Source organism: Neoarius graeffei, chromosome 9 (assembly GCF_027579695.1).
Source record: "Neoarius graeffei isolate fNeoGra1 chromosome 9, fNeoGra1.pri, whole genome shotgun sequence".
In the NCBI taxonomy this organism is placed as follows: Eukaryota; Metazoa; Chordata; class Actinopteri; order Siluriformes; family Ariidae; genus Neoarius; species Neoarius graeffei.
Window position 1 is genome coordinate 64,402,337 of NC_083577.1, and position 72,089 is coordinate 64,474,425.

The following is a 72,089-nucleotide window of genomic DNA, read 5'->3' on the forward strand; positions in this document are numbered from 1 at the left end:
AATTAAAAGTTGGATATTCGCGTAACAACAGCTTCTTTTCACGTAATTATAACATTGCCATGTTGTATAGTTTATTTAAGAAATTGCATAGAGTCATGTTCGTGTCATCAGCACTTTAAATATATCCATGTTATATAGTTAAACACACTATGTCTTCGCAAGAAGAGCAAAAAAGTAAAAAATGGTGGGAAAAAAAGAGGTTAAAAGAGCTAAAAACTACAGAGCTACTGGAGAGGCAGCCGTCTCACACAGCACCCATATGCCCATGAGAGACAATTTGGAAGTTTCAGCACCTCTGAATTAATAATCTAAGTGAGCGTATGTGTATTTTTGACCCTGTATGTATAATTTTGACCCTGTGTTGATTTCAGAAAACCCAAAGAAAATTAAAACTTGTGCACCAAATTCGTGTTTTTTTTTTATTAAAAATGTATACTGTGCAGTCATTCTGCCACAGAAAAAGAACAGTTCAAAGAAATTACTGAAAGCCCAAATATTGCCATGACATTCATATCCAAGATGACATTCATGTCACTGTATGTAAACTTCTGATCATGATTAACAGCAAACTTAAATCTGTGTATTAGGACTCCAGAGACCTCCCACAAGGAGAGTAGTTCTCAGTCTATGAACACAGCCATTCCTATCTGCCTCAGCACTGATCTTTATGAACAGCAGAGCTGCTTATCAGGATTAGGTCTGGGTGTGATATTGTGCCATATACAGACACACACCACCCAAGCAAGAAAAAAGCAAGGACACATCCACAGACTCAAATTTGCCTGAATGCAGCATTGCTAAATTAGATTGCTTCCTCTTTCAGTCTAATCTGAGTTAGAAGTTCATGTTTGCTTGGCATTTCGATTCTAATTTTCACACATCTCCAGGCACAGGAGGATTTTCAGATGGTAACAGCTCAAAGTAGATTATTACTATTATTTTATAGTCATGTGTGCACTGTTTCAACAGTGTGTATATTAATGCAAATATCACTTGTTTGTTTTATCAGTTTACTAAAATTACATTAGAAGTTATTACCATAAGGTCACAGTAGGTCACAGAAGAAAGTAGAGCTGAGTGCAACACTCGATGGCTCAAAGCTATTTAACTGTGTTGTAAATCTGCCTGCTTCACGTTGAAAAGCCTGGAATTCAACAAGCAAACAGACATTCCATAAAGGGCTCTATCGTGCTTCCTCTGCTTTTGTGTTAAGTGTTTATTCCACTCTCTTATCTTGCCCAATGAAACTGTCTCACTGATAAATATCCTATGCATGTTAGAGGTTGAATGCAGCTGGACAGTGTTGTGTCTCGAGTTGATACTGCCATCAGAGTGCAGAAAGACTCTGGATCTGACTCTTCAGTGTCTCCATTTAAACACACTCTGTCTGGCAGCTTTCTCTAGTGCCAATTATATATCAAAGCAGAATAGTTGGTGTTCGTTTTCAATGACATCTCCACTTGTTTGTGCACAGTCATTCCCACTTCATTCTCTCCCGTCTTTCTCCATCTGTCAGGGTTTATTATTCTGTCTATTACTGCCATTTTAAGATGATACTCCAAAATTATTCTTATCACACTGAATGGTGGCACTGGGTCAATAAATGTCTGCCATTCTGTTTTCTTCCCAAAGCCTTGACTGCTTTGCCTAGTTTGAAGGAGTATCAACACTGATTCTTTCAAAAAGCAAAATTCTGCATTAGTTCACCTTGGTTGACGTCACTGGAGTTCCCACAGTGCAGTCATATTTTTGCAGGAATTATGAGAGCTCTAGGGAACATGTGGAAGAAGAAGAACAACAACAACAACCAGCACATACACTTGTGAAATTCCTCTCTGCATTTAACCCATCTGAAGCAGTGAACACACATGTGAGCAATGAGCACACACCCATACCCAGAGCAGTGGGCAGCCACACTACAGTGCCCAGGGAGCAGTTGGGGGTTATGTGCCTCGCTCAAGGGCACCTCAGCCTAAAGCCGCCCCACATTAACCTAACCTCATGTCTTTGGACTGTGGGGGAAACCAGAGCACCCGGAGGAAACCCATGCAGACACGGGGAGAACATGCAAACTCCACACAGAAAGGCCCCTGTCAGCCGCTGGGCTGGAACCCAGAACCTTCTTGCTGTGAGGCGACAGTGCTAACCACTACACCACCATGCCGCCCATGTAGTGTGGATGAGATCTCTTTGTGTGAAATTAATTCATTCCCCCATCACTGTAATTGGAATCAAGGATCTAGTTAAGCATATCGTGCCCTTGGAGCACTGATATTTTTACATAGGACACTTTAGAATATATGTACTGTAGTTATAAGAATTTTTTTAAAATAAAATAATAATAAAAAGGTGTTTTGTAATTTCAAAGGCGCCATCAAAAAATTGCAGACTGCAACATCGCCATGAATTGGTGACACTCCCACCCCCCTCCTCCCAGGCTTTTATTTATATTTTTCTGTCCCAGAAAATAAGAGCCTGGTTGGAAAAAAAAAAGTTGCACGCGCTAATATTTTGTTGGACCGCTGTTAGCTTTGATGACAGTACACATTCGCCATGGCATTGCTCTGACAAATTTATTCAAAGCCGCAACATTTATTTCCCTTCAAAGTTGCATTAATTTTTCACTGAGATCTTGATGATGGGAGAGTCGAACCGTTCTGTAAAGTCTTCGCCAGCACATCAAACAATTTGTGGGGTTAAGGTCAGGACTCTGTGGTGGCCAATTCATGTGATGATGATTCCTCATGCTTCCTGAACCACTCTTTCACAATTTGAGCCCGATGAATCCTGGCATCATTACCCTTGAATATGCCTGTGTGAGAAAAAAAAATCCATTGATGTGGTAACCTGGTCATTCAGTACATTCAGGTAGTCGGCTGACTTCATTTTATTGCCACATAATGTTGCCAAGCCTCAACCTGACCAACTGAAGCTCCTCAGATCATAACACTGCCTCGAGGCTTGTACAGTGGCCACTATGCATCACTTCATGTGCTTCCCTTCTTACCCTGACACGCCCATTGCTCAGGAATAGGGTAAATCTGGACTCATCAGACCACATGACCTTTTTCCCTTGCTCAAGAATCTAATCTTTATGCTCCCTCGCAAATTGAAGCCTTTCCTTCTGATTAGCCTAACAAGTGGTTTTCTTATGGCTACACAGCTGTTTAGTCACCTCACAGCTGGTGGGGGCGGGGGGGATGCGCTTATGAGTTCGACTGTCAATTTTTTACAATTCAACTTTACCAAGTGTTTAAGTGATCTCTGATCATGGTCAGTCAGGATTTTTTTCTGACCACATTTCTTCCATGAAGTTGATGACTCACTGCTATCCTTCCAGGTTTTAATAATGCACTGGACAGTTCTTAACCCAATTCCAGTAATTTCAGCAATCTCTTTAGTTGTTTTCTTTGCTTGATGCATGCCAATGATCCACAATTTTCCATGACCATGGGGATACGCCTTCCGACATGGTTGTTTAAGAAATGAGAAGCTACTCACTGCATCAGTTAGGGTTAAAAGAATTGTTGCCATCTCATCTCATTATCTCTAGCCGCTTTATCCTGTTCTACAGGGTCGCAGGCAAGCTGGAGCCTATCCCAGCTGATTACGGGCGAAAGGCGGGGTACACCCTGGACAAGTCGCCAGGTCATCACAGGGCTGACACATAGACACAGACAACCATTCACACTCACATTCACACCTACGGTCAATTTAGAGTCACCAGTTAACCTAACCTGCATGTCTTTGGACTGTGGGGGAAACCGGAGCACCCAGAGGAAACCCACGCAGACACAGGGAGAACATGCAAACTCCGCACAGAAAAGCCCTCGCTGGCCACGGGGCTCGAACCCGGACCATCTTGCTGTGAGGCGACAGTGCTAACCACTACACCACCGTGCCGCCACGCGCTTGAATATTTGCTTATTTAAATCCCAATGGTGACCTTTTTTTGCCAGGCATTGTATAACCTATGATGATTTACCCACTTCGGGCATCATAAGGCACAAACATTAATCCACTATCTACCTGTGTTCTTGTGCTTTTTTGAATATGACTGAATTGAAATGACTGATTTCAGTTCATTATTTATGTAATAAAGCTGTTTACAGTGAAGTAAAGAGTGTCAGTATACTTTATATATTGCATTTTAATGATGGGGAGTCCTGAATATATTGAAGCCTCCATACACACCTGTGTAGCCTTTCTTGGACAAATAACCTGAATGAATGAATGAAGCTAATTTGTAACTTTGTGTAAGCAGGTATGGCTATCGAACTATTACTAATTACGCTATCTGGACAAAAGTATGTGGTCACCTGACCCTCACACCTATATGTGCATTTGAACGTCCCATTTCAGACTGAGTCCTCCTTTGCTGTTCTATTAACCTTCACCCTTCTGGGAAAGCTTTCCACTAGATTTTGGAGTGTGACTGGAGAGGATTTGCTCATTCAGCCACAAGACCATTAGTGAGGTTGGGTACTGATGCTGGTCAAGGAGGTCTGGGGCACAGTCTTTGTTCCAGTTGATCCTAAAAGTGATCAGTGGGGTTGCGGTCAGGGCTCTGTGCAGGCCACTTCTATACCAATCTTGGCAAACCATGCATTTCTAATACTCGCATTGTAAACAAAGGCTTTGTTGTGTTGGAACAGGTTTGGGCCTCCTAGTTCCAGTTAAGGGAAATCTTAATTTTCCAACATAGAAAGGGATTCGAGCCAATTCTGTGCTTCCAGCTTTGTGGCAACATTTTGGAGTAGAACCACATATGTGGTTATGTGCTTTCACATTTTGGCCATGTAAGTGTATCTTATTAGCTAGGTAACTTAGGAATTATTTAATGTATCGAACTTGCTATTGGCTTTAAAGATTATGCACAATGCTTTTTCTAAAACATTAGCATTTACTGTAGTATACACATTTCTTGAAGGATTCATTATAAATGCTAATATGGCTGTTTTGTTTACTATTATTTGGCTAGCTGTGCATGTATTGTTATCTTAGCTGGCTTGATTAAATACTTGACAGTTTGATTTAGTTCTGTATCATACTAAGCTTAGTTACAAACCAGTTGTAACAAATTCTCAACCCATCATAATTATTTTTGCATTGCCTCTACTTTCAAATTCTCTGCACCTCTCTATCACTGTCTCCCTCTCCTCGCCTCTGTTCCAAAGTCTGTCTCCATTGCTAAACACAGGCATTAAAATCCAGGTCTAATTTTATGGCAAAATTTGCTTGTCATTCTGTTGGTCTAAATGCATAGCCTTATCGCGATATTGATATTGAACTAATGGAAATAAAATGAGCTAAACAACGAATATGACAACCCTGGTTTTATAATCCTAAAAAACACCACGTTCTAAGTAGCAAACCTCATTTTTTATCAGTCCTTCGTTCCATATGCACCTGACTCATGGATGGACTTATGAATGGAATCAATGTCAATGTCAAATTACAAACTGATTTCCTTAATGTCTGTCCTGATCTTCGTGCAACTACCACCGTGTTCTTTCAGTCCATTACCAAATGGATATTGTTGCACTGCCAGTGAAAATAAGTTTAACGCATTTCCCTACTAATAATGGGCTCTAAAATGGATCATTAATGTTGACATTAGCAGCTTTCACATATTTTCCTTTAGAAAAGATTGGACGTCTTATTCGTTCATTAAAATTGGCTTAAATCATATGAAATAACACTTAAGCAGCATTAATTTTATGATAATTTGTCATTTCTGATAAGTACTGCTCCCGTTTAGTGTTTTCCTACGAGGGTCCAGCTATTTATTTTGGTATCTCGTCTCCTGCTCTGTATCTCTGGTGTACCTGTAATTGAAACTTTTTCTTTCTCACTCTTTTCACAGCCATCCATCGTGAGAAACTGATAGATTGGTAGAGGAAAGGTGAAGAAAAAAAAGTGTTTCCCTTAAGCTGTCTACTTAAAGCCCTGCCTTTAAGATATGCAAACAGCATTTCCCTAGACTCTTGCAGGAAGGGATTAAAGTGCTGAATAATTAAATGATGAAATTTAAAAAGCCACTGTGAGTGCATGGGGTACAGAAACCTAATAAACTAATGTCTTTTAAGGGTTTCAGGCAATCCTAGATTCATACAGTAATTATATTCCAGAATTTGTGCATTTATCTTTTCCCTAAAAAGTCCTTTAATGCATAAATTAAGTAAATTTTAATATATGGGTTTGTCATCTATTGACAGCAAGTCAAGCAATTTGTGTGTGAAATGGTTTGATAGGTTAAGATCTGATTTAATGAAGGTGCTGCTGATCGCATAGTAATAACTGAAGCAGTATATTCTGAGTTCAGTTACAGGCCCAGTGTCATGGGGTTGACTGGCTGGTTATTTTGGAGGGGAAGTGTCTCAAAGGCATTTATCTCATGAGCACATCTCGTGTGTCTTTGGTCCTTGCATGTGTCCTTTCCTAGATAGGAAGTGCCAGCCATCAGGATCAAAATAGTAGAGGTGATACGATATGAAATATGATGGTAAAACATCCATCATAGGTTATGACACTGCATGATACATGTGAATAATTTACCATGTAAAATGAATAAAGGGTTACAGATATCCTAGATGTAGCGCTTAACAGGCAGTAGTCATATACCTGCTGAGTAGCAAGAAAAGTACAGATTGGATGAACTCATCCATTCTGCCTAGGCTTGTGAATGTTCTGTGAGATGCAAGTTTGGATCAAACAAAAGAACAAGCAGAGCAAAATGAAAGTGCAAACAACAGAAAGAATTGGAATCAATCAGACATTACAGAACCATAGACTTCACCTGAACTGAATGTGAGTGAGCTTTTAAATTAACTTGCTCTTGGGTTTATATCAAAGGTATTGTTATAGTAATCCATTAGTCTGTGTTCTTAAACACATCAAACGTGCTGTTACTTGTAAGTGAGTAACTTAAAAGAGATACGCAGAACCTTTATTTTTAAATACATTTCTGAGTGGATAGTATCTCCATCCTTGACTCTTGTATGCTGCATAAATGGGAATAAAAATTGTTTTTTTTTTGAGAGTTAAAATTGACCACAAAGTTGGCATTCGAGCTGCCCCGCTGAGCCAGCCAGCCCTGAGTGCGTGACATCACAGCAGGAACCGGTTTTAAGGCTGAGACCTTTGACAGCTATATACCAAAGTCATATAAATAAAAATTTACGGTGAAAGTAGGAAATGCCGTTACCGACTTGCTCAACTAAGACTGATTTGACTTCATTGATTGTGGTTGACTCTCATTAAAACAGGATAGGTGTTATAACTGATGCAACATACATGTACATGCATGTATTTTCACTGATAAAACGTAAAAGGCTCATTAAATAATCAGATGAACTGAGACCATCACATTCTGAAACAAATTAAATAATCTTATACCGATAATTTAAATACACAATACAAATTACATGCATTAATCTAACAACAACAAGTGTGTAGCATTTGTGAGGAAATAACTGCACATGGAGACAGAGCCGAGGTGAGTGTGGTTTACTTGGTGGTTACGTTCTCAACACTGATACAGGCATGCACTGCGCGCAATGGCCATTAGAGCTACCGTAAGTCTACTAGTGTTTTGCCATCATTACGGTAAATTATATTTTCTATCAACTACTACACTCCTCCCCCCTAGATTATAACCCTTATGACTAACAACCAGCCTGCTATAACAGTCAATGCAGTGCCCACATTGTATTAAACATGTACTTACTTTAGGTACTGTACTTCATTAACATTACAGGAAGCACTATGAACTCTGAACCTTGTCACTTAACTAAATATCTCTACATAATACTTAGAGATTCAGTCTTTTTGGTGCTGTTCGCTCTCTTTCAGGATAGCGGCGTGCTGGTTGAACAGCCTGAGGTGGACCCTCAGCTGCATCTTGTTGTTCTGTCTCTTCTGCTTGTTCTTTAGGGTCCACTGCGTACTCCAGGAAATCATTGTCATCCCTTCTGCTTGGCAAGCTTGAGGCTTTTGATGCACGCAGGTGATTAACATGCACCTTGACTTGACGATGACCAACTTGAACATCATAGGTCAGAGGTCCTCTTTGCCGCAGAATTGTTCCTGGTATCCACAGCTTCTTTGGATGTCTAAAGTCTCGAACTAACACCCTCTCCCCGTGACTGAATGTCCGGAGTGTCTTTGCTCGCTTGTCATGAGCCTTCTTCTGCTGTAACTGATGCTTGACCACCACTGCAGACATGTCAGGCTTCAATAAAGACAGACGAGTGCGTGGTTGTCTCTTCAAAAACATTTCAGCTGGGGTGCGTTCCGTGATGGTGTGAGGAGTGTTTCTGTATGTGAACAGGAACTGAGCAAGCCGTTGCTGAGGTGAGACAAACTGAGTTTCAAGTCTAGTCCAGGCTTTCTTGAATGTTTGCACAGCTCGCTCTACTGCGCCATTGGATGCGGGATGGTAGGGTGGAGACAGAATGTGGCGCACTCCGTTATTTTTGAGAAACTTCTCAAAGTCTGCTGTTGTAAATAGAGGGCCATTGTCTGACACAAGAACCTTTGGCAAGCCATATGATGCAAAGAGGTTCCGGAGAAGTTGCGTCTTCTCAGCTGATGTCTGATGTATAGGCAGTACTTCTAGCCACTTTGAGTAGACATCTGCTACCAGTAGGTAGTGTTGCTTATTGATTTCAGCGAAGTCGACATGCACTCTCTCCCATGGTGAAGTAGCCTATGGCCAAGGATGGAGGGGTGCTGCTGCAGGTCTGTTCAGCGTGGTCTCACATGCAGCGCACTGACCTACATAAGTCTCTATCTCTTGATCTATTCCAGGCCACCACAGGAAACTTCTGGCTAGTGCCTTCATCCTTGTCATTCCTGGATGTCCATCATGCAGATCTGACAGAAGCCTCTGTCTGTACTTCGGTGGTATGATGACACGCGACCCCCAGAGAATACATCCCTGGTCTGTAGACAACTCGTCCTTCCTCAGATGGAATGGTTTCAGATCTGGGTTAGGCAGAAACTTTGGCCGTCCTGACAATGTCAAATCAAGGACCCTGGAGAGGATAGGATCGTGTCTGGTCTCTGTGGCAATGTCATTTGCTGAAACAGGTAATTCATCCACATTTGACACACAGAACACTCCATCATTGTTGGCGCTCTCATCTGTGTCACCCTTGCATGGGAGATGTGACGATGCATCTGCATTGGCATGGTCACTAGATCTTCGGTACTGGATGTCATAATCATAAGCTAACAGGATCAAAGCCCAGCATTGAATGCGAAGAGCAGCCAGAGTGGGTACTGCAGATTTAGGGCCAAGAATTGTCAACAGTGGTTTGTGGTCTGTCAACAGCACAAACTTTCTTCCATAGAGATACTTATGGAACTTTTTGACACCAAATATTATGCTCAATGCTTCTTTTTCGATTTGAGCATAATTTCGCTCACTTGGTGAGAGTGTCCTAGATGCAAAAGCAATTGGTTGCTCTTCACCGGATGGTAGCACGTGAGAAATTACTACTCCGACACCATATGGACTGGCATCACAGGCAAGCCTGAGCAGTTTCTCAGGATCGTAGTGTGCTAGGCATTTGCTGTTTAGGAGATGCTGCTTGCATCCCTTGAATGCATCTTCACATTGAGGAGACCACTTCCATGGTGTGTCTGCTTGAAGCAGTTGGTGAAGTGGGTGCAGCAGTGTGGACAGGTTTGCCACAAATTTTCCATAGTAGTTAAGCAGCCCCAAAAACGATCTTAGCTCAGTCACATTCTGAGGAGCTGGGGCGATCACTATGGCATCCACTTTACTTGCTGTTGGGTGTAGACCCTGTGCATCAATTCTGTACCCAAGGTACTCCACTGAGTCCTGAAGGAATGCACACTTTGATTGCTTTATTCTCACTCCATATCTTTCCAGTCTTGTCATGACTTGATCCAATATTTTCAGATGTTCTTCCCTGGTAGATGCAGACACCAGGATGTCATCCATAAAGCACACGACCTTGTCCATTCCATGCAGTATTTGGTCCATAGTGTGTTGAAACACTGCTGGAGCTGTAGAGACACCGTAGGCTAGACGATGGTATCTGAAGAGGCCCTTGTGTGTGTTTATGGTAAGGTACTGCTCTGACTCTGGGTCTAACTGCAGTTGTTGATACGCGAAAGACAGGTCGATCTTGCTGAACACTGTCCCGCCAGCCAGCGTGGCAAACAAATCCTCCACATTTGGAAGAGGATATTCTTCTGGCAGTATGCATCTGTTCACAGTAACTTTTTATAGTCATCACACAATCTCACTGCTTTGTCTTTCTTTGGTACTATGACAATAGGCGCAGCCCACTCACTCCTTTCCACTTGAGTGACAATGCCGTTTCTCTCAAGGCGCTCTAGCTCTTTTCCCACTGCTTCTCGAAATGCATAGGGCACTGGTCGTGGCTTGTGGAAGATTGGCTTGGCATCGCTTTGCACTCTGATGGTTGCTTTAAAGTCTTTTATCTTTCCATAGCCTTCTTTGAACAGATCTTTGTGCTTTCCAATGATGCCTTGCAGTGAGAGCTGGTCACCTCCCTTGCTTTCGTCAATCCTGAAGATTGTTGCCCAGTTCAGCTTTATCTTCCGCAGCCAATTCCTTCCTAGCAACAGTGGTTTATTGCCCTTCACCACGACAAGAGGCAGTCTCCACTCCTGTCCCTCATGTTTCACTGGCACTATGATTTTTCCAAGCACAGGTATTGCATCTCCTGTGTATGATGACAGACGAATGGCTGCCGGTTGCAGAGGGCAGCTCTTCAGTTGCTCCCCATAAAGAGACTCTGGTATCAAGGACATTGATGCTCCAGTATCCACTTGCATTTTAACTGGCTTTCCCAACACCTCTAATTCTGCAAAAATTCCATCTTTTCCTCCTTGAGCAGTGTACACTGTGTGCAGGCCCAGCTCATCGTCCTTGCAGTCATCTGAGTCATCAGTTTCGCCATTTGCAGTTACCATTTGAGCTTTATCACTTTTCATTTTCTTGCAGACTCTTTTTAGATGTCCAACCTTTCCACAGCCGTGGCAGGTTTCTGTGTGGTAGTAGCATTCATTTGGCTGGTGATTGTCTTTGCCACATCTATAGCATTGCTGCTTTTTGTCTTTGGAGAAACGCTGCTTGGCTCTTACATCCCCCTGGTAGTTTTGTCATGAATTGCTTGTCTTTTTGTTTTTCTACTTTTCATTTGCAGCATTGGAGACTTTATGTACTTCCCCTTTTGGTTTTTCAACATGCTCCCTCATTTCCTTAGTGTCTTTATACGCCAATTCAAGAGCAAGCGCGGTATCACAGGCCATTTTGAAAGTAAGATCCTTAATTGTCAGAAGTCGCTTGTGATATTCATCCCCTAAGAGGCCACAGACAAACTGATCTCTCAGTGCATCATTCAAAAACTGTCCAAATTCACAAGTGCTTGCTAATTTCTTCAGTGCAAGAATGTATTCAGTCACTGTTTCTTCTGGCTTTTGCTGTCTTTTGTAAAATCTAAAGCGCTCTGCAATCAAAATTGGCTTTGGCTTGAAATGCAGAGACAAGGCACTTGTAAGGTTTTGATAAGTTGAGTCTGAAATTTTCAGTGGAGCAATCAAATTCTTCAATAGTCCATATTCAGTAGGGCCCAAGACACTCAAAAACACATCAATTTTCTTTTCTGCTCGGATTTCATTAGCTGACAGCCATCTCTCAAACCGTTCCAAATAGGAATCAAAATCCTCTTTTTTACTGTCAAATTCTGGCACTTTTCCTATCATTGCCATTTTCTTTTACTTTACAGTTTCTTCACTTCCAGTATAATTCTTCAATTTATTCTTTGCTGAACTCCGTTTTCAATGTGCAGTCCATTCCTTTGTCTCTTCAAGACACGTTTCATTTCAATTCAAGGACTCACCACAGGGTGTCACTCTTGCGCTTCCAAACAGCTATTTTCTTGCTAAGCATAGTTGGAACAATAGTTAGCCGGTTTCGGTTTCTTCCAAACTCAAAAACAGACGAACGGCTTCAGTTAGGATGAGTGTCAATCACTGGAAGTTTTCTTCACTCATTACTGTCATGGATTCTTCGACTTGTGACCCTCATCGCCACTGTAGTATTTGTGAGGAAATAACTGCACACGGAGACAGAGCCGAGGTGAGTGTGGTTTACTTGGTGATTACGTTCTCAACACTGATACAGGCATGCACTGCGCGCAATGGCCATTAGAGCTACCGTAAGTCTACTAGTGTTTTGCCATCATTATGGTAAATGATATTTTCTATCAACTACTACAAAGTGTTGTTGTTTTTGTTGTTTTGTATCCAAATGAGAGTCGCATCTTAGCCATCTGTGTTCTCGCTTCTTGAAGGCCGACCTTGTGGCCAATTGTTTTGAAACAATCTGACTTTCAGTTGTTCACTCAGTTCTCCGTTCATTCGCTTCTCCCACATAAGGGCAAGATATTGCTTCTGAGGCAAGCATATCCAGCGGAGAAATCAGGCAGCTGGTCCACTCATTCTCATTCACTCATGCTCGGCTCCGGCAATTACTAAAACCCGTGACGGAACGTCACCGGTTTTAGCAACAACCACGGGGAGGTCACTGCCCGAGCAATAATATGTCACGTCCCCTTCTGTTCCGTCCCGGGTTTTACCAACAACCCTCGGCTCACACTCCAGGAGAACTGGTGCAACTGAACTTACTTTCCTTTTCTTGTAGTTTTCTTTTCCTTTAATTGTTTGTATTGCACCCTCTTTTAATACGGGCTTATAGCCAATGCTCCTCAACAGATCAGAGGTGTCTTATGAGTCTTCAGTAAAATGTGCAGAGCAGAGGAGAGACCACTTCGTAGGTGCCCAATGTGCCCGTTAACTTCTCACATAACGTGTCCAAATCTTTGCCATTTGAAAATTTTTGGGCCATGAATGCAATGTAAATCCACCTTCTGTCGTGTTGCTGCACCGGCCAGCAACACATCTACGTAGCATGGCGATAAATTACCTGTAGCTCAAAATGGAGGATCGGAGTTGCAGTCAGCTCTGTGTTTTAGTATAGTGGAAATGGCGATGAGTCATAGACTGATAGACTTCCTGAATCGGGCACATCGGGCGGCGCCGATCTCTGTTTCCGCAGCCCTCGGCCTCTCGCTTATTACATAGCTACGGTTACAGTGGGGGGCTAGTCCTCTGGTAACATTCAGTTTTACTCAAATTAGGGTGGTGCAAAAATGAGTACACCCCACAACAAAAACTACTACATCTAGTACTTTGTATGGCCTCCATGATTTTTAATGACAGCACCAAGTCTTCTAGGCATGGAATGAACAAGTTAGCAACATTTTGCAACATCAATCTTTTTCCATTCTTCAACAATGACCTCTTTTAGTGACTGGATGCTAGATGGCGAGTGATGCTCAACTTGTCTCTTCAGAATTCCCCATAGGTGTTCGATTGGGTTCAGATCAGGAGACATACTTGGCCACTGAATCACTTTCACCCTGTTCTTCTTCAGAAATCCAACAGTGGCCTTAGATGTGTGTTTAGGATCATTGTCATGTTGGAAAAGTGCACGACGACCAAGGGCACGGAGCATCATCTCTTTCAGTATAGAGCGATACATCTGTGAATTCATGATGCCATCAATGAAATGCAGCTCCCCGACACCAGCAGCACTCATGCAGCCCCACATAAGGACACTGCCACCACCATGTTTCACTGTAGGCACCATGCATTTTTCTTTGTATTCTTCACCTTTGCGATGCCATACAATTTTGAAGCCATCAGTTCCAAAAACATTTATCTTGGTCTCATCACTCCAGAGTATAGAGTCCCAGTAGTCTTCATCTTTGTCAGCATGGGCCCTGGCAAACTCTAGGTGGGCTTTTTTGTGCCTGGGCTTTAGGAGAGGCTCCTTTCGTGGACGATGCCATTCCTCTGCAGTGTACGTCGTATTGTGTCACGGGAAATAATCACCCCAGTTTGGCTTTCTACTTCTTTAGATAACTGCAGTGAACTTGCATGCCGATTTTATTCAACGCTTCTCATCAGAAGACGCTCCTGTCGAGGTATTAACTTCCCTGGACGACCTGGACATCTCTGTGAGATGGTTGTAGTTCCATCTTTCTTAAATTTTTGTACCACTTTTGCGACAGTATTCTGACTGATAAGTAAAGCTTTGCTGATCTTCTTGTAGCCTTCACCTTTGTGGTGTAAAGAAATTATTTTCTTTGGGGAATTCTGAAGAGACAAGTTGAGCATCACTCGCCATCCAGCATCCAGTCACTAAAAGAGGTCATTGTTGAAGAATGGAAAAAGATTGATGTTGCAAAATGTCGCCAACTTGTTCATTCCATGCCTAGAAGACTTGGTGCTGTCATTAAAAATCATGGAGGCCATACAAAGTACTTGATGTAGTAGTTTTTGTTGTGGGGTGTACTCATTTTTGCACCACCCTAATTTGAGTAAAACTGAAAAATGTGTAATCTAAGTTATATTATTAACCTTACTTTCACGTTATAAAAGTTAAACAGATGTTATATTAAACTTTGTCTTGTCAACATTTTGGAAATTGTTTGTGTTCATTGAGATATTGTTTAAAATGTTACTTTTCAAAGGGGGTATACTCATTTACGCTGAGCATTGTATATTATTTTAATGCATACTGATACACTTGAGTTTGTATCTATTAAAATACACTTATTTAACTATATAGTCCATGCAGGAAGAGTGTTACATCTGTGTCCTATCTCAGTCACAAATTTATTCATTACTGCAGGCCTCTCAGTGTTTCACATGGAGAGAAGCAGCTTGTTTGCTAACAGGGTGTATCTGAGAAAAGTAAAAAGAATTCTTGCCCTTCTGTCAAACTGATGTTGCAATGTCCTTTAAAGCCCGATGTGAGTGTAGCTTTGTACTGGTCATCCACTTAAACAGATGGATGGTCTGTATTTCTGACACTTTAAGTACATGGCCATCAGAGTACCGTAGCTAAGATAAATCAAAGATGGGGATAAATGTCACTCTGCCTGCAGGCACCTCAAAAGAAGATGGCTTTAGTTTAAAATGTAAGGAAGGGGAAAGGGAGAGAAATGTGAAAGAGGCTTTGATTGGCCTTATATGAATGAATCTTCTTCCTCTATGCCTGCTGTGGAACAAATACTGATATTACTGATGGGGAAGACCATAAGCGGAGGTTAGATAAAGGTCTAAGCAAGGTTTCAGCCTCGGGGCTTATACTGAGGTGTAGTAACACAAAGACAAGAGTTTAGTCTTCGTTGCAAAATAGTGGCTTGGGAACAAACTGTTCTGCATTGATTCACAAATCTCTGGAATAAATATTTTAAAGCAGTAAAATAGCTCACATACAATGCTGAGAAAGTCCTAAATTTTAAAAAAAAATGTACTTTTAGATTTCACAAAGCTCTTAACTGATTACATGGCGAAATGTAAAGGTGCAGACTGGCACGTTTGATATGTTTATGCTAAAAACTAGCGATGAGATTTGAAAGTGATTGTGTGAAAACACTGCAGACATTATGAAATAAAAGAACAAACAAATACATTGCAACCCCGCTATAATGAACTCTTTTACTACGGACTTTCACACAGAACGAACTAAGTTCGTGACCCCACCGCACCTTTAGTGATAATGAGTCAGAGTCTTCAAAAAAAGTCACTGAGCCATGCGCTCCTCTTCTCCCCAGAGACAAGCAAGAAGTAATCAAGTCCGCAGCCAAATTAACAGTACATGTTAACGCCATAAAATAAAGGCTTAACTAGCCTCGCTTTGGTGTCAGTCACAGACAATTATCAAGAATGGTGATCACTGACTTCAAAAAAATCCCTTAAAGAAATTTGCTTTATTTCTTAATTAACGTGCTATTCAATTACTTTTTCGGTTTTAGTAACCTTATATCGTGACTTGTATTGGCAACAAATTGCAATTAAATATTATACTTATCAGCCTATTCGGTTTTTAGCCATGTTGAATGTAGTTCGTTTGGTCCACGGCAGGTGTCACTTATCTGCGTGATTTTCACGAGACTTGTGCAAGACTTCGAAATGTGAAGTGTCAGTGCCGCCATTTTGAAAACTGTTTTCCAAACGAAATATTGCACAAAAACAAGTTTAAATGACGATTACTGCCTACTTTTTTCAAACTTTCCTGATGGCTATCAAAACAAGCAAAACTTCCAGCTTGATTATGTCAGCATTCGAAAGAGGGTGTGTGCATCTTTTGACAACCCCTGTGTCCGAAATTGCTCCCTACTCACTATATAGGGCACTATATCGTGGGGACGCCATTTTATAGTGCTGTCTGCGCTGAAAGAAATCAAATTAAAAGTCTCAAGTTTGATTTCATAAAAGGCAGCGGCAAAGAAGAAAGTATTCAGCTTTGATTTTTAAAAAACTGAAAGATGCAGGTACTTTGTATTGATTAATGTGGGAAATGCGCTCAGTATAATATGTATTTATCACAAAATCACATGCATGTATTTATTATTTTGAAAACCCACCAGCCTGGCATGTTTTAATTGTGCGACAGTAATGACGTAAATACCAGCACAACAGACTAGTGTCCGAAAGTGTTTTTTCATTTTACCAATAAGCTCACTATATAGTCCTCTATATAGTAATTCCTTATATAGGGAGTAGTGAACGAGTGAGCGATTTCGGACACGGGGAATGTTGGCAGATGTTGGTCACGTTGATTTCTGCTGTACATTTTACTTCCGTCCTACGCTGTCTCGCACAGGTCTCAATGAATCTCATTTACGGCTATTGCTTTGACATATGGACTGATATATTACATAGCATATTTCAAACACTTACAGCTTGCTATAGCAGTGACAAAATAGCTGTCAGAAATGCATTCCTATATTTAATAAAATGAAATAAATAGAATTTTGATAAATTTGCCTTCAGTTCCCCTTTAAAGGGACTTTATTTTATGAGCTAAAAGCAGTTTTACTCAAGTCTTGACTTTGAAGCATTGCTGTCATGACTATTTGTAAATGTAAGGTACTCTCCATTGAAGACAAACTTAATATCCTGGACCGTGTAAAGTGCGGTGAGAAAGCAATAAATTTGTTTAAAGAATACGATATCCTGAAAAATTCAATTTCAACTTAAAAAGAAAAAGAGCTCAGAGACTTTGTCCATAACTGCAGTCAACATGATGAGCTGAAGTGGCAAGCAAACAACAGCGAGTGTGACTTATTTCCTTTACTTAAGAGTGATTTACTTCCTTTACTTCATAAATATGTAAGTGAATTAAGCGTAAATATAAATTAAACACAGGTCATTGTCATCATCTTCTCCCTTGTCCAGCAATGTTGCCAGGTCAGGGTCCATGTGGACCCTTTTGATCCACCTGTCATATTGATTGGAGCACAGTTTTACACCACATTCCCTTCCTGCTGCAACCCTCCCATTTCTGGGCTTGGGAAATAACTAACACCTATGGACAATTTAAAGTAGCCAGTTAGTCTAACTGCATGTCTTTGGACTGTGGGGGAAACCAGAGCACCCGGAGGAAACCCACACAGACACAGGGAGAACATGCAAACTCCACACAGAAAGGCCCCCGTCGGCCACTGGGCTTGAACCCAGAACCTCCTTGCTGTGAGGCGACAGTGCTAACCACTACACCACCGTGCCGCCCAAATTAAACACAGTTGGTCTTGTTTTACGCAAGAGTGAGTGTTTGGTGTGAGAAGTGGGTCCATTTCAGTGTTACAGACTTTTCTGTATAGCAATCTATTTGGCCTTCCCCCATGGAGTCCGTTATAGCGGGGTTGCAGTGTATTGTGTCGTGTGCTAGTTTGATTTCAGCTCCATGGAGAACTCCCAAGCAAATGGCCAGGTTTCCACACAATTTTGAAAAGGCAAAGGGAATTACCAGGTCAGTTGCAAGATTGATCACAAAACTTTTGCACCCCTACACTGTTGTTGTGCATCAGTCAAGAATCGAATACTTTGCACAAGACTTTTGTTTACAGAGGTATTTGGCTACAGTGGTGCTTGAAAGTTTGTGAACCCTTTAGAATTTTCTATATTTCTGCATAAATATGACCTAAAACATCATCAGATTTTCACACAAGTCCTAAAAGTAGATAAAGAGAACCCAGTTAAACAAATGAGACACAAATATGATACTTGGTCATTTATTTATTGAGGAAAATGATCCAATATTACATATCTGTGAGTGGCAAAAGTATGTGAACCTCTAGGATTAGCAGTTAATTTGAAGGTGAAATTAGAGTCAGGTGTTTTCAATCAATGGGATGACAATCAGGTGTGAGTGGGCACTCTGTTTTATTTAAAGAACAGGGATCTATCAAAGTCTGATCTTCACAACACATGTTTGTGGAAGCGTATCATGGCATGAACAAAGGAGATTTCTGAGGACCTCAGAAAAAGCGTTGTTGATGCTCATCAGGCTGGAAAAGGTTACAAAACCATCTCTAAAGAGTTTGGACTCCACCAATCCACAGACAGATTGTGTACAAATGGAGGAAATTCAAGACCATTGTTACCCTCCCCAGGAGTGGTCAACCAACAAGGATCACTCCAAGAGCAAGGCGTGTAATAGTCGGCAAGGTCACAAAGGACCCCAGGGTAACTTCTAAGCAACTGAAGGCCTCTTTCACATTGGCTAATGTTCATGAGTCCACCATCAGGAGAACACTGAACAACTATGGTGTGCATGGCAGGGTTGCAAGGAGAAAGCCACTGCTCTCCAAAAAGAACATTGCTGCTCATCTGCAGTTTGCTAAAGATCACATGGACAAGCCAGAAGGCTATTGGAAAAATGTTTTGTGGACGGATGAGACCAAAATAGAACTTTTTGGTTTAAATGATATGCATTATGTTTGGAGAAAGGAAAACACTGCGTTCCAGCATAAGAACCTTATCCCATCTGTGAAACATGGTGGTGGTAGTATCAGGGTTTTGGGCCTGTTTTGCTGCATCTGGGCCAGGACAGCTTGCCATCATTGATGGAACAATGAATTTTGAATTCTACCAGCAAATTCTAAAGGAAAATGTCAGGACATCTGTCCATGAACTGGATCTCAAGAGAAGGTGGATCATGCAGCAAGACAACGACCCTAAGCACACAAGTCATTCTACCAAAGAATGGTTAAAGAAGAATAAAGTTAATGTTTTGGAATGGCCAAGTCAAAGTCCTGACCTTAATCCAATCAAAATGTTGTGGAAGGACCTGAAGCGAGCAGTTCATGTGATGAAACCCACCAACATCCCAGAGTTGAAGCTGTTCTGTATGGAGGAACGGGCTAAAACTCCTTCAAGCCGGTGTGCAGGACTGATCAACAGTTACCGGAAACGCTTAGTTGCAGTTATTGCTGCACAAGAGGGTCACACCAGGTACTGAAAGCAAAGGTTCACATACTTTTGCCACTCACAGATATGTAATATTGGATCATTTTCCTCAATAAATAAATGACCAAGTATAATATTTTTGTCTCATTTGTTTAACTGGGTTCTCTTTATCTACTTTTAGGACTTGTGTGAAAATCTGATGATGTTTTAGGTCATGTTTATGCAGAAATGTAAAAAATTCTAAAGGGTTCACAAACTTTCAAGCACCACTGTATGTGATCAGCAGAGACAAATATGTATCACATCGAAATGAAAGCATGAGGTTGGTGCTGTATTTTTGATATTTTACATGTAAAAGCCACCAGAAAACAGTCAGATTCTTTAAACTCTTTCCTGGGGAGGATATAGCTCTCCTGTAAGCCCTTTCCCCTTGGGTTTGGAAAATATTTGCATTACTGAGCGCTAAAACGGGCAAGTTTGCTATTGACAATATAATCCTTTTTGGTTTAAATCAAGCTTTGTTGTGTGATGTGAAGCATTTCACAGGGCAGCTAAAAAAAAGACTTTCACATTCTACTGAACTGTTGTTACACTGCAAGCAATTGCTCCAAGCAGTAAGTGTTTAGTATGTGTAGCTCAGCTGGTGCGATTCTCGAGCTTTCCAGCACGACAGCATGGCTGATGGGCCTGAAGTGCTTTTCTGTGCAGGGTTGGGGGTTTCTCACTGCATGCTTAAATCATTACACACACACACATTCACACGCACACACTCACTCACTCACTCACTCTTGCACTTGCTCATCATTAAAGCAGCAGCTCCACCACTGTGGACCCCTTGCCAGCTGAGAGATTTGTCTTATTCTTTTAGACATGTTTAATGATTTATTTACTGCCTCAGCTGTGCATGACTTAAAATTAGCAGCAAACCAGCTCTTGCAGATCGCGTATCCTAGCAGCTAGCTGCACGGTGAAATCTCCTCATGTCCTTCCAGCAGCTCAGAGGTTATTTTCCCCCTATAGCCTCTACTACTGTTATGGCTCAGCTTCCGTTAATAAAACTAATACTAGAAATAATAATTGTCGAGCATAGTACGTACATTATGGATCTCAGTGCTGCACAGGATACAGGAGGCGTGTTTACTAAACGCTGAATACCGTTACAACTGATGCTTTCCTGAAGATAGCTTTAAACAACCATAAACAACACAAGCTATCAGCCATAATGATGAGGGTGTTGAACGGTACAGGGGAGCATGGAGTAGACTGTTTGTTAAAATGGAGACAGTAAAAGCACCCCTGTTGTTTTAGAGCAGTGAAACCACTGAGATGCAATGATAAACACTGTCATTGTGTCTTTTTCCTGTGCACTCACTCTGTAATACAGTAATACTGGTCTGAAATATACTTCGGTGCTAAAGTGTAGTCTCAACACGGTACATGGACATTTATTAATTATTTAGTTTTAAAATGCTTCAGCTTTGTCAAATTTAACATCAATTGCTGACCAGTACCAAAAACAAACGTAAAATCCTTTCAGAAACTGAGCCGTATTATCTTAAATTATTCTGCATTCTCAGCTTTTATATCAAGTATATCTCGGTCCTATTGAGGTTTTTCACCCACGTGACCAAGTCATGTGATGCATCATTAGGCTGCCATTTTGGACGTCACGGCTCGAATCAGTTTGAATGCGAGGAAGGCGACCAAACGAAAAACATAAAAGAAAAAGGAGCGAGATGCAGAAAACACCTTCACTATCCAGCGACGTAGGGCATTTACAGGGCGAGCAGAGGGAGAGGTATTTGCAAAAATTGAGGTTAGCAGGCTTAGAGAACGACGTTTACCTGCTTCCACCAGGATTGTTCACTGACGTACGGAAGTACACGAAGCCCTCATCTTTACCTGACTTCGGCCCACATGATCTGTATACCTATGTTGTTAAAAACCCATCGCCATACACAGGTTGATCTGAAAGCGTATGAGTTTGGATGCCTACAAATATTTTGTGTCAGGCTGGGTAACATGCCTACATCAGTGGGTCGTCCCTGGAGCCGGTGGTCGCCATCTTATTACAGCTAAGGTTTGTTCACATTTTCATTTACTTTCGGTCCTCAGGATAAACAAAATGTTATTAAATGTCATTGAAATAACTTGAGACATGGCCCGTTATAAATTTGCTGTTACCAGGCAATGACCAAGAACTGTATTATTAGGGTCGGTATCTGTGTTGTAGCAGTGTACTAGCAGCTAGCTGTTAGCACTAGCTAATGTCAACAACATAGTAGCTAGTATGTTACTGTAGCAATGTTTTACGTTCAGTCATTTGGATGACTGTTAAAACCTTTCAGTCTCAAGTTTTTCCTTTACTGTATTTACTAGTTTACTGTAATTATGATCCGGCAGCTATTTACACCGGATCCAGTGTAAATAGCTGCAGGAGCGCGCTCCGGCTTGCTCCCCCTCAAATTAAGCAGCGCGCTCCGGCTTGCTCCCGGAGCGCGCTGCTTAATTTGAGGGGGAGCAAGCCGGAGCGCGCTCTGGAACCTCGGCCGGAGCACTCCGGGAGCAAGCCGGAGTGTGCTGCTTAATTTGAGGAGGAGCAAGCCGGAGCGCGCTCTGGAACCTCGGCCGGAGCACTCCGGGAGCAAGCCGGAGCGCGCTGCTTAATATGAGGGGGAGCAAGCCGGAGCGCGCTCCGGCAGCTATTTACACTGGATCCGGTGTAAATAGCTGCCGGATCATAATTACAGTAAACTAGTAAATACAGTAAAGGAAAAACTTGAGACTGAAAGGTTTTAACAGTCATCCAAATGACTGAACGTAAACATTGCTACAGTAACATACTAGCTACTATGTTGTTGACATTAGCTAGCTTGACCTTCAAAATGGCGGACACCGGGGTGTCACGTGACCCTGTGACGTCAGGTGAAATACCTCAATAGAAGAAAGTTTGGCGCATGCATTTATGTGCTTTCTCACCATGAGCATATGCAACATGTAAATGTCTGTAAATAAAGTGTGATTAGTATAAACTTTATGATGTTTATACACAATGGTACTTTTCATTTTTGTGGCCAGAAACCACTAGCGAGCCTCAAGCAGCCAACAGCGACGTTTGTGTGCGAATACAGCAGCTTGTTGAAAAAAAAAAAAAAAGCCACATAGATTAACATGTAACTTTACTGAAAGCTCAGGACCCATGTGGTGGTGGTGGTGGTGGTGTTTTGCATCTGGTGTAAAAACGGGTTTAATTCTACGATTAGAACAAGAAGCTATCACCTTTCGTTTAAACATACATTTTAAAAAAAATGCATACCAGACTGGAATAATGTCCTTTAGTCAAACTCTACTGAAATTATGAAAACTTCCCAAATATACAGCCATATTTTCTGACTGCATTTCAGTAAGGTTTAAGCTAGTCCAATGACCACAGAAAAAAAAAGAGAGCCCAATTAACGTCCATCCATTATCTGTAGCCACTTATCCTGTACAGGGTTGCAGGTGAGCTGGAACCTATCCCAGCTGACTATGAGCGAGGGGCGGGGTACACCCTGGACAAGTCGCCAGGTCATCGTAGGGCTGACATATAGACACAAACAACAGGGGGCGTAGCTAGGATTTTTCAAAGGGGGGGGGGGGTCACACACTGACTGGCAGCCTGAGTATATACTCAGCGGTTTGTAAATGAAAAAATACATTGAATAAATTTGAGAAAATAACGTGGTCTTTGCGTCATTCTTTCATCTCATGTTGCGAGCTGTTGAGATGTCGGACAATGATTAGGCCAAATCAGCTTTATCCGGCAGTGTATGGATAGCGGCTCGACATCTTACCCTAGTCAACCGATACAGATCTCTCTATTCTTGTTGTCTTACTGCTCATCGGCCAAAATGTTTCTAAGTAAAAGGCGTCGTGGATGACGAATGGCAAAGATGTCAACGATCTTGTCAATCTCAATCGCTCTGCCATAGTGTGGCACGTTTTCTTGATGTTGTGTTCTAGAAGCGGCACACTAAAACTTAGCTTCAAAGCCACAAAATGCAACTTTGATGATAATAATAATAATAATAATAATAATAATAATGTAATATGTTCAATTTATACAGTGCTTTTCTCAAACCCAAGGTCGCTTTACAATAATGGGCAGGAAAAAAAGAAAAAGTCCACCAAATAGAGGTCAAGATATTCCAGTGGTGTAACGGCCACAGTCTCACCAAAAGGCGCATGAAAACAAGTCCCACGTCTCCAGCACAGCCGCCGTGACGCCGCCAGCAACATCGCTCGAACACCACGCCATGGATCCACAAAGCAAGCACAGAAGCACCGCCATGCAGAGCGCTGGTATGTCCCAAACTGCCTGCACAGCTGCTGCGATGCCACCGAGCAACATCGCTCGGAACATCACGCCAAGAATTAAAGCACAGAGCGCTGGACAACCACAATGTTAAAATGAGCAACGAGCTCACTGCAGTCTATAGCTGGGAGCACAGGCATCACCCACAGCGAACCAAGGCCTGGAGGGAACCGACGCCCAAAACTGGGTCCGGAGCTATACCACAACCGGCGGACAAAAACACTCAAACATCAAACACAGAAAAAAAAAGATGAATTATTAACACGAGGAAATACTCTTAATTTGCAACTAAAAAGACTGCAGCTACACTGGCAGCTTGACCATGCTTTCTAGTGCAATCGTGTTGCGCTTGCGCAAAACTGGGTTTTCGCGCCCAAACCACAGGAAGTCCATACAAGGTTATAGAAACCCTAATGAGGCTGAGGTGACAATCTAGTTTAAAAAAAAAGTTAGAAAAATTACAGTGGACGCTTTTCTAATATTCTTATGCGGCTATTGAAAAAATGTATGGTCCAACAAGGGGGGGGGGGGGTGTCACAGGCACCCCAGCTACACCCCTGAACAACCATGCACAATCACATTCACACCTACGGTCAATTTAGAGCCACCAATTAGCCTAACCTACCTGTCTTTGGACACCAGAACACCCGGAGGAAACCCACACAAACACAGGGAGAACATGCAAACTCCACACAGAAAGGCCCTCGTTGGCTGCTGGGCTCGAATCCAGGACCTTCTTGCTGTGAGGCAACAGTGTTAACCACTACACCACCGTGCCGCCCCAATTAACGTCTGTTCATTAGCAAACATTGGAGATCTGTGCTGCGAGAATTTCACCATTCTTGAACATATTTCTCAATCCTTACTTTTTAAGTAAATATCAAAAGCGTAACCACAAATGGATGTTCTTTCTAACTCAGCAGAAATTCCAAGCAAGACAACTTACATGTTAGTTATGTCTAGTAGCTAGCCAACATGTAGCTATGTAGCTAGCTATGTAACTATGTGCTAGCTACTACAAATGCTGTTCTGACTCCTCCATCTCTCCTGATCCGATTTGAATTCACGTACTATAGCCCAGCATTTCCCAAAGTGAAGTTGCTGCAAGTGGGCTACGCATGGGCTACTCATTTACAATAAATAAATAAAAAGTTTTTAATTTTCAATTTTGTAATCAAGTTTGAAATTACCACAAGACATTTAAGAATAAATGTTTACTTTTACAAAAAAGTAATCAGAACTAATAAAATAAAGCCATGGGATTTAAATTATGTGTACGTCTTAATTTATCTGACCTATTTTTGATCCAGAATTTTTTGATGTACTGTGATTAAAGGTTTGGATTGGCCTCAGACCATTTTCAGATTTATAATTGGGCTGTGACATTTTTAGGTTTGGGAATGGCTTTACTAAGCAAATAGTTTAAAAAAAAAAAAAACAAATAAAATTTAAAAAAAACTTACAGTTAAATGAGTCAAGTCAAGTTAACTTTATCATCAGTTCTGCCATATGTATAGGACATGGATGGGATTGGAATATCGTTTCTACCAGACCCTCTGTGTAAACATAAATGCACAAACAAAATGAGTATAAAATTGTTATAAAATACAGTTAAAGAAGGAAGATGCATACAAAAACCACACAAGCAGAAGGAGTGCGAATGAAAAATAGGGCAAATGGAGTCAATAGTGCAGATGGCTTAACGGATATGGGAGTATCTATAATGTGCAAATAATGTTAAGTAGTGAGCAGATGTTTAAAAATATTTTTTATTCATTAAATTTAAATTTTAAATTAAATTTTAAATTGTTAAAAAAGATTTTTAATGGATCAAATCAAATGGATCATACAACTGAGCACAAGTGCACAGGAAGCACTGATCTGTATCTGCTCATTGATAAACAGAACGACTTTCAGATGAACATGTGTTTCTGACACTATTAAGATATTCCCACATCATCTCCATTCAGACAGCTCAACTGTTCGAGCCTGTATTTGAATCATTCCTTCAGACTTGAGGAATTGACATGTTATATGTAAAATGTTAATTAGCCTGCTTAGAAATGGAAATTGGCTCCGTAACTAATTATCACCAAATGGAATAATGCAACATTAATGCAAATTTTTATGAACTTGTTTTCTTGCACCAGTTTAATGTGATTTATCAAGACTTTTTGTTCAGCTTATTATATGCCAGCATCATCTAATTGACTAATAGATTTCCTGTCACCCGTTTGCTGCTACAGCAGAAATTCTAATTGAATTCAGTCCTTCAGCATCAAATATATACACTGCATGCCAAACTTAGTGAAGTAAGCAATGATTTTTTAATGTTTAAAAAATATTACTTTGCAACTAATTTGCTAAGAAAATAACACTATGGTTAGAGACAACCACAGTGGGTTGCAGTCTGAAGGCAGCATTTTTTGGGCAGAATTCTGATATAAGGACTTCCCAGGTGGACGGCAACCACCCACTGAAGTGACTTTCAACAATGTTACAGGTTAATGGGGGAGTATGTTTATATAAGTAAATGATTTGTTGAGAGTTGATATTTATTCACTCTTTTGTCTGACAGATATGAGTCATTTGTGCTTGTAAATTGTCAAAAGTTGTTCAGTAATTTAAAAAAAAACCCTAACTAACATGCGAGTGTAACTTCACAACTTTGTATAAGGGCGACGCCATGCAAAGGTCAACCTTACCGTGGAAAAAAAGTTGTATACATGCAAACAGAACTGTTCTTAAAATGTTCATTTGGGTCGATATTTTGTTGGAACTAACCACTCAGATTGAATTTTACAAGACAAGACAAGCCTTTATTTATCACACGTACACTCAAGCACAGACTTAAGCACAATAAATGTTTCCTCTGCATTTAACCCATCTGAAGCAGTGAACGCATACATGCACACACGAGTGAGCAATGAGCGCACACACGTACCCAGAGCAGTGGGCAGCCACGCTACAGTGCCCGGGGAGCAGTTGTAGGTTAGATGCCTTACTCAAAGGCACTTCACCCCAACCTTCAGGCCATGGCTGTCCTATGTTAACCTAACCACATGTCTTTGGACTGTGGGGGAAACCGGAGCACCCGGAGGAAACCCACGCAGACACAAGGAGAACATGCAAACTCCATACATAAAGGACCCCATCGGCCACTGGGCTCAAACCCAGAACCTTCTTGCTGTGTTAACCACTACACCACCGTGCTGCACACAATAGCACTTTTTTTTTACATAATATACAAGGTGTACACCCATACAAAAACAAACCCATTCCTCCATTATCTGTAGCTGCTTATCCTCTTCAGGGTCGCAAGCAAGCTAGAGCCTATCCCAGCTGACTATGGGTGAGAGGCAGGGTACACCCTGGACAATTCGCCAGGTTATCTCAGGGCTGACACATAGAGACAAACAACCATTCACACTCACATTCACACCCACGGTCAATTTAGAGCCACCAATTAGCCTAACCTACATGTCTTTGGACTGTGAGGGAAACTGGAGCACCCGGAGGAAACTCACACAGACACGGAGAGAACATGCAAACTCCCACAAAAAAAGCCATTTTTATTATCTCTTCTCATCTCATTATCTCTAGCCGCTTCATCCTATTCTACAGGGTCGCAGGCAAGCTGGAGCCTATCCCAGCTGACTACGGGCGAAAGGCAGGGTACGTCCTGGAGAAGTCGCCAGGTCATCACAGGGCTGACACATATGGCCCTTTTCCACTACCCTTTTTCAGCTCACTTCAGCTCGCTTCAGCTCACTTCAGCCCGACACGGCTCGCGTTTCGACTATCTAAGAACATCACGACTCAGCTCGCTTCAGCCCTGCTCAGCCCCCAAAACTCGCACGGTTTTGGAGTAGGGCTGAAGCGAGCCAAACCGAGCCGAGTGAGGCTAGGGGCGTGAGGAGACACTCCCCTGTGCACTGATTGGTGAGGAGGAGTGTCCTCACACGCCCACACACGCCCCGCGAGCACGCTGGGATCTGTAAACACCGTAAACCCGGAAGAAGGAGAATTACGAGAATTATGAAGCCTTATGCGCCTCGCCTCATCTATTGATTGATTGATCGATTGATTGAGGAACTTTATTAATCCCCAAGGGGGAAATTGAACGCCACCTGACCATACATACAACACATAACAGTAAGACAGGACAACCACATCATAAATAAAAGGAGAAATATAAATAGATAAAGATATTAAAAAAAAAAATATATATATATATATATATATATATATATATATATACGCTATACGCGCTTGCCAGTATCTGTTGGCGTTGTCGGCGACAACAAGCCACAGCACCAAGACCAGCAACACTAATGACTCCATGTCCTCCATGTTTATTGTTTATCCGGGGCGTGAGACTACCGCTTAAAAGATCACTGATGTCACTGTTTGCGCCGCCTAACGACATCACCTGACGTCCACCCACTGTGTCTACCCACTTCCAGCCAGCACAGTTCAGCGCGGTTGTAGTCGAAATGCAACTCCAACAGCCCCACTCAGCCCAACTCAGCACGGCACAGCTCAGCCCAACTCAGCCGCGTTGGTAGTGGAAAAGCGGCATTAGACACAGACAACCATTCACACTCACATTCACACCTACGGTCAATGTAGAGTCACCAGTTAACCTAACCTGCATGTCTTTGGACTGTGGGGGAAACCGGAGCACCCGGAGGAAACCCACGCGGACACGGAGAAAACATGCAAACTCCCATGAAAAAAGCCATCATTATTATTATTATTATCTCTCATCTCATCTCATTATCTCTAGCCGCTTTATCCTTCTACAGGGTCGCAGGCAAGCTGGAGCCTATCCCAGCTGACTACGAGCGAAAGGCGGGGTACACCCTGGACAAGTCGCCAGGTCATCACAGGGCTGACACATAGACACAGACAACCATTCACACTCACATTCACACCTACGGTCAATTTAGAGTCACCAGTTAACCTAACCTGCATGTCTTTGGACTGTGGGGGAAACCGGAGCACCCGGAGGAAACCCACGCGGACACGGGGAGAACATGCAAACTCCACACAGAAAGGCCCTCGCCGGCCCTGGGGCTCGAACCCAGGACCTTCTTGCTGTGAGGCGACAGCGCTAACCACTACACCATCGTGCCGCCATTATTATTATTATTATACATAAACATTCAATGGAATCGAATGTAATTCAATGTTCTGTCAATCCAATGTACATGTACAAAGTCAAAGTTCTAACAGTAAAAATGGTACAAGTCCAAAAAGCCTGAACAATAACCCAATAATTTATATATAAGCTATATACAGGTTGACAGTTGAAGTTCAAAGTTACTTTTGGTAGTAGTAAACTGTTACATTGCAGTTGTTCAAAACAAAAGGGCTTTGCTGAGTGAAGTCCATGAGTGAAGTCCTCTTGTAAAAGTCTCCATCACTTTTCCTCCACATTCCTCCAAGTAGAACTTTAACAATATTTCTGCTATTGCTTTCTTTTCCAGTTTTTCGATGTCCAATGGTATGTTTTTCTCTTGTAAATATGTGTGAAGAATATCCAGTAAAGTTTTGGTCGCCTTTCGGGTGTTCAGTGTGTCGTTCTCTTTAAATCTTCCTCTTTTAACAAAGCAAACCTCGCGGCCATGTTTGTGTAGAAACTGTTATAGTCACTTGCTAGCGCAGAAGTTTTACGTCTCTGACATGTCTCTTTTCCAGCTTTTCAATGTCCATTGGTATGTTTTTTCTCTTGTAAATATGCATGAAGAAGGCGGCACGGTGGTGTAGTGGTTAGCGCTGTCGCCTCACAGCAAGAAGGTCCTGGGTTCGAGCCCCGGGGCCGGCGAGGGCCTTTCTGTGTGGAGTTTGCATGTTCTCCCCGTGTCCGTGTGGGTTTCCTCCGGGTGCTCCGGTTTCCCCCACAGTCCAAAGACATGCAGGTTAGGTTAACCGGTGACTCTAAATTGACCGTAGGTGTGAATGTGAGTGTGAATGGTTGTCTGTGTCTATGTGTCAGCCCTGTGATGACCTGGCGACTTGTCCAGGGTGTACCCCGCCTTTCGCCCGTAGTCAGCTGGGATAGGCTCCAGCTTGCCTGCGACCCTGTAGAAGGATAAAGCGGCTAGAGATAATGAGATGAGATATGCATGAAGAATATCCAGTGAAGTTTTGGTAGCCTTTCGGGTGTTCAGTGCGTCTTTAGTTTCAGTTTTCAGTTTATTTATTTATTTAGTGCTTAAACTGAGCACTGAATTAACCCCGTCTTCTCTCTTTCCCAGCTGACAAAGAAATGATTGTACGCATGCGCAGCAGAAAAGTTTTGTCATTGGATCTTCGCATGAGCTCCGAAGTGTAATGTTGTGTTGTCTTGACAACATGCAGTATTATAACAATATTGCATGCTCATTCTCCATTGGGGAGAGTGGCATAATACATGGAGGATAAGTGATATGATAACAATATTGCATGCCATCAATAAACCCATTAGAAGGGAATAGAATGCATGTTTTTATTTCATGGAAAAAGTGGCCCCTATATATAATCAGTGCTTAATTTGTGAAGTGGGAGGTCCCGGAACGCAGGAGGTGGGTGGGTCCGGCGACTCAAAAAAAAAAAGGCGGGGGGCGGTTTACTATAACTTTACGCACACATGCCTATTGCATGACATGTATTGCAACAGCACCAGTTATCAAATCCTGGACAACAATGGACAACGCTCAGAATGTTCTCCAAACAGGCACTCAAGTTCACTCTCGCTCTCCACACATACGTTAAGGCAGGGGTCGGGAACCTTTTTGGCTGAGAGAGCCATGAAAGCCACATATTTTCAAATACATTTTCGTGAGAGCCATATATAAAAAGTGACGCTGAATACAACTAAAATGCATTTTTATGTACTGTATGACCAACAATTTGAGTGTAATATATTCTTTTTCATAATGAAGAGGCTCTTGACATGCCGTCTTCCTCCTGTCCCCCACTGAATATTTTGACGCAAACGTAGCTTGGCATGTTTCGAAGTGCCACTTTATTCCATTGTTTCATCGATGCAATCTTGTCATTGTATAGGCCTATTGGACACAAAGCAGAACCCTCTCACCCCACAAAGGCGAATTCCTCTGTCCATTCCTGTTGAAATGTAAGGTAGCCTACCAGTCACCTTTTTTCCCTTTTCGCCATGTTCTTTGTCAAAAGGCTTTGCTTTGCGGACAGCTAACTGACTTTTTCATTAAATGGAGGTGTACTTCTTGATCTCAATGTGAGCTGATTAATCTGCGAGCCAGATGCAGTCACCAAAAGAGCCACATCTGGCTCCCGAGCCATTGCAGACCCCTGCGTTAAGGCAACAACTGGATCAACAATTAACAAATCAAACACAGGTTACAATATATTGATGGCCATAATAAAACACAGCAGAGTAAAGACTTAATCTTGCTTGTGTATCTGACTGAGATTATAAAGAAAGTAAATAAATAAAACGGTCCTGGCACTTGCACCCACAACGCAGCCCCATAGACCATAGAACACATTTGAACAATAGACCTACCACGTGTCGACCGACCCGGCAGTGGCCCCGCTTGGCAAAAAAATAAATAAATAAAATAATATCAGACATTATGATCTTAGAAAACGCTTTAGTGACGAACAGTTACAGACAGTAATATGTCGTGATATTATGTTATAATTTTTTTTATTAGGCTATATATTAAATTATATATTAAATTTATCTTCTAAACTCGTATCACAACCGGTTTATTTCACCATTGGAGATCAGATCACACAAGACATGAGTTAAATGACTAATTTTAAGGATTTAAGTAGGGTATTTAAAAGCATAGCCTAGGATTTCAAGCATATTTCAAGTTTAAAAGCAGTGCCAGCAAACATAAGTGCAATCAATTCAAGTAATAGTTAAGAAATAAAGGGTTTACAAAACAAGTTGGAGAATTCATTTTAAGGATTCAAGTTGTACTATATTCCAAGGATTCAAGTAGCAGCCATAAGTGCAATTGATTCAAGTAATGGGCAAGTAATAACGGTTTTTTAAAAAGTGACGTGAACCATTTTTTCTTTTTCAAGTAACACGGTTAATTCTTTTCTTAAGTAATAATGAGTTGAATGTGAGTGTGAATGGTTGTCTGTGTCTATGTGTCAGCCCTGTGATGACCTGGCGACTTGTCCAGGGTGTACCCCGCCTTTCGCCCGTAGTCAGCTGGGATAGGCTCCAGCTTGCCTGCAACCCTGTAGAAGGATAAAGTGGCTAGAGATAATGAGATGAGATGAATAACGAGTTGACATGTAACGTTTTTTTTTTTTTTCAAGGCAGTGATCCGCCTACACCCTTCACATAGTCAAGGATTTGTTATGTAACTGGGATTCTTCGCAGGTGGTCGGCAGGTTCAGGATGCACCGGAGCTGTCGTTGGTGTGCGTGTACACTTCTAGCTTCACCGCCATCATCATTCTTCTCGTCTTCTTTTTGATCGTTCCTGCTGACTGGTACACTTGCAGCAGGTGCTGGTGCAGTGTCACTGTGTCCAACGTCGTCCATTTTAGGTCGTTTAGGATCCGGCTGTCCTGAGACTTTGAAAAATTTTAGTAAGCTTTCTTGTTTTTTTGCCATTTTTTCCACAGCACAAGCTAACGGCTACAAAAAAACCCGGTGTTCTATTGAGCGGAAGTATACACCCTATGTCCCCCCCCCCCCCCCTTCCCCTTTCGCATAGATTTTGTGGATGTCATAGGAGAGAAATCAACAACAGATATCAAAATCAAAACCGAACACTAAACAAATTTTTATTTACTTATTTATTTAATTTATTGTTTGATTTTTTTTCCCTTTGTGATGGTCAGGGAGGTGATCTGATCCATTTAAATAGCTGCCGGAACACTGAATGAAATGAAAATAGCTGCCGGATCCGACGACGGAGGTTCCGGATTTTGTTCCGTCATGTTCCGGCTCAAATTAAGCCCTGTGTATAATAATGACATATGTTGCACGTTTAAGTATTGTTATTGCCAGGTTGTTTTAGAGGGCTTTCGTGGCTTGCTGGTGCAAAAAAATTAAATAAAACAAATAAGAAAAAAAATTAGGAATAAAGGACTGGTCTTCAACTGTCCAGTTTGCATGAACCTGTGCTGTCTGTGGCCTCAGTTCTTGGCTGACAGGAGTGGAACACTTCTGCTGTTCTAGTCCATCAGCCTCAACATCCACCATACTTTGTGTTCTGAAATACTTTTCTGCTCACCACAGGTGTAAAGAGTGCTTATTTGTGTTAAGTTACCATTCTTGTCAGCTCAAACCACTCTGGCCATTCTCCTCTTTCCTCTCATAATCAAAGCATTTCCAGCTCCAGAACTGCTGCTCAAGTGAGTGTTTTTTGGGTTTTTTTCCCTGTTTTGTTTTGTTTTTGTATTTCAGCCCATTCATAAACATGAGGACCTGTTGTGCATGAAAACCCCAGGAGATCACCAGTTTCTGAAATACTCAAGCCAGCCCATCTGGCATCAACAGCAACATCTCCGTGAAAGTCACAGCGATCACACTTTTTCCCCATTCTGATGTTTGATGTGAACATTACCTGAAGCTCTTGACCTGTATCTGCATGATTTTATGTATTGTGCTGCTGCCGCCACATGATCCATTGATTGAATAAATGCATGAATGTGTAGGTGTACAGCTGTTTGTATTAAAGTGGCCAGTGGGTGTATATCATGCAAATGTCATTAAGTACTGCAATGATAATTGCCGTATTACCCAGACCTGGGTGGTGATTTAGCTAATTGTGAAGTATGAGGCTACTGGCAGCTGCCTTCAAAACAAAAACACCTCGTTTATTAAAAAAAAAAAAGTAAATAGTTTGCATTGATGAACTCTTATTCTATAAAATTATATGTGAAAACCTTCATTCATTTTTAATATTGGCGCGTCTCTTATAATGATCAGTTTTTAATTATTTACATATTTATTTAACACACAATTCAATTAATAAAGTCTTCTGTCGCATCTCAATGTGAAATTTGCTTCATACAATTACAGCTGCAGTAAAACACTAAAATGCAAAAGCAAACAAGAAAACAGTGTCATCTATATCCCCCGCCCTATGTACCAACTATATACCAAGTTTCAAGATATTATTTGTCACATTTTTCAAGTTCTGCTGCAGGAAACTAACCCTACCTCTTTACACTGACCTCAGCAGCCCATGGCATAATAAACCCACCGGACATTTGGTCCAGGTGAGCTAAAAATTTAAATTTCTCACATTTCTTCGTATCAAAAGGCGCATATACATTACTTAATCAACACATACACCAACTTTCAAGACCATACCACTCATAGTTTTCAAGTTCTACTCCGGAAACAAAACCTACCCCGAAGACTAACCTGAGAGACTAAGTCTGAAATTGTTTCCATGGAAACATGAAAAATTTAAATTTCTCAAATTTCTTTGTATGAAAAGGCACATCTACATCAGCTTGTTAACATGTATACCAAGTTTTAAATCCATATCATGAAGTTTTGGATATATGCTCCGGAAACGAACATTGCTCTTAGAAACTAAGTCAAAATCTATTTTTATGTAAAAATTTGAAAAAATACTTTTTTCAAAAATCCAAAATAGCAAAAGGCACCAGTTCACGTTGCTTGATATGTACACAAAGTTTCATGAAGATATCTTCAGTAGTTTTAAAGATATGGCCCGGAAACGAAAACATGACCAGACGGACAGACGGAACCTGTTTCCATATCCCCCAGCCAAACTTCGTTTGGGCGGGGGGATAATTAAGAACTAGTCATGTACATTATCATCATTTACCTATAGATAGATGAATCAATTGATTGATTATTAATCCCCAAATGGAAATTGCAGTGTTGCAGCAGCAAATTCACATAATATAGTACCAGTCAAAAGTTTGGACACCCCTACTCATTCAAAGCCTTTTCTGTATTTTGACTATTTTCTATATTGTAGAACAATACTGAAGACATAAAAACTATGAAATAACATACGGAACATACATGGAATTTTGTGGAAAACAAAAAAAGTGTTAAGAAAACAAAAAAATCTTTCTTATTTTAGATTCTTCAAAGTAGCCACCGTTTACCTTGATGACGCTTTGCACACTATTGGCATTATCTTAACCAGCTTCATGAGGTAGTCACCTGGAATGCTTTTCAATTAACAGGTGCCTCGTCAAAAGCTATTTAGTGCAATTTCTTGCTTTTTTTATGTGTTTGAGATCAAATAGTAAATAATAAATAATAAAAATACAGTAAATAGCCCTATTCCACAACTGTAGTCATCCATATTATGTCAAGAACCGCTCAGCTAAGTAAAGAGAAACAACATCCATCATTACTTTAAGACATGAAGTAACTTTTAATTAATAAAAAATAGAGAAAAATCATTGTATGAGAAGGTGTGTCCAAACTTTTGCCTGGTCATGTACATCACAAAACACACTTACACAAAACAGACAATGTGTTAGGTTAATTTTTTTTTACAAATATGTCTATGAACTACAATACTACTATATTAAAAAAGAATAAAGCATTTTATTAGATTAAAAAAAATAATAGAATATAACTGTAGTCCATTTAGTTAAGCATTTTATTTTGTGGTTAAACTCACATTACTATTATTACTGGGGGAGAAAAAAATAAATTATATATATATATATATATATATATATATATATATATATATATATATATAAGAGATTTATTTATTTATTTATTTATTTATTGTGGTTTAAGATAATGTGAATTTTGGGTTTGTTTGGGTGGCATGGTGGTGTAGTGGTTCGCACTGTCACCTCACAACAAGAAGGTTCTGGGTTTGAGCCCAGTGGCCAATGGGGGCCTTTCTGTGTGGAGTTTGCATGTTCTGTAGCATAGCTGCCCACTGCTCTGGGTATGTGTGCGTTCACTGCTTCAGATGGGTTAAATGCAGAGGACGAATTTCACTGTACATGTGACAAATGAAGGCTTGTTCTTCTGTAATATGTTTGTTGTTTACAACCCTGAAGTTAGGACACACTTCAGGTTATCTTGGGTAAGTGTTATTGATTGTGTTTGAAATGCCAGGCATGTTGGCTTATTGCTGTGCTCTTTGACATTCTGAGATGGATTTGGCATAAAGCACTTCATGGCAGATCTGTGATTCGGAATACTGGGCATGATTTATAGGACAGAGGAGCTCATCCATTTATTGCGTAAAGGTCATTAATTTATTGGTATTATTCGGTATTTTATTAATGCTATTAGTGCATTGGTAAGTTATAGTGTTATTTCCTGAGAAAAGAACCAAACCTAATGGTAATACTAAACTTGTTGCATAGTTTGGATATTTTACAGATTTTAGGAATGTGTGGTATGGAAAATTTAGTTTGTATATGGTGTGCCTGTATCTTAGTGTGAAAGGGCACCTCATGAAAAGCAAAATAATATGGCACTCTAAACCACTGCAGACAGTTTCAACAAAAACAGATACCCTGGGTGAACAGTACACAAAAAAAACAACACTATGACATGTTGTTTTGGAATAGATCATATTCAAGCTTTAACTGAAGCGACAGTGCAAATCACTCCCTTGTGCTGGTTGCTTTGTTCAGACTAGAAACACACCACACTATAAACTTCTCTTCCTGCTTTCTGTCATGCCCAGCTTTCTGCCCGCTTCAGATCATTACTGCTGCCAGCAACAATACATCTCCCACACGCTGTGTCCCTGCAGGAAGGGGCCGAGGTATCTGCAAAAGAAAAAAAAACAGCCTGTGTCATCAGGAATTTTACTGGACACAGATCGACTTTACGACTTTGAGATGAACTGCAGTTTCCTCCTGGTTCAGACAGCTAAGTGTGTACTGGAGACCTCGGAAGGCTAATGTAATAATGACAGCCCAGGGAAGAATGGTAGTTGGCGTCAATCTTTCTCACAGTTCTGTCTGTCTTTCTTTTTCCTTTGATTTCAGTTGTATGTCTTTACAGTGAAGGCAGATCTGAGATTTGCCATGTTCCTTAAATGCTCGTTATGGAAGGAAGACGCATTAAGAAACCGAACATCATGCTGGGCTCAAACAGCTTCTTTATCGACTGCCTTTCTGCTCCCTGCCATTTCAGAAAAAGTAGCAGTTCGTGAATTTTCTGACAGCAATCATTCAATTATGTCTTATCGTTCAAAACCATAGACTCATGTGTCACGCAGAGGAGACTTATCGAGTCTGGTTTTAATTAGAAATCTGTTGGGAAAGGGACCGGCAGGAAAAACATAACCTTCATGAATACCTTTATGCATCATTAATCGGACAAAGCTGAACTGCTCACACTGAAACAGAAAGCAGTTGCAAGGAGAAAATGATCTGACATCGATATAGGGATAGACACACTGCCTTTAATTACTCTCTACTAGTACCTATTTTGTTATTTCTTCAGTTGTTTTCCCTGGAGCACTATTGTTTTCTCTGGTATGTGTGGTCTTAATGATTTAGGCTAAAATAATAATTATTATAGAGCAGCAGCTACAATTATCGACACTGTAAAGCAATTACGCAGAACCTTTATTTTTAAATACATTTCTGAGTGGATAGTATCTCCATCCTTGACTCTTGTATGCTGCATAAATGGGAATTAAAAAATATATACAGGTAGTCTTCGACTTACGACCTATGCAACTTACGACCGATCGACTTTACGACCATCTGGTTATGACTGGCAAGTGTTTCCCAGCTGAGCTAGCTGAGCGTACGACAGTTTCCGCCCCAGCTCCCGGCAGCGCCTCTCGCCGCGTACAACAGTTTCCGCCCCAGCTCCAGGCACACGCGCAGTCTCTCTCGCGCTCCCTCGTGCACTCTGTCATACAGTTTCCACCCCAGCTCCTGGTTTATGATCCTCCCGCCAGCCCGAGCGCTGCAACAGCTGATGATGACGTAGACGACCCACAGCCAAGCACCAGTGATGCCAGCGGTCACTGTTTTGGATTTTGCTATGTTTCAAACTAAAATGTTTTCTATTTTTCACACCTGTATTTTGTTTTTTGTTTTGCACATATTAAACGAATTGTACTGTACGCAGTGTAGTATGCAGTGTTTGACTTAAACCAAATAATGGGCCAAGGTAATGAAATAAGAAAATGTTGATAAAATAAGACTTTAAGATGATTACAATATCATTACACATCACAATATACTTACGTTCATTTAACATAGGCCAACTTACGACCAGATCGTTTTACGGCTGGTCAGTCGTAACCAAACGTAAGTCGACGACTACCTGTATATTTTTTTGAGAGTTAAAATCGACTGCAAAGTTGCCATTCGAGCTGCCCCGCTGAGCCAGTCAGCCCTGAGTGCATGACGTCACAGCGGGAACCGGTTTTAAGGCCGAGGGCTTTTACAGCTATAGACCAAAGTCATATAAATAAAAAATTTATGGTGAAAGTAAGAAATACCGTTACCGACTTGCTCAAGTAAGACTGATTTGACTTCATTGATTGTGGGTTGACTCTCATTAAAACAGGATAGGTGTTATAACTTACGCAACATACATGTACATGCATGCATTTTCACTGATAAAACATAAAAGGCTAATTAAATAATCAGTTGAACTGAGACAATCACATTCTGAAACAAATTAAATAATCTTATACCGGTAACTTAATGCACAATACAAGTTACATGTATTAATCTAAATGCAGGTAAACAACGTTTGTTTTTGTTGTTTTGTATCCAAATTAGAGTCGCGTCCTATCCGTCTGTGTTCTCGCTTCTTGAAGGCCGATCTTGTGGCCGATTTGTTTTGAAACAATCTGACTTTTAGTTGTTCGTTCAGTTCTCTGTTCATTCACTTCTTCCACATAAGGGCGAGATATTGCTGCTGAGGCAAGCTTATCCAGTGGAGAAATCAGACGGCTGGTCCACTCATTCTCCATTTTCTCCATACTGAGTACTCCACCATTACTGCTCGTCTCAGGCAATTACTAAAACCCGGGACAGAATGGGATGTCACCGGTTTTAGCAACAACCGTGGGGAGGTCACTGCCCAAACGATATGCCACGTCCCGTTCCGTCCCGGGTTTTACCAACAACCCTCAGCTCACACTCCGGGAGAATTGGTGCAACTGAACTTACTTTCCTTTAAAAAAAAATAAATAAAAATAAATACTTTCCTTTTCTTGTAGTTTTATTTAATTGTTAGTACTGCACCCTCTTTCAGTATGGGCTTATAGCCAACGCGCCTCAACAGATCAGAGGTTTCATATGAGTCTTCAGTAAAATGTGCAGAGCAGAGGATAGACCACTTCATAGCCGCCCAATGTGCCCGTGAACTTCTCGCAAAGCGCGTCCAAATCTTTGTGGTTTGAACATTCTTGGGCCATGAATGCAACGTAAATCCACCTTCTGTCATGTTGTTGTACCCACCAGCAACACATCTATGTACGTGGCATGGCAATAAATTAGCTCAAAATGGAGGATCAGAGTTGCAGTCAGCTCTGTGTTTTAGTATAGCGGAAATGGCGATGAGACCGATAGACTTCCTGCTGTGACGTTACGGACGTCAAGGTCATTCACTCAGACCGCTACCTATATAAATCACTTTAATCACTGTTAACGCTTAAAACTATTCCTATGCCATTCTTGAGGTCTAAAGGCATTATAAACGAAAGTGAGGCCATGGCTCTGCGTATATCCTTTTAACGATCTTTTGGCCGTTGTAAAAGTAGAAAAGACTTTCAATACATAAATTGTGCATTAATAATTACTCAAAGTTCCACTGGAAAACAATGAGTTGATTCCTGATTACTTAGTGCATCAGATCACGTGACACCGTTCCACAATTATCGACACCTTTGTCCACAGTTATCGACATCCAGGAGATTATTTCTAAAAAAAATCATTGATATGTGGTATTAACAAAACACAGTTTTTATTTAAATTTTGTTTTTCATAGACTTATATTTAGTACAAAATATCTTTTATATAAATATATCGATGTCAGTGCTTACGTAAATGAGGAAGTAATTCTAATGTTTGTCAACAAATGAACTGATAATGTTTAACCTGTGTCAAATCTTTTTGTTCCACTTTCTACCCACTTTCTAAGCATTTTCGTAGATCACATTATGTTATTGTTGTTTGTATTAATTTCTAGTTTTGTAGTTTACCAATAAATATCAACAGGCAATTGACATTGTAACCACATGAAAATCCAGGTCAAAGGTCGCATGTCATTCCTCGAACCAAAACTTTATATTTTTACATCTAAAAATATAAAATGTCTACTGATATTGTAATATGTGGTAGATATTTACAACAAACTGCAAAAAAAATATTTTCTGAATGGAAGATAAAAATTTGAATATTTCAAGCATGTAATTTTTCTATGCTAGGAATTTAATTCTGTTCTAATTCTATTTATTGCAATCGGATTCCAAATACTCTATAAACATTCCATTCTGTTATGAATCAGAAAAAATTATTATAAATCACAGCACTTTTATTTTTTTTAAAATACTTCATCTCCTTCAACAATGTTACACAAAGATCGATCCATAACAGTTGTAAATTTCATTTAATTCCACAGGGTGTCGATAATGGTGGACACCGATGAAAGTGATCACTATTATCGACACCTCAGGTGACTTCTCAAATGCACGTTTAGATACAAAATGGTGACTGTCAAATGAAAGAGTAAGAAACAAAGCAGATTTTGACAAGGAGATCATGAAATATCGGTGAATTTGATAAGTAAAAACATGTCCATGATCTTTCCACAATGCTTACCTGCAATGATAACGTCCGGGTTTTTCTCAAATTGCTGATCGTGCTAAAACAATTCTCTCTGTGTCATCAGATGACAAGATCAAATGGCGAGGCGGGTCTTCCGGTTGATTGATTAACCAATAATAACTATTGTAACTGAAACTCACCTTTGTAAAATTGTTTTTTACTGGTAAAGCTGAAAATGTGTCAATAATTATGGACTGTCGATAATTGTAGCCACCGCTCTATCATTGTTTTATTGCGCATATCACTGCACAATGGTTAATTTTTACTCCTTAATTTCTATTATACATATACAGTAGGTCTGTAAACTCTGAGTTTATTACAAAGGTTTGCATTTTAGAGCTCTGCTTATGGAATTATATGGATGTAAACACCAAAGAGCTTCCTTGCTAAGTATAGATTTGAGTGTAAAAATAGACTAAAACAGCAGCTAGTTTTTAAAAAATCTTGTTTCTACTGTAATTAATGTTTTTATAATGCTGTGCCATGATAATTTCGCTTTGATCCTCACATGAATCATTATCTAATTTATATATATCCTCTGGTGGTTTTGTCTGGTGATTTCAGTCACTTGAAATTTTCCCTGAGATTCAACAGATTGCTTGTGTCACCTTTCATGAATATACATGGCTGAGCTGTGAGGAACCTCGTGCATGTCAATAAGGAAAAGGGTGAATGTCACTGGCACCAAAAGTCACACTTGAACGATTTCTGCTGTAGTGTATTTCCTGACCACACCTGGAACTTAGAAATGAAACCATAATTAAAGAAGACATTCCCAGGTCTGGAATGAATATTCTAGTTAGTGAATAAAATTATTTTTCGAAGATTTAGACGAATTACCATCATGATGTTTTTTTGTTGTTGTTGTTGTTGTTGTTTTTTTAAAGCTCATCCAGGCCAGGCCGGATGAGCTTATGCGATCACGCATCGTCCATCCGTCATCGTTGTCCGTCCACAATTTTAAAAAATCACTGCTACTCCTACAGGATTTATCGAATTTTGATCAAACTCACATACAATCTTCCCCAGGTGGGTGTGCATAAAAGTTGCCAAGACAGTGGCGCCACCTGTCATATTTATGATTTTATGGGCGTCTGAAATTTTTGGGTGACTTGTCCCATTAAACGCTAGTCTTCGTAAACTGTTGGGACGCTTTCACTGAAACTCACCAAGAAGAATCTAAAGACATATTCCAACAAGAGTTGTTCACCAGGTGGCACCACCTGCCATGGATGAGGCTACAGAGCGGTCAAGTACAATTTCACAAAAATCGCTACTCCTCCTACAGGAGTGATCAGATTTTGATCAAACTCATGGAATGTTCCCCAGGTTGGTATTTATAAAAGTTGTCAAGACGGTGGCGCCACCTGTCATATTTAACATTTTATGTGTGTTTGAAAATTTTGGGTGACTCATCACACCAAACACTACTGTTCGTAAACTGCTAGGATGTTTTCACTGAAACTCACCCAGAAGACTCGAAAGACATATTTCAACAAAAATTGTTCACCAGATGGCGCCACCTGCCATGGATGCGGCTACACAGGGGTCATATACAATTTCACAAAAAGCACTACTCCTCCTACAGGATTTATTGGATTTCAAACTCACACACAGCAACAGTGGCCAGTTGTTGAGCTACAGCCTTGTTGAGGCTTTTTTTTTTTTTGCAATCTGAAAAAGCTCATATACTTATTGCAGGATTAAATATATTAGACAACCGTAAATGGGCAACTAATACTTGTATATGCCCTCTTTATCTGCCATCAACTTTGCATTTGTGTTCTGCTGTAGCGGAGCTTAGAAATGATCATCTTCATATATTTAATTCAGTTGTGTATTTCTGTGGTTGGTAGGCAGAGTCATGCAGCATGCCCTCGGCAGCTCTCTGTTAAGGAGATGGATGGATGGATGTAATAGAGTATCTCTGCTCTGCAATGCATAAACCTGCCAATTGATGTATCCCACTTAGACTTAAATTGCAGGCAATATCCTTTTCCCAAGAGTCATACAACAACAATTGTTGATTCATCCCTCTCAGTTGAGCTAGGCTAGTCATATTTTCAGCCACATAGTGCATGATGGTAAAATGAAGGTCCAGCTCCAAGATGTGTAGCACATTACCCCTTAGTGCAAAACCAGTTAAGATTATAGTTCAATCTTTTACCAAATAATATGTTGGCAAACTTTAGTCATATGTGTAAGGGCCTAAATATACACTATCCATGCAAACACAAATGAAGATGACCAGCCGAGACTTTGCTAGCACACATCTAGCTGGAGTCTCATCACATTGCTCCTGTAGAGGACGGCTCCGTATGGACAGTCAAAAGTCACACTTGGAAGATGGCTTTGGACACTTACAGTAATGCTTTTATGGCTGAGGACTACAGTTAACTTTAACTTTAGGACTGCAGTTGTCACGAACAGTTTTGCACTCAAGTTTCCATCAATGAACAGTTTATAACTTCAACAAAACAGACTTCAGGTTAAAACTATAATGAATTTCCTGGTTACACAGTCATACTTTGTGATTATATAGGACACTGTTATAAAAGTGAGTTACAGTGGTGCTTGAAAGTTTGTGAACCCTTTAGAATTTTCTATATTTCTGCATAAATATGACCTAAAACAGCATCAGATTTTCACACAAGTCCTAAAAGTAGATAGAGAACCCAGTTAAACAAATGAGACAAAAATATTATACTTGGTCATTTATTTATTGAGGAAAATGATCCAGTATTACAGATCTATGAGTAGCAAAAGTATGTGAAACTCTAGGATTAGCAGTTAATTTGAAGGTGAAATTAGAGTCAGGTGTTTTCAATCAATGGGATGACAATCAGGTGTGGGGACCACAGAAGGAGCATTCTCGTCGTGGTCCCTGTCAGGCAGCTACGTTACCTGCGAATCCTTCTACCACACCACTGCTGTTGTTAAAGCTACAACCACTACAACTTCGCCTTGACCATCATGACGACGAGCAGCCGACCGGTTGACGAGGCTCAGCGTCATCCACACGGGTCCTTGTCAGGACCGGCACTGAGCATCATCTCATTCAACACGGAAGGCCTTACTGGAGTCAAGCAAGATCTCCTGGCCAAACTGTGTGTAATAAACAATTGTGATATCCTGTGTCTCCAGGAGACACACCGTGGGCCCACAAGATCTCGCCCATGCATCAATGGTATGACCCTCATAGTGGAGAGACCACATGACCAGTATGGAAGCGCCATCCTTGTACGTCACGGGCTAAATATTGATAAGTTCTCTCTGTCTGACAGGAACAACATTGAAGTCCTGTCCATTGATCTCATGGGAATCAGTGTAAGCTCGGTCTATAAACCACCAGCAGAGACATTCAACCTCCCAAGGGAAGTCACTGATGGCCATCTCAATATAGCAACTGGAGACTTTAACAGCCATAGCACCACCTGGGGCTATCGGCAAACCAATGAAGATGGCGACCTCGTTGAAAACTGGGCTGATGTAAACCAGATGTCTCTCATACATGACCCAAAACTTCCAGCCTCCTTTAACAGCTCTAGATGGAGATGTGGATACAACCCTGACCTGGTGTTCGCGTCCAACACCATTGGTAGTCAATGCGAGAAGGTAGTGCTGCACCCAATCCCACACTCCCAACACCGTCCAATTGCACTCAGAGTAAATGCAGTCATTGTACCACGAACAGTCCCCTTCCGACGGCGGTTTAACCTGAAGAAGGCTAACTGGGAAAAGTTCTCCGACAACCTGGACCTGTACATCCAGGATCTACCCGCCCTGCCTATACACTATGACACCTTTGTCAAAATGATAAAGAGATCCTCACGGCAAGACATCCCCCGAGGCTGCCAGACAAAGTACATCCCAGGCCTGAATGAAGAGTCTAAGGCACTGTACGACGAATACGTTAATCGCTTCGAGTCCGACCCATTCAGTGCAGAAACACTTGAGTGTGGAGACTTACTCACAAGCATAGTCATGGAAAGTCGACAGAGGCAATGGTGGGAGTTCGTTGAATCGACTGATCTGACCCATAGCAGCCGGAAGGCATGGAAAACAATTCGGATCCTTGGAAATGACTACACTAAAGCCCAACCAGTGCCACAAGTCACTGCAGATCAAGTTGCTCACCAGCTTCTTGTGAACAGCCAAGGAAACCCCAACCATCATCCCCGAAGAGCCAAGCTTCCCAAAGAAGATGTTATGAGCTCTGAAGGAACCTCACTTTTCATAAGGCCCTTCAGCATGGATGATCTACACAATGCCATCAAGGACATGAAAAACAACAAGGCAGCTGGACTTGACGACATTCTATGTGAGCAGATCAAACACTTTGGGCCTCTCGCACTTCAGTGGCTGCTTGACATGTTCAACCAAAGCCTGAGCACCAACAGGATCCCCAAGATTTGGAGGAAATCTAGAGTGATCACCTTATTGAAACCTGGCAAAGATCCATCCATACCCAAGAACTACAGGCTGATCTCTGCTATGCCATACATACAAACTCTTTGAAAGACTACTACTCAACCGCATTGCACCATTTGTGGATGAGCTCCTCATTCCTGAGCAGGCTGACTTCAGACCTGGAAAGTCTTGTACCGGCCAACTCCTGAACCTCACACAGTGCATCGAGGACGGCTATGAGAAAGGCCTGATCACGGGAGCTGTCTTTGTGGACCTCTCCGCAGCATATGACATTATGAACCACAGGATCCTCACCAAAAAGCTCTTTGAGATAACAAAGGATGTAAGGCTAACTGAACTGATCCAGAACCTACTATCAAACAGACGGTTCTTTGTAGACCTCAATGGCGACCATAGCAGATGGCAAAGGCAGAAAAACGGCCTCCCTCAAGGCAGCGTCCTCGCTCCCTTGCTCTTAAACATCTACACCAATGACCAACCAGTACATCCCAACACTAGGAGATTCCTGTTTGCTGATGACCTCAGCATTGGTGCACAGGGAAGGACCTTCAAAGAAGTAGTGAACACTCTCAGTGATGCTCTCATAGTCCTCACCCCATACTACGCTGTAAGCCACTTGCGAGCCAACCCTGACAAAACACAAGTGAGCGTCTTCCACCTGAAAAATAGGGATGCAGACCGCCAACTGAGGGTATGCTGGCAGGGCAAGTGGCTGACTAGCACCAATAAGCCAGTCTACCTTGGCGTCACCCTAGACAGGACCCTCTCATACAAGAACCACATCCTGAACACCAAAATGAAAGTGGGTGCCAGGAATAACATCCTTAAGAAGCTTGCAAACACTAACTGGGGCGCAGATGCCAGTACTGTGCAAGCCACAGCTCTTGGACTGTGCTTCTCTACTGCAGAAGATCACTGCAGATCACCGCACACCATAAAGCTGGATACAGCCTTGAACTCAGCTTGTAGAGCCGTCTCCGGCTGCCTACGCTCCACTAGAGTTGATGACCTATACCTGCTGTGCAGTATCGCTCCCCCACACATCAGAAGAGCCGTGGCAGCACAACGAGAGAAACTCAAACAAGAGACCGATCCACATCATGTACTCTATCTGCATACTCCTGCACAAAAGAGACTTAAATCGAGACATAGCTTTCTGCACTCAGTTGAACCACTCAGTGGTAGTGCAGAGTCACAGAGGATGGCCATGTGGTCTCACCACCTCCAGACAGCACCATATAAACTCACCATCACCCTGAAGGAATCCCTTCCTTCAGGAGTGGGGGAAGCATGGCCAATTTGGTCATGTCTCAACCGCCTTAGAACAGGCACAGGAAGATGCAAGACCCTCATGGAAAAGTGGGGTCTCAGTTCAGATGGACAAACGGCATGCGATTGCGGGCAGGAGCAGACCATGAGACACCTTCTTGCCTGCCCCCTCCTGCCTGAACCTTGCACCAAGGAAGATCTGGAAACTCTGACCCCCTGAGGAAGGGCGTTTGCGGAGTACTGGAGCGGGAGAGTGTAGCAGACTGAGGTGGTGACCTGAGAAGAAGAAGAAGAAGACAATCAGGTGTGAGTGGGCACCCTGTTTTATTTAAAGAACAGGGATCTATCAAAGTCTGTTCTTCACAACACATGTTTGTGGAAAGTGTATCATGGCACAAACAAAGGAGATTTCTGAGGACCTCAGAAAAAGCGTTGATGCTCATCAAGCTGGAAAAGGTTACAAAACCATCTCTAAAGAGTTTGGACTCCACCAATCCACAGTCAGAGAGATTGTGTACAAATAGAGGAAATTCAAGACCATTGTTACCCTTCCCAGGAGTGGTCGACCAACAAAGATCACTCCAAGAGCAAGGTGTGTAATAGTTGACGAGGTCACAAAGGACCCCAGGATAACTTCTAAGCAACTGAAGGCCTCTCTCACATTGGCTAATGTTCATGAGTCCACCATCAGGAGAACACTGAACAACTGTGGTGTGCATGGCAGGGTTGCAAGGAGAAAGCCACTGCTCTCCAAAAAGAACATTGCTGCTCATCTGCAGTTTGCTAAAGATCACGTGGACAAGCCAGAAGGCTATTGGAAAAATGTTTTGTGGATGGATGAGACCAAAATAGAATTTTTGGTTTAAATGAGAAGCGTTATGTTTGGAGAAAGGAAAACACTGCATTTCAGCATAAGAACCTTATCCCAGCTGTGAAACATGATGGTTGTAGTATCATGGTTTGGGCCTGTTTTGCTGCATCTGGGCCAGGATGGCTTGTCATCATTGATGGAACAATGAATTCTGAATTATACCAGCAAATTCTAAAGGAAAATGTCAGGACATCTGTCCATGAACTGGATCTCAAGAGAAGGTGGGTCATGCAGCAAGACAACGACCCTAAGCACACAAGTTGTTCTACCAAAGAATGGTTAAAGAAGAATAAAGTTAATGTTTTGGAATGGCCAAGTCAAAGTCCTGACTTTAATCCAATCGAAATGTTGTGGAAGGACCTGAAGCGAGCAGTTCATGTGAGGAAACCCACCAACATCCCAGAGTTGAAGCTGTTCTGTACAGAGGAATGGGCTAAAATTCCTCCAAGCCGGTGTGCAGGACTGATCAACAGTTGCCAGAAATGTTTAGTTGCAGTTATTGCTGCACAAGGGGGTCACACCAGATACTGAAAGCAAAGGTTCACATACTTTTGCCACTCACAGATATGTAATAGTGGATCATTTTCCTCAATAAATAAATGACCAAGTATAATATTTTTGTCTCATTTGTTTAACTGGGTTCTCTTTATCTACTTTTAGGACTTGTATGAAAATCTGATGATGTTTTAGGTCCTATTTATGCAGGAATATAGAAAATTCTAAAGGGTTCACAAACTTTCAAGCACCACTGTATTTATAATCACGTTGTCTGTTATCATCCAAATGAGGATGGGTTCCATTTTGAGTCTGGTTCCTCTCGAGGTTTCTTACTCATATCGTCTGAGGGAGTTTTTCCTTGCCACCGTCGCCACAGGCTTGCTCATTGGGGATAGATTAGGGATGAAATTGGCTCATGTTTAAAGTCTTTAAATTTCTGTAAAGCTGCTTTGTGACAATGTTTATTGTTAAAAGCGCTATACAAATAAACTTGACACATTCCTGATGTACATACTCATCATGCATTCTTAGAGCCATCCAAGTATTTTCAGAATAACTCGATAACCATAGCCACGATACACCTCACCTTGGCTCAGAATTAGCTTGGAGAAAAAAGTTTCCATTTTCTCGGACAGTTTCTTTGCCAGAAACTAACAGAACTAACAGAATACACAATTTCTTGCAATGCATTTTCAGTTGTGTTTCAATCGGAGTGCAGAGCCAGTGATGTATTATTTATGTTTGTATGTACAGGCCAACTCTGCACGAGACTTATCAAACAGCTGCTGTGCCCTGACAGTTGATGGGGTGAAACTAGCCACTGCCTTTAGCTGATTATCACACCCCTTGCTGTAAAGCTCAATATGCAGCTTGCACTTGTGCTACATTATAAATTTGGTCAAGACAATGAGAATGGGGATGAGAGTGTAGTGAAGATGCAAGGAGTAGACGTAAAGAAAGTTGGTGAATTCAAGTACCTGGGGTCAACTGTGCAGGAAAATGGGGGCTGCGATAGTGAGGTGAGAAAGAGAGTGCAGGCAGGGTGGAGCAGTTGGAGAAAGATTTTGGGAGTCATTTGTGATAGAAAAGTCCCAGCAAAAGTGAAAGGTAAGATGTATAAGACAGTAGTGAGACCAGCTGTGATGTATGGATTGGAGACCGTACCCTTAACAAAGAGACAGGAGGCAAAGCTGGAGGTGGCGGAGTTGAGGATGTTAAGGTTTGCGATGGGAGTGACAAGGTTGGACAAGATAAGGAATGAGCACATCAGAGGGACAGCACACGTGGAGAGCTTGGGAATTAAGCTAAGAGAGATGAGACTGAGATGGTATGGGCACATCCTGAGAAGAGATGCAGAGCATGTTGGAAGGAGAATGTTGAGGATGGAGCTGCCAGGCAAACGAAAACGAGGAAGGCCAAAGAGGAGATACATGGATGTGGTGAGAGAGGACATGAAAGTGGCAGATGTGGTTGAGAAGGATGCGGAAGACAGGGAGCAATGGAGACGAAAGATCCGCTGTGGCGACCCCTAATCGGGAGCCACCACCAGAAGAAGAAGAAGAAAGAAGATTCATGTAACTATAGTATGTAGGGTGTGATTTTTACTCTTAGTTTCTGCTGTCAATCAGAAGATGATTTCACTTTCCTCTGCTGCCCTGACTAGAGCTGATGAAAATTTTTAATCCCTTTACTTGTTTTTCTTTTTGTTCTGATTCTCTAACAGGGTTTACCTTGATATTATTCTTAGACCATGACTTATTTGCACTAGAATCAGGATTCATGAAAAATACACCAAACAACAGGAGAGACTATTCATTTTTCTGCAAAAAATCATGCAGTGGTTTAATGACAGAAGGAAAGAGCAAGAGTCCATATTGACAGACTGGATTTTGCTATTTAGCCCAGTATCTTCCTTAGAAATATTGTTACCCAAATAAGAAACAGTGATTTATATTTATAAATACAATGAGGATTTCATTCCACCAGCCTATTGTCTGTAATATGGGGTTGAACAAAGCCCTTAATTAAGTCAGCTGAATGAATCTAACGTATGCTGCAAGTGATGAATGTGCATTCATTATTTTATCCACTGAGTAAGAAAGAATAGTAATATGCATATGTATATAAGTAAGTATAAGTAAATATAACTAATACTGTACATTTCTGTACCTCAGTAAGAAATATATATATATATATATATATATATATATATATATATATATATATATATATACTTCAGTAAAAAATATATTAGCTAACCAACTAATCACTGTTGCTGCAAAGGCATTTTGTGAGAAATGTAGACCCTGGAGAGGACATCCTGCTGTTAGACAAGTGATAGACACTATCTCTGCTATCTAAGTATGGGGTTTTACTATCTAAGTAGCTAGTTTTTCCTAGTGGTATTTGTTTTGTTTAGACCGCAGAAGGTGCAATAAAATAAAATAGAGGGAATATGCATGACTTCACCCTAGGCAGAAGTGACACAGCTCTAATGCCATGAAAATGCACAAAAAAGCAGATCTAAAATGGGAAAGAGCTGTTCTGCAATTGACTGTATAAATAGACTTAATGAGAAATCGGCACGCTTGGCGGTGTAGTGATTAGCACTGTCGCCTCACAGCAAGAAAGTTCTGGGTTCGAGCCCAGTAACCGATGGGAGCCTTTCTGTGTGGAATTTGCATGTTCTCTCCGTGTCTGCATGGGTTTCCTCCGGGTGCTCCGGTCTCCCCCACAGTCCAAAGACATGCAGGTTAGGCTAATTGGTGGCTCTAAATTGACCATAGGTGTGAATGTGAGTGTGAATGGTTGTTTGTCTGTACGTGTCAGCCCTGCGATGATCTGGCGACTTGTCCAGGGTGTACCCTGCCTCTCGCCTATAGTCAGCTGGGATAGGCTCCAGCTTGCCCGCAACCCTACACAGGATAAGCGGTTACGGATAATGGATGCATGGATCGGAGCTCTCTTTTTACAGACTGCTGAAAGCTAAAGAAAAGAGAAGCAAATGAAGGTAGTATAAATGTTCATAAAGTTTATGAAGAAAAAGCCTATTTGTTCTTTTTTTCATTTTTAATAAAAGGAATATTTTAGTTAATAAGCTATTATATTTTACACCAATCTTTACAAATGTGGGTAAATAATTACTGTTGGTTGTTTTAAAAATGAAACAAAATGTTTTTTTAATTTATTTAACAGAAGGAACGTCCATCCATCCATTATCTGTAGCCGGTTATCCTGTTCTATAGGGTCGCAGGCAAGCTGGAGCCTATCCCAGCTGACTATGGGTGAGAGGCGGGGTACACCCTGGACAAGTCACCAGGTCATCGCAGGGCTGACACGTAGAGACAAACAACCATTCACACTCACATTAGAAGTAATGTTTAAGTTTCATATATTTCGCATTAAGAATACAAAAGTAAATCTTCCTTCTTTTTTTTGGAAATAAATTTTTCTTTATTTATTATTTTTTCAAAAATATCATGGGAAAATCAAATCGTGGACCCAGTATCATGAATTGAATCGAATCATGAATTGGGTGAATCGTTACACGCCTAAGCTGAATACCACTGGCCTGAAACTGCTGTTGTAAAACTGTGGGGTATAAAACCGTTGCTCTGCAGACAGATATTGTCCCATCCAGGTTGTATTCCCACCCTACATGCAGTGTTTATCTCCTCCCCCCTTTTATTTTTGGCTCAGCCTTTGGCTGAAACCTATAGAGGCAGCTGTCTGTATGTGTATGTTTAACCGAGTTCAAGCGTGTTTAAGAATGTAATAGAAGAAGAAGCCTTTATTTGTCACATGTACACTCTCGAGCACAGTGAAATTCCTCCTCTGCATTTAATCCATCTGAAGCAGTGAACACACACATACCCAGAGCAGTGGGCAGCTACGCTCAGTGCCCGGGGAGCAGTTCGGTGCCTTGCTCAAGGGCACTTCAGCCATGATACAGAGGGAGGGGAAAGTGCTGTTCAGTCACTCAACTCCCCTCACATTTTTCCTGCCGGTCCCAGGAATCAAGCCAGTGACCCTTTAGGTCCAAGGCTGCTTCTCTAACCTTCAGGTTATGGCTGCCAGCCTCAGGTAGCAATTCCACAGTCGTGGTGTGGTGCCACTGTGTACTGACTATGTACTGTAAGTGCCATGTTACATAGCCTTAGCTTGCAATGTAAACCTCCATGACCAAGTAGTCTAGAGCGCTGTTCAGGAAAGGAACAGGTTTTACAGTGTCGGTTTGAATCCTAGTGTTGACATATTTCTGAGCAGGTTGTTTTTTCTATTTATGTACCGTCGCTTCTATCTCCCAATGAGACAAAGGCTGAGCTCAGACCTGCACAGGTCTCTAGTTTTTCTCTGGCCAGATTACACTTTGAACTGGAAACATGTCTAACAATAATAGTTCTGGTCATGCATTCCTGTGTACTGTCTTCAGTACACACCTGTACAGGTGAGAGTCGATAGTCAATGTTCTGCTGTTTTTAAGCATTTAATCTGAAATCGGATAAGGAGCAGACATTGGAGAGCAGTATTTTACAGCCACTTAAGTTAATCAAATTTGAATGATTTGAAAGATGTGTTTGGCAGGTGGTGCAGAGAGAGAGAGAGAGAGAGAGAGAGAGAGTGTGTGTGTGTGTGTGTGTGTGTGTGTGTGTGTGTGTGTGTGTGTGTGTGTGTGTGTGTACACTGAGGTGTGCTGCAGCTGTGACATGCTGCAATTACTGTGTGAGCCTGTCAGATAGGAGAGGAGAAGGTGACTGGGCAGACAGGGCAGTGTTACAGCACAGGTGCTCCAGCACTCAACACTTCCTGCTGTCCTGTCACTCACACAAATGAGTCCTGCACCTGACAATTTATTTCATAATATTTCGATCCATTATTTATCATATGAGACTATGAACTATGATGAATGCAGTATGAAGGGTAATCCATTCAGGAACGTGTGTGTGTGTGTGTGTCGGGGTTGGTTTATCAAGTCAGTTTATTTGTATAGCGCTTTTAAAAATAGACATTGTCGCAAAGCAGCTTTACAGAAAATTAAAGACTTTAAACATGAGCTAATTTTATCCCTAATCTATCCCCGATGAGCAAGCCTGTGGCAACGGTGGCAAAGAAAAACTCCCTCAGACGACATGAGGAAGAAACCTCAAGAGGAACCAGACTCAAAAGGGAACCTATCCTCATCTGGGTGATAACAGACAACGTGATTATAAATAACTCACTTCTATAACAGTGTCCTATATAATCACAAAGTATAACTGTGAAAACAGGAAAATCATTATAGTTTTAACATGAAGTCTGTTTTGTTGATGTTATAAACTGTTTATTGATGGAAACTTGAGTGTAAAACTGTTCATGACATACTGCAGTCCTAAAGTTAGCAAGTCCACTGTAGTCCTCAGCCATAAAAGTATTACTGTAAGTGTCCAGAGCATCTTCCAAGAGCGACTTTCAACTGTCCATATGGGGACGTCCTCCACAGGAACGATGTGATGAGACTCCAGCCAGACGTAGGGCACCAGGATGGATCACTGGTCTGAGGACCAGCCTGATCCAAGAGCTCAGCATCTCGGTCTCAGGATTGACATGTAACTCAGAGGGACAGACAGAGTGTGGGGGGGGGAGAAAACACAGGTTGTTAGGTATGCCTAATGTCACCTAATGAGTAAGAACAGGATACATTTTGCGCTGAATACAAGCAGGGACTAACTAACTATGGCAGCATAACTAAAAGGGGAGAGCCAGAAGGTAACACAGGCATGAGGGAGCCCCGGATCATAAAGCATCCGGCCACTACACCATCAACAAACCCGAGCGAGTGAGTGGGAGGCTGACAGCATCCATACATCCTAGTTTACCAAAACACTCTATGCCTGAGGACCCTCCAGATCTACTCCTTTACCTAATAAAACTATTAACAAAAGGCTTGACTAAGCAGATGTGTTTTCAGCCTAGACTTAAACACTGTGTCTGAGTCCTGAACACTACTTAAAAGGCTGTTCCATAACTGTGGGGCTTTGTAAGAAAAGTTTATTTCTTGGTGGTAACCATATGTCCCCAGAAGGATAGGAATAGCTGATAGTTTTGACTTTGTAGAGATATTGGGCTCTTTCAGCTTTTTGTTTTAGATGTTTTTTTAAAAAAAAGTTTCCTGAGGTTACTGAGGACTGAGTTTACGCTTAGGGTTAATTTTAGGTCAAGGTAAAGGTTTAATTTGGTTCATTAATAATTATGTTAATGGAAGGTCTTCACAAGGATAGTAGGACAAATGTTTGTGTGTGTGTGTGTTCTCTATTTTATCATTTCCCCAAGCTTTTCTATTACAATTTGTCTCGGTGTATTAAATCATTCATTTATCTCCAATAAGTGCTTTATCCTGGATCTGAAGCGTGTCCTGAGAACACCTGGAGCAGGAAGGGAATACACACTAGATGAGTGTTGAGTCCATTGTAGGTCACCGTGTATACACACACACATACACACACGTAGCTAATCCACCTACTTGTATGTTTTTGAGAGGCAGGAGGAAACCCAAGAACATAACTTCACACACAAAACAAGCTGAGGTCAAGATTGAACCAGGAACCCTGGAGCTGTGAGATACCTGCTGTGGCACCAGGAACACTGGTTTGGTGAAACAGTAGTTTTTGAACACTTAATTTATAAGCATCTGGCTTGTTCATTCCATAAGTCTGAAGTAAAAAGTGCTTTAATGAAGTGCCCAAAGACAGGACTGAGCTGATAAATGTGTTCAATTACGAGAGGAGGAAAGTAGACATAATAGGATATGAAATTGTCTACTGGCAATTACATACAGTAGGTAATGAAAAAATCGAGAATCTGAAGATTGCAAGTCAGAGATAAGGTATTTCATTGCTCTTGAAGAGTGAGAATAAACACACAGTGCTAACTGTAGTTTCCATACATCCAGCCACAGTCAATAGCTGAAACCAGGCATTTGACCAAACTGTTTTTCACAAACATGCCTTTGACTTTTATCAGCTTTGAAACAAAATCCATTCTGTGCCGTGCTATCTGAGCTGGACAGTGACGATCTACTGCCATTTCTTGTTTCAGCCTTTTTTTTTAACCCATCAGAATTCTTTATTTATTTTTACTGACAAACTTTCTCCCTGTCTCTCTGATAAACAGGCTCTGATTGTGAGAAAAACATCTGTAGCCCGCCTGCTGTTATCTCCCTGTATGCGCACGCGTGTGTGTGTGTGTGTGTGTGTGTGTGTTTTTGTGGCACTGAGACTTCCCTTTAATCATATGGGCTGTCCAATGGGTGATCCGATCTAGTGAAATCTTAATCTTTTCTTTAAAGTTGATGTGTGGGATTTGGGCAGCTGCCGTCCTGCTGTGCCTTGGTTGTAAGAATGTGACAGACATTTTGATCATGTTGCCATCTTATAACATCCTCGTCTGTTTCTACCGCACCCCCCACAGGCACTTCAAGCTTTCACAATAATTTACATAGTCCCCACAGAAGATATTAAAAAGATTTTTTAAATGTTTGTTTGTTAAAATTTCATTTTCATTTGGCATGTCTTGGTTGTCTTGGCAAGATAACATAAACATGAGGTTTATGTCAAAACTAATAATAATAAAAAAAGATTTTCTTATCTGCTGCAGCCTCTGAAATCAGTGTGTGATGCTCTGTAAAGCTCCAGGTACTGCTCTTCTCCTGCTTTTATAAGAGAGTGTATGAATAGAAGTGACAGACCAGCATGTATTCTTCCAGTAGGCTTTGGATGAGAAAACAGTGGAGACAAAGTGACAATCAAAGTTTGATTAAAGGTTCTGACTGCAAAGTTGAATTCTGGGCAAAAATGTTCTATTTCTGTTGGGGTTTCGAGATGTTTCGCATTGATTTGAAGTTGATTTGAGTTGAAATCGAGGAGTTGCGCTGCTGCGCACACTGTGTGTCCTGTGTGTGAATGTTTTGCTGAGATAAAACGCGTCCCAGATTTTACAATTCCACAGATTGCTGTAGCAAGTGAGCAACAATATCATGTGACCACCGTGGGGCATTTCACCTACTTTTAACCAGAACAAGTCAGCATGGGCGGCAAACATGGCGGACTCCGCTCTCTCGCCAGTTAAAAGTCAGTGAAAAAGAAAAGGAAAATATGAAAGCGAATCAGCTAGAAAGCGTGCCAGGAAAGCGATGGAAAGAATTTTCGTGAAGGGACGGATCGACCGCTGGAATCGACTGAAGGATGAAACAGGTGTGAAATCTGGCGAAGAATTTTCAGTGCTTGTCTTGGATTGATGAGTCTGAGTATGGAGTTATACACCTAACGTTTTGATCTTACAGAGAAAGAAATGAAAACACAAAAGCAGTAATGGAGAAAAGATACGTTCATCTTTTGTTTCACAGATCTTTTCGTGAATATCAACCACAAATTACATGCCTGTGACTCAAAATTCTCAGAGGTCAATACAGAGTCACCATCTTTTCCTCATGTCACCATATTGGTGTGATGCAGTTCCATAATTATGCTAATTAATTCAAGCTCCTTGTGTTCAGCTGTTTCCGTAGGACCCAGGGGCATAGCTAGGATTTTTCAAAGGGGGGGGTCACACACTGACTGGCATGGCAGCCTGAGTACATACCCGCCGGTTTGTAAATGAAAAAATACATTGAATAATTTTGAGAAAATAATGCAGTCTTTGCGTCATTCTTTCATCTCATGTTGCGAGCTGTTGAGATGTCGGACAATGATTAGGCCAAATCAGCTTTATCCGGCAGTGTATGGATAGTGGCTCGACATCTTACCCTAGTCAACCGATGCAGATCTCTCTATTCTTGTTGTCTTACTGCTCATCGGCCAAAATGTTTCTAAGTAAAAGGCATTGTGGATGACGAATGGCAAAGATGTCAACGATCTTGTCAATGTCGATCGCTCTGCCATAGTGTATTCTTCCACATTTTCTTGATGTTGTGTTCTAGAAACGGCACACGAAAACTTAGCTTCGAAGCCACAAAATGCAACTTTGATGGAAAAAAATATATAATAAATTGCTTCACGTCGAAAGAAGGAGGAAAGTTTCGCTTGTTTTGACATGGTGAATTATTAACACAAGAGGAAATACTTGTAATTTGCAACTAAAAAGACTGCAGCTACACTGGCAGCTTGACCATGCTTTCTAGTGTGATCGTGTTGCACTTGCGCAGAACTGGGTTTTCATGCCCAAACCACAGGAAGTCCATACAAGGTTATAGAAACCCTGATGAGGCTGAGGTGACAATCTAGTTTAAAAAAAAATGTTAGAAAAATTACAGTGGACGCTTTTCTAATATTCTTATGCGGCTATTGAAAAAAATGTATGGTCCTACAAAGGGGGGGTCCACAGGCACCCCAGGACCCCCCCCCCCCCAGCTATGCCCCTGGGACCATACTGTTTACCTCAAGAGGTAGGATATTTGGTCCCAAAACAGAGAAAGGCAACCCTCAGTGCATCAAAATGATCATATCTCATTCACGTGATATTGTTCTTGCGAGACAGAGGAAAATGCCATGCACAATTAAAAAAAAAAGAAGAGTTTGGTTCCAAAACGCAATAAACGCCAAATTTGAAAAATTGAAACTCCTGCCACCAAACCATTAGCAATTATCATATCTTACTCGTACCATATTCAGTTTTCACCAAAACATGATATCTGCCATTGATTTACACACTGCATTACCGCCTTTCATTCCAAAACGCAACAAGCACCATCACCGATTTTTCTCAAAACCAGACATATCCATTTGGCCAATCAGAGGCCGCCATTGGTGTGAAGTCTTCTTCTAAGATAGCTGCGCCCATGAAGTAGGAAATTGCTTTGTCACTTTTCGCATTTATTAGACAATTTCACACTGAATTATGAATAATTTCGATAAAATAATCTATAATATAAAATAATCTGTCATGAAAGAACACGGTTAAACGCAGTTTAAATAGAAAGGGATATGTAGCTGTGGCAGTGGGGGCGTGGTCAAACGTCGGTCTGTGACCGGAGGGCGGAGTCAGGGAAGGTAAGTGGCAGAATCACTGCACCTGATGTTGATTAACGTGTGTTTGGATGTCTTCCCCAGTGACCGCGCCCTATTTAAGGAGAGAGTGAGAGCAGAGGAGGAGCTCTCTCCCCAAACCAGACACCTGATGTGTGTGCGCGTGTATGAGAGAGTGCAAAAAAACAACTGAAAAGTGTCCAAAATAAACAAGTTATGAAACTCAGTTCTGGCCTGCCGTCTTCTGTGCTCCTCCCACTCCTACAAACTGCTACAGTGGTGCCGAAACCCGGGACAGGAGCGCAGAAGAAGAACAGCCCCATGGAGTCCTCCCCTTTCGCTGACCTGGTCCACGCCCTCGCCATGGCCCAGCAGAGCCAGCACCAGGTGCTAGTCGCTCTCTGGAAGGAGCAAGAGCAACAGTTCGAGACCCTGGTGTTGGCACAGCAGGAAGATCGACAGGCGTTCCAGCACCTCCTCGTGTCAGCGGGGTCCACCACCTCCACCGCCGCGGGCCCTTCCCCCCTCACCCAAAATGAAGATGGGCCCGCATGACGACCCCGAGGCCTTCCTCACGCTCTTCGAGCAGGTAGCAGAAGCCTCTGGCTGGCTGGTGGAACAGCGCGCGGAGTGCCTCCTCCCCCTGCTAATGGGCGAGGCGCAGCTGACCGCGCTACAGCTCCCCGCCGACCGCCAGCTGGTCTACACGGACCTCCGCCGGGCCATCCTCCAGCATGTAGGGTGCACCCCTGAACAGCAGTGACAGTGCTTCCGTGCTCTGCGCTTGGAGGAAGTCGGCTGGCCATTCGCGTTTGGCCAGCAACTCCAGGACGCCTGCTGGCGGTGGTTGAGGGCCGACAACCGCGACACCGAGGGAATCATCGATCAGGTGGTACTGGAGCAGTTCATCGCTCGCCTACCAGCAGTGGGTCCAGTGCCACCGCCCGGCGTCGCTGGATCAGGCCATCGAACTGGTGGAGGACCATTTGGCGGCTGTCCCAATGGCAGGACAGCAGACAACCTCTTCTTCCCTCTCCTCTCTCTCTCTCTCTCTCTCTCTCTCTCTCTCCTCCTGTGTCTCGTCCTCGCCCCATTCCCCCACCATGGAGGCGGGGGCCAGCGCCACTCCAGCTGGCCCGCTGCACCTGCGGTGCCCTCCCGTTTCTCTCTTCTATGTCTGTCTATTCCCCCCCTCAGGTGAGTGAGCCCCAGAGCGCCAGTGCAGAGAGGATGCCCAGGCCGGTTTGCTGGCACTGCAGGGAGCCGGGCCACTTCCAACAGCAGTGCTTGGCAATGGAGGTGGGTGCAGTGGTTCAGATCCCCAATGCACCAGGAGCCACCCTCAATCAGGCTGGAGAGTATCGCATACCAGTGAGTGTCCAAGGGGATACATATCAGGCGTTGGTGGACTCCGGTTGTAATCAGACCTCAATTCACCAAAGCATGGTGCAAAACGAGGCATTGGGGGGAGCACAATTGGTGAAGGTGTTGTGTGTGCAGGGGGATGTTCACAACTACCCTTTAGTGTCGGTCCACATTCTTTTTTGAGTGGAAAACTTTAGAGTAAAGGCGGCGGTTAATCCTCGCCTTACCCACTTGATAATTTTGGGGACTGATTGGCCGGGATTTGGGGAATTAATGAGTAATTTAGTGAAGAGTGAGTCCTGCCGTAGTTCCGCAGGGGGAGGTCCCAGTGTCGCATTGGCGGGAGCAGCTGTCACAGAGCCGTCTACGTCTCTGCGTCAGAGTGAGGAGTCGCAGGCTCCTCCTCCTTCTATAGGGGAATCCCTTGCGGATTTCCCATTAGAGCAGTCGCGAGACGAGACTCTGTGGCATGCGTTTGACCAAGTGAGAGTAATCGATGGTCAAATGCTCCAGCCAAACGCCACCCCGTTCTTCCCCTACTTCTCAATTATGAAGGATAGATTATACCGAGTGATGCAGGACACTCAGACTAAAGAAAAAATCAAGCAGCTTTTGATTCCAAAAAGCCCCCGGGAATTGGTATTCCAGGAGGCTCACTTTAATCCCATGGCTGGACACTTAGGGCAGGATAAGACTCTAGCCCAAATAATGGCCCGGTTCTATTGGCCAGGAATTCGCGGCGATGTCCGTAAGTGGTGCACGGCATGCCGCGAATGCCAGTTAGTAAATCCAGCGGCCATTCCAAAAGCGCCTTTGCGCCCTCTCCCATTAATCGAGACCCCGTTCGAAAGGATTGGGATGGATCTCGTCAGGCCATTAGATCGGTCAACACGAGGGTATCGCTTTATATTAGTTCTAGTGGACTATGCAACGCGATACCCAGAAGCAGTGCCTCTTCACAATATCTCAGCACGTAGTATTGCGGAAGCGCTCTTCCGCATCATCTCCCGAGTTGGAATCCCCAAAGAGATTCTGACTGATCGAGGCACCTCGTTTATGTCACGAACACTGAACGAACTGTATGGGTTATTAGGAACTAAGCCGATCCGCACCAGTGTTTATCACCCACAAAAGGACGGTTTAGTCGAACGATTCAATCGCACCCTCAAAAATATAATTAAGAAATTCGTAAGCGAGGAAGCACGTAATTGGGAAAAATGGCTTGAACCCTTGTTATTTGCAGTGCGAGAGGTCCCACAAGCCTCCACGGGGTTCTCCCCATTCGAATTGTTATATGGGCATAAGCCACGTGGCATTTTAGATGTGCTGCGAGAAAATTGGGAGGAGGGACCTTCACCAAGTAAAAATGAGATTCAATACGTTATTGACCTGTGCGCAAAACTCCACACACTCACCCACCTAACCCAGGAGAATTTGCGGCAGGCTCAAGAACAGCAAACCCGCCTGTACAACAAGGGTACGCGCCTTAGGGAGTTCGCACTTGGAGATAAAGTACTCATACTGTTGCCCACATCGAGCTCCAAATTAATCGCCAAGTGGCAAGGACCCTTTGAGGTCACACGGCGAGTCGGGGACATCGACTATGAGGTGAGGCAAACGGACAGGGGTGGGGCGCTACAGATTTACCACCTCAATCTACTCAAACTCTGGAACGAGGAGGTCCCCGTGGCGTTGGTGTCGGTGGTTCCGGAGAAGGCGGAGCTGGGGCTGGAGGTTCAAAAGGGAACATTGGCATTGCGTACCTCTCCGGTCCCCTGTGGAGACCACCTCTCCCCGACCCAACTCGCAGAGGTTGCCCAGTCGCAGACCGAATTTTTGGACATGTTCTTGCCCCTGCCTGGCCGCACCGACCTCATAGAGCACCACATTGAGACGCCCCCGGGGGTGGTAGTGCGCAGCCACCTTTACCGGCTACCCGAACACAAGAAAAAAGTGGTTCGGGAAGAACTTGAGGCCATGCTCGAAATGGGCATCGTCGAGGAGTCCCACAGTGACTGGAGCAGCCCGGTGGTCTTGGTACCCAAGGCCAACGGGTCGGTCCGGTTCTGTGTAGACTATAGAAAAGTCAACGCGGTGTCTAAATCCGACGCGTACCCAATGCCTCGTATTGATGAGTTGCTCGATCGACTAGGCACAACTCGCTTTTACTCGACACTGGATTTGACAAAGGGTTATTGGCAGATCCCCTTGACTCCATTATCCCGAGAAAAAATGGCCTTTTCCACACCATTTGGCTTACATTAATTTGTCACACTTCCTTTTGGGCTGTTTGGGGCGCCCGCTACGTTCCAGCGGCTGATGGATAGGGTCCTCCACCCCCACGCCACCTACGCGGCTGCATACTTAGATGACATCATTATCTATAGTAATGACTGGCCGCGGCACCTACAACATCTGAGGGCCGTCCTTAGGTCGCTGAGGCGAGCGGGTCTCACAGCCAACCCGAAGAAGTGTGCAATTGGGCGGGTGGAAGTAAGGTATCTGGGCTTCCACTTGGGCAATGGGCAGGTGCGTCCCCAAATTAACAAGACAGCGGCAATTGTGGCCTGCCCGAAGCCCAAGACCAAAAAGGGGGTGAGACAGTTCCTGGGGCTGGCTGGCTACTATCATAGGTTTATACCTAATTATTCGGACGTCACCGGCCCGCTGACTGAGCTCACTAAAAAGGGGGCACCAGATCCGTTCCAGTGGATGGAGCAATGCCAGCGGGCTTTCTCTGAGGTGAAGGCTGCACTGTGTGGGGGGCCATTGTTACACTCCCCTGACTTTTCTCTCCCCTTTATGTTACAGATGGATGCATCGGATAGAGGGCTGGGGGCTGTTTTGGCCCACGAGGTGAGGGGGAGGACCGCCCAGTGCTGTACATCAGTAGAAAGCTGTCGGTGCGTGAGGGGCGCTACAGCACCATTGAAAAAGAGTGCCTGGCGATCAAGTGGGCGGTCCTCGCCCTCCGTTAGTACCTGCTGGGACGCCCTTTCACCCTCTGTTCGGACCACGCGCCCCTCCAGTGGCTCCACCGCATGAAGGATGCCAACGCGCGGATCACCCGTTGGTATCTGGCACTCCAACCCTTTAACTTCAAGGTGATCCACAAGCCGGGGGCGCAGATGGTTGTGGCGGACTTTCCCTCCCATCAAGGGGGGGGGAGTCGGCTGCAGGCCGGACGGTGGGGGTATGTGGCAGTGGGGGCGTGGTCAAGCGTCGGTCTGTGACCGGAGGGCGGAGTCAGGGAAGGTAAGTGGCAGAATCACTGCACCTGATGTTGATTAACGTGCGTTTGTGTGTCTTCCCTAGTGACCATGCCCTATTTAAGGAGAGAGTGAGAGCAGAGGAGGAGCTCTCTCCCCAACCAGACACCTGATGTGTGTGCGCGCGTACGAGAGAGTGCAAAAAGACAACTGAAAAGTGTCCAAAATAAACAAGTTATGAAACTCAGTTCTGGCCTGCCGTCTTCTGTGCTCCTCCCACTCCTACAAACTGCTACAGTAGCATTTTGGGGGAAAATGCCATGGCGTGGATATGTAGCGACTTGACAAAAAATAATTACTTGGTTCAGTTAAAAGCTGTTAATTAGTTCTGGATTTCATTTTTGAAGTTTATTATCATTAAGGAGTTACTCGATAAATTTTAAGACAGGATACAGTAGTTTTCCTTTTATCACTTCCCGTAATCAGAAAAAGTGATTTTTCTCAAAACAATGGAATTGGATATATAGCGTTTGGAACCAAACGCTTCAAAAATAAATTAATTTCAGATGACTTTGCAGTCAGCACCTTTAATCATCCCTGAAATATTATGCCTGTATAATCTTGTCCCAATCCTGTGTACAGACTATCAGTGAGAGTTTTGTGAAGATGTCTTGGACCTATGAGGATCGGAGTCAAACTTTTGTCTTGCAGTAAATAAACACTTTGTTGACTCATATTTCAGCTCCTATTTACCAACTCCTCCGTGTGTGTGCACACAATTTCCTCAGTTCTACTGAGCATCACGGCTCATAGCATTTCATTCTTAACCAACACAAACCCACTGTCACTGTTCTGCAGTGTTTAAAGCAAACAGACCGCGATGACTTATTTCTCTTTTATAAACTGTCATTTGTTTTACGGCAAATGTAGCAAAAGCTTTGTGAGACCGAACGCTTTTGAAACTGAACCAGTGAAGCAAAACCAAAGATGCTGGCGAAGTGAAAGCACAGAGCGATAAGGACTGACTTTCACAAAGGAGGGAATAAAATGTTTGCTTCGTGCTACAGAGCAATTTTTCATTTCGCTGCTTCACTGCAGCCTTCTTGTGACTACATTTCTTGAATTCAGCAGCAGTTTTAATTATTATTGTTGGTTTCATTAGTGAGCTTACATACATAAAACATTTTTTGTTTTTTTCATATTAGCACAAATGAAAGTATTGGTGGTCATTGTTGTTTTTTTTATTCTTTAATTACAGATGGGATTTATTGACCTTGTGAGAGACTAATGAATGGTAAGTAAATGTAGCGCTCATAATTCAAATATTTTGACATTAACAGCAGCTTTATGTGGAGCACTTTGTCATTGCTGTGGGTTGCACTGCCTCTGAATGCTGATGAACTAATTTACATAGATTGCATAACAGAAAATTATAACACACCCTGATTTCCCACTCCCGTTCTTTTGCAACTTTTTTTGTCCAAAATCTATAATCATTTAAAATATGCAAATGGATAAATATATTAGTTAAGTGCAGCGATTGAAAGGTATTAAAGAGAAAGCATGTGGAATGTTAATGATGAATATAGACAGAATAATGGGGTTTACACACACACACACACACACACACACAGAGTGCATTTCCCCCAGGCATGGCTTCCAAACACTAAAATGAAAAACTAATGTGTTATTATTCTGTATTGGTTTTCAATTAAAACATAATATGAGCTATAGTCAATCAAAACATGCTAAATACCAAATTCTCACGTTTCACTGCATAGAGGCGCTAATAATATCTGATCACATTACAAGTAAACACTTGTTGAAAGAGATGAAAAGGTGATTTTTTTTTATGCAAAACACGACCTCTATCACATTTTCTTTTATTCCTACATACTGCAGGGGAATCCAAGTCCCATACCTGAGAGTTTCCTATTGCTGGGTTTCATGTGACATCACATCTGCCTCATTAGTTATTCAAAACTTTAGCTGGCGGTTTACCAAAGCTCAGGTGACAAAGCATTTGTACAGAGAAGGTGCATTGCTCGCATGAAAAATGTCTCACGCTTGCGTTGTTTTAGGTTGTTCGAATTGATCAAACCGTGAAACTGATAAAGTTTCTTCAGGGTTCCCGGTGAACTCATAAAAAAGGGTGAACGAACACAGGATTTCACAAAAAGACATCGAGAAATGTGGCTTTTGAACCTCTCACTAAAATCGAAGAGAGCCGAGTCGAAGCATGCTCGAGTTTGCAGTGATCACTTGGTGAAAGGTTTGTATTTCCTTCTCAGCGATGTCCTTAGTGTTCTCCAAGTACTTTTCTTGCTATGTGTCGTTATTTTACGGTACTTTTTTTTTAGTCACGAAGCACTAAACTCCCCAGCTGTTTCTTTGTTTACTCCTCACTCCTCACAAAGTCCATATGCATGAAGGTCGCGACAAAATTCTTCCCCAGCCATACAGTTACAATGCACCGTGATCACTTCTCCATCTTGTTTAACTAAGATCCAGGTCTTTAAAGGGGTTTCTGATGATCTTTGTGAATGATTTACCTGACAGATAAGAGCCAACACAAGTGAGAATCAAGCCAACTGTTGTTTGTTTACACTTCAACTTGCAGCGCTTCATTGTAAAGATGTAAACGAAAAGCTTAAATATATACACACACACACACACACACACACACACATATATATGTATATTTGAACAAACATTCAAAAGTTTGGGGTCACCCAGACAATTTTGTGTTTTCCATGAAAAGTCACACTTTTATTTACCACCATAATTTGTAAAATGATTAGAAAATATAGTCAAGACATTTTTCTGGCCATTTTGAGCATTTAATCGACCCCACAAATGTGATGCTCCAGAAACTCAATCTGCTCAAAGGAAGGTCAGTTTTATAGCTTCTCTAAAGAGCTAAACTGTTTTCAGCTGCTAACATGATTGTACAAGGGTTTTCTAATCATCCATTAGCCTTCTGAGGCAATGAGCAAACACATTGTACCATTAGAACACTGGAGTGAGAGTTGCTGGAAATGGGCCTCTATACACCTATGGAGATATTACACCAAAAACCAGACATTTGCAGCTAGAATTTACCACATTAGCAATGTATAGAGTGGATTTCTGATTAGTTTAAAGTGATCTTCATTGAAAAGAACAGTGCTTTTCTTTCAAAAATAAGCACATTTCAAAGTGACCCCAAACTTTTGAACAGTAGTGTATATATACAGTGGGGCAAAAAAGTATTTAGTCAGCCAGCAATTTTGCAAGTTCTCCCACTTAAAAAGATGAGAGAGGCCTGTAATTTTCATCATAGGTACACTTCAACTATGAGAGACAGAATGGGGGGAAAGAATCCAGGAAATCACATTGTAGGATTTTTAATGAATTAATTGGTAAATTCCTCGGTAAAATAAGTATTTGGTCACCTACAAACAAGCAAGATTTCTGGCTTTCACAGACCTGTAACTTCTTCTTTAAGAGGCTCCTCTGTCCTCCACGCGTTACCTGTATTAATGGCACCTGTTTTAACTCGTTATCAGTATAAAAGACACCTGTCCACAACCTCAAACAGTCACACTCCAAACTCCACTATGGCCAAGACCAAAGAGCTGTCAAAGGACACCAGAAACAAAATTGTAGACCTGCACCAGGCTGGGAAGACTGAACCTGCAATAGGTAAGCAGCTTGGTGTGAAGAAATCAACTGTGGGAGCAATTATTAGAAAATGGAGACATACAAGACCACTGATAATCTCCCTCGATCTGGGGCTCCACGCAAGATCTCACCCTGTGGGGTCAAAATGATCACAAGAACGGTGAGCAAAAATCCCAGAACCACACGGGGGGACTTAAGCCAGGACATGTCCAGGCCCGTCTGAAGTTTGCTAGAGAGCATTTGGATGATCCAGAAGAGGATTGGGAGAATGTCAGATGAAACCAAAATAGAACTTTTTGGTAAAAACTCAACTTGTCGTGTTTGGAGGAGAAAGAATGCTGAGTTGCATCCAAAGAACGCCATACCGACTGTGAAGCATGGGGGTGGAAACATCATGCTTTGGGGCTGTTTTTCTGCAAAGGGACCAGGACGACTGATCCGTGTAAAGGAAAGAATGATTGGGGCCATGTATCGTGAGATTTTGAGTGAAAACCTCCTTCCATCAGCAAGGGCATTGAAGATGAAACGTGGCTGGGTCTTTCAGCAGGACAATGATCCCAAACACACTGCCCGGGCAATGAAGGAGTGGCTTCGTAAGAAGCATTTCAAGGTCCTGGAGTGGCCTAGCCAGTCTCCAGATCTCAACCCCATAGAAAATCTTTGGAGGGAGTTGAAAGTCCGTGTTGCCCAGCGACAGCCCCAAAACATCACTGCTCTAGAGGAGATCTGCATGGAGGAATGGGCCAAAATACGAGCAACAGTGTGTGAAAACCTTGTGAAGACTTACAGAAACTGTTTGACCTCTGTCATTTCCAATAAAGGGTATATAACAAAGTATTGAGATGAACTTTTGTTATTGACCAAATACTTATTTTCCACCATAATTTGCAAATAAATTCTTTAAAAATCAATGTGATTTTCTGATTTTTTTTCTCATTTTGTCTCTCATAGTTGAGGTATACCTATGATGAAAATTACAGGCCTCTCTCATCTTTTTAAGTGGGAGAACTTGCACAATTGGTGACTGACTAAATACTTTTTTGCCCCACTGTATACATAGACTTTTATATATATATATATATATATATATATATATATATATATATATATATATATATATATACCGTAAAATACCAAATAATAGCCCGGGCGATTATTTGTCTCAATCACGTAAGAGACCCGGCGCGTATTAGAGACTAGGCGGCTATTTGGAACAGGCAATTAATTCCTTCTTCACAAATACCTTCCCCAAAATCTACCTCAAAACGGGGAAAAAAATCATTCTCAGATAGGCCTACTTTTAACCAGTATAACTTACAGTTTGTTTAGAGTTAGATTACAGATAGCACGGTGCCGACTTCGGGGAATTTTGAAGACGCAGAATGCATCTTCGCATGGCACAGTCGGGGTGGATAAAGGATAAATCACACACCTTTTCCTGTTAATGACTAGTTAAGCGCATGCTTTACAAAATAATCAAGAAACCACACCATTGTCTGTGCGCAGCACTGTGATTTAATTACTCTGCAAAGTTATGGTCACTTGCTATCACCCTCACCCATGCAGCCTCCACCCTTTGCGCTTCGCGATGTCTGTCAATCTGAAATTGCATGGAGGGCGCGACGTTGAAGCAACATAATTAGGGTGCGAAGTGTCAAACCAAAGGGTTTTTTCTTATGCTGAAAAATAAGTGACCTGCAGTGGCTACATACTGTCATCTTGCATCACGTTTCTCTCCAAGACGTCTCCCTATTTGGCCGATATGAGCCTATTCCCCGAGTGAGTTGGTACGGTGGCTCGACCCCATAGAAAACTTAAAGTTCGGATGAAAGTTAGTTGAATAGGTTACTGACTTGTAGGCCTACATGTTGCCTGCCTGACGCGTGCTTCTGCCCAACTTGCACGACAGATTACTTGTTGAAAAGGCCCCTTGGATTAGATTGGCCGCGAGCAGACTGAAATGCATGTTAGAACGCTCTCACCTTTTTTGTAAAGCGTCTTCCAGATCCAAATGGGTAAGGGCAAGTGAAATGGTATAAGGTCTTTAATAAAACTCAGTGTGTGCTTTGATGCATGCATTCGGCAATTTAGGTCGTTTAACAGAAGCAGCAGTCCAACCTTGGAAACCCGCAGTCCTCAATGTCACCACACACGCTGGCTTTCGTTGGGTATACCCAAAGGGGTGGCTAAGACATCTGTCAAAAGTTACGGAGTTGCATTCCTCAAGAAATATTACGGTAGACCAAGATTATAACATTGAAATGGCATGTTTATTATCACGTAACAAAATGTTGTAAACAGTATTATAGAAATAATTTCATTCATTCATTCATTCATTCATTCATATTGTTTCGGTAGAAAACTATGCAATGCAAAATCGTTTAAACACCAGAAAACCAGAAAAGTGCTGGGCCTCAAGATTCTAGATAGAACGTTCGGATGCTTTTTTTTTTTTTTTTAGACCCCGGCGAGTATTCGGAACCGGCCTTTATTTGTCACAACACACGCGTACACCCGGCCGTTAAAGGGAACTCGGCGGTTAATTGGAACTCGGCTATTATTTGGTATTTTACGGTATACATATATATATATATATATATATATATATATATATAAAACCCCGATTCCAAAAAAGTTGGGACAAAGTACAAATTGTAAATAAAAACAGAATGCAATGATGTGGAAGTTTCAAAATTCCATGTTTTATTCAGAATAGAACATAGATGACATATCAAATGTTTAAACTGAGAAAATGTATCATTTAAAGAGAAAAAATAGGTGAGTTTAAATTTCATGACAACAACACATCTCAAAAAAGTTGGGACAAGGCCATGTTTACCACTGTGAGACATCCCCTTTTCTCTTTACAACAGTCTGTAAACGTCTGGGGACTGAGGAGACAAGTTGCTGAAGTTTAGGGATAGGAATGTTAACCCATTCTTGTCTAATGTAGGATTCTAGTTGCTCAACTGTCTTAGGCCTTTTTTGTCGTATCTTCCATTTTATGATGCGCCAAATGTTTCCTATGGGTGAAAGATCTGGACTGCAGGCTGGCCAGTTCAGTACCCGGACCCTTCTTCTATGCAGCCATGATGCTGTAATTGATGCAGTATGTGGTTTGGCATTGTCATGTTGGAAAATGCAAGGTCTTCCCTGAAAGAGACGTCATCTGGATGGGAGCATATGTTGCTCTAGAACCTGGATATACCTTTCAGCATTGATGGTGTCTTTCCAGATGTGTAAGCTGCCCATGCCACACACACTAATGCAACCCCATACCATCAGAGATGCAGGCTTCTGAACTGAGCGCTGATAACAACTTGGGTCGTCCTTCTCCTCTTTAGTCCGAATGACATGGCGTCCCTGATTTCCATAAAGAACTTCAAATTTTGATTCGTCTGACCACAGAACAGTTTTCCACTTTGCCACAGTACATTTTAAATGAGCCTTGGCCCAGAGAAGACGTCTGCACTTCTGGATCATATTTAGATACGGCTTCTTCTTTGAACTACAGAGTTTTAGCTGGCAACGGCGGATGGCACGGTGAATTGTGTTCACAGATAATATTCTCTGGAAATATTCCTGAGCCCATTTTGTGATTTCCAATACAGAAGCATGCCTGTATGTGATGCAGTGCCGTCTAAGGACCCGAAGATCACGGGCACCCAGTATGGTTTTCCGGCCTTGACCCTTACACACAGAGATTCTTCCAGATTCTCTGAATCTTTTGATGATATTATGCACTGTAGATGATGATATGTTCAAACTCTTTGCAATTTTACACTGTCAAACTCCTTTCTGATATTGCTCCACTATTTGTCGGCGCAGAATTAGGGGGATTGGTGATCCTCTTCCCATCTTTACTTCTGAGAGCCGCTGCCACTCCAAGGTGCTCTTTTTATACCCGGTCATGTTAATGACCTATTGCCAATTGACCTAATGAGTTGCAATTTGGTCCTCCAGCTGTTCCTTTTTTGTATCTTTAACTTTTCCAGCCTCTTATTGCCCCTGTCCCAACTTTTTTGAGATGTGTTGCTGTCATGAAATTTCAAATGAGCCAATATTTGGCATGACATTTCAAAATGTCTCACTTTCGACATTTGATATGTTGTCTATGTTCTATTGTGAATACAATATCAGTTTTTGAGATTTGTAAATTATTGCATTCTGTTTTTATTTATAATTTGTCCTTTGTCCGAACTTTTTTGGAATCGGGGTTGTGTGTGTGTGTGTGTGTGTGTGTGTGTGTGTGTATCCACACACACACACACGGGCAAAAACAATATAGGATTCATTGGGCAGCGACTTGATACCGAGGTCCTTTAACCAGCTACATGCAAAAAAGTTGTAAGCCTCCATACTCTTCCACACTTTCATCTGTTTTGCGGTGTAGAAGGACGTCTGCAACACCAGATAATTCGAGATGTCGTGGAACTCGACTGAAGGGTCGTTTTCGAGATCATATGACAAATCCTTCTTTCCCAGACTGTACGGGTCGATTCCATTGCACATAGCAATCTTCTGAATATATCTAAACTGAGCAGTGGCTTCTAGATTACGAGCATATGCTGATACGTTATCGCTAATTGTTTGCACTACGGCAGCCGTTTAGACCACCAGCTATTTCACTTCCGGTAAAACCGCTAAGAAAAGTCACATGATAGAAAACCCAGCAATACATCAACTTCACACCAGCTTCAACAATGAAAATGAATTCAACACATTAAAATATGTCCAAGTTTATTTATGAAGGAGTGTTTAGTATTAGGAGTACCGGGTTATTCACTGATTTTGAAAAAAGTGCCAAATGAATGGAGAATGTCTTTGGTATCTTTAGGTTATTGGTGCGGTTGATTATTATGTAAAAATGTTTTAATACAGTCATGTTATGTTGGATTTATAATGCATTTGTTTGCATTGTGTACTGTACACAGCAGGATGGATGAGTGTATGTTTTTCTACTGCGTCTCACAGCCGATGCAGATTCAAACGCTGGTTATCAAAGAAGGTCATGTGTGACTTCATCAGCTGGCATTTAGTAGCTGCATCGGAGTTGTTTGTTCTGATTTGTTACAGATAAAATAACTGTTAATGCTGTTTTATTTTCATATCAGAGTTACTTTAATGCAAAAAAAAAGTCTGGCTTGTGTAAAACTAAAATAGCAACACTTCAGCATAATTAACCAGGAAATGATGCGTGTCAGCACAAAAATAGAGCCTTTCATTGTGCTGTACATAAAGAATAGCTACTATTGTGTGCAGTGACAAATCTGTACTGTGTAGCAACACGATTATGTGCATTATCTCTCAATCCTCTAGAGTTTCTTTACATGATGTATATGTGACTTTGCTTAAGGGTTTCTTCAACTCCAGGCACTGTTGGTCCTATCAACTTTTAAGAAATGAAGACTCACAAAACACACTTTTCATATTCTTCCTCGTTTCATTAATTTGCCTTATAACAAAGTATGATAATGGGAACATTTGCATGACTGAGGAATATCGTTATGCTTTCCTATTTTTCTCAAGCGTCATAAAAAAGTCATTTCTGCCACATCTCAATTTGTCCATTATTCAGATATAATAGAATTGATTCTATCCACATTCACTGGATATGAGCAATTGCACGCTCTGATTGGCTATTCTACTACTAGGTTATCAGCTCCTATACCGTGAGTAGAGGACAAACAAAATGGTGGAACATGTTGCTGAACCGACCGAGAATGAAATAAAAACCCTACTCGAAAACAAAACTACAAAAAAACCCAACAAAATATGGAATAAAAGTATTTAATGGTAAGGACGTATCTTTTTTTTTCAAGAATTATTACAGCATTTTTCACCAATTGTTACTGTCATTTCGATGGTTGGTTTACATTCTAAGCGGAAAATATTTTGTTGGACGTTTTGTATTGTTTTTATTGATCGAATTTGCAAAAAATAAAAATGAAAATGCAATCTCATCTCATCTCATTATCTCTAGCCACTTTATCCTGTTCTACAGGGTCGCAGGCAAGCTGGAGCCTATCCCAGCTGACTACAGGCGAAAGGCGGGGTACACCCTGGACAAGTCGCCAGGTCATCACAGGGCTGACACATAGACACAGACAACTATTCACACTCACATTCACACCTACGGTCAATTTAGAGTCACCAGTTAACCTAACCTGCATGTCTTTGGACTGTGGGGGAAACCGGAGCACCCGGAGGAAACCCACGCGGACACGGGGAGAACATGCAAACTCCACACAGAAAGGCCCTCGCCGGCCACGCAGCGAACCCAGACCTTCTTGCTGTGAGGTGACAGCGCTAACCACTACACCACCG